Source organism: Rhododendron vialii, chromosome 12a, assembly GCF_030253575.1.
Source record: "Rhododendron vialii isolate Sample 1 chromosome 12a, ASM3025357v1".
In the NCBI taxonomy this organism is placed as follows: Eukaryota; Viridiplantae; Streptophyta; class Magnoliopsida; order Ericales; family Ericaceae; genus Rhododendron; species Rhododendron vialii.
The window spans coordinates 18,768,460-18,826,565 of NC_080568.1; the positions used below are offsets into that span (position 1 = coordinate 18,768,460).

The 58,106-nt window shown below is 40.5% G+C and overlaps 5 protein-coding genes, 1 long non-coding RNA gene and 1 pseudogene across 9 annotated transcripts; 4 read left to right on the forward strand and 3 right to left on the reverse strand.

Moving 5' to 3' along the window:
* The first annotated feature begins 3,517 nt into the window (after nt 1-3,517).
* Nucleotides 3,518-10,238, forward strand: LOC131310076 (U-box domain-containing protein 6-like). Of its 2 annotated transcripts, XM_058336881.1 has the most exons (7): nt 3,518-3,752; nt 4,305-4,396; nt 4,535-4,720; nt 5,240-5,347; nt 6,467-7,632; nt 8,870-9,662; nt 10,046-10,238. In XM_058336881.1, exons 2-6 carry the CDS (start codon nt 4,337-4,339, stop codon nt 9,660-9,662), a joined length of 2,313 nt encoding a protein of 770 aa, XP_058192864.1. In that variant the 5' UTR covers nt 3,518-3,752; nt 4,305-4,336; the 3' UTR covers nt 10,046-10,238. The 2 variants fall into 2 exon arrangements, with proteins under 2 accessions (XP_058192864.1, XP_058192863.1); XM_058336880.1 differs by lacking the exon at nt 10,046-10,238 and having other exon boundaries at nt 8,870-9,919.
* Nucleotides 10,239-12,319: 2,081 nt separating this feature from the next.
* Nucleotides 12,320-30,388, forward strand: LOC131310081 (uncharacterized). Of its 3 annotated transcripts, none has more exons than XR_009195114.1 (3): nt 12,320-12,813; nt 14,044-14,474; nt 14,838-15,952. It is a non-coding gene; the product is annotated as an uncharacterized LOC131310081 (long non-coding RNA). The 3 variants fall into 3 exon arrangements; XR_009195115.1 differs by lacking the exon at nt 14,838-15,952 and adding an exon at nt 30,249-30,388 and having other exon boundaries at nt 12,336-12,813; XR_009195113.1 differs by lacking the exon at nt 14,838-15,952 and having other exon boundaries at nt 12,326-12,813; nt 14,044-14,475.
* On the reverse strand, nt 12,830-15,996 carry LOC131310077 (AAA-ATPase At3g50940-like). The gene is made up of 2 exons (XM_058336882.1): nt 14,935-15,996; nt 12,830-14,373 (listed from the first exon to the last, which is right to left on the reverse strand). Exons 1-2 carry the CDS (start codon nt 15,994-15,996, stop codon nt 13,885-13,887), a joined length of 1,551 nt encoding a protein of 516 aa, XP_058192865.1. The 3' UTR covers nt 12,830-13,884.
* LOC131310079 (AAA-ATPase At3g50940-like) lies at nt 29,794-32,171 on the reverse strand (annotated as a pseudogene).
* Nucleotides 32,172-33,528: 1,357 nt separating this feature from the next.
* On the reverse strand, nt 33,529-36,603 carry LOC131310080 (uncharacterized). Its single transcript, XM_058336883.1, has 2 exons — nt 36,438-36,603; nt 33,529-35,312 (listed from the first exon to the last, which is right to left on the reverse strand). The coding sequence occupies exons 1-2, from the start codon at nt 36,465-36,467 to the stop codon at nt 34,356-34,358; spliced, it is 987 nt and encodes a 328-aa protein (XP_058192866.1). The 5' UTR covers nt 36,468-36,603; the 3' UTR covers nt 33,529-34,355.
* A 3,257-nt stretch (nt 36,604-39,860) lies between these two features.
* Nucleotides 39,861-42,298, forward strand: LOC131309524 (uncharacterized). Its single transcript, XM_058336143.1, has 3 exons — nt 39,861-40,067; nt 40,469-40,549; nt 40,748-42,298. Exons 1-3 carry the CDS (start codon nt 39,861-39,863, stop codon nt 42,296-42,298), a joined length of 1,839 nt encoding a protein of 612 aa, XP_058192126.1.
* A 54-nt stretch (nt 42,299-42,352) lies between these two features.
* Nucleotides 42,353-42,977, forward strand: LOC131309525 (uncharacterized). Its single transcript, XM_058336144.1, has one exon. It carries the CDS (start codon nt 42,353-42,355, stop codon nt 42,866-42,868), a length of 516 nt encoding a protein of 171 aa, XP_058192127.1. The 3' UTR covers nt 42,869-42,977.
* The last annotated feature ends 15,129 nt before the right edge of the window (nt 42,978-58,106 follow it).

Consider the following 58,106-nt stretch of genomic DNA (forward strand, 5'->3'; position numbering starts at 1 on the left):
TCCTAGTTCCGAAAGAGAAAGAGGAAAAATTCAAACAAAAAAAAAGTGTGAAGTGATTTTCTTTATTTTTTGTTCGTAATTAATTTGTAGTTCCTTCTATTTTAATAATAAAATTTTAAAATAATTTTCTTATAATTTCCCCCACTTATTTCCTATTGTCCTCACTTTCCTTCCACAACTTCCAAAAAGTAGCATTGAGCATTCACCATCTCCAAGATGCCTTTCACCCGAGAGAAATTATTTAATGCAAGATTCATACAAGTCTCATATCAGTGGTGGGGCTGCAAACTTGCTCACAAGCAATTCTTGGCTCGGCTTGATTCGTTTGTTAATCAAGTCGAACTTGAACTCGATTTATGGACTCGTTTACTAAACAAGGCGAGCCTAATACTCAAACAAAGTTTGGCTTAGCTCGATTCCTAAAAGCTCGACTCGTTTAAAGAGATTCGTTAAGTAAATTAATTGGGTTCGGCTTGTTAAGAGCTTGATTCTATCACTTATGAACGGAGCTCAAACTCAAATTTTAAGTTCGTTTAATAAACGAGTCGAATTCAAATACGATAAAACTCGACTCGGCTCTACTCATTTCGTTTGCACCGCCAGAGTAATCTCAATGCGTAGTGAGGGCCCAAAGCAGCAGGGGGGTCGTCTGTCCTGGGTGTTGCCGTGGATTACGGATCTGGAACGGGGTAATCGGTGGTGAAAAACACGACCACGTGGACTAGTTAAGAGCCGTGATTAAAATACTACTCCTTGTGTGGGGCTGTGGTGGAGTCATCCGCTGATGAGCAAAATTTCTCTACTACGATTGTGTTCCAGAAACAAGTTAAGAACTTATTTTTTGTTGAATAAGAAAGGTTGTTTCGGAAAATAAGAAGGGTGGTAATTATTTTGGAAGAATTTATATAGGTACCAATGGGTGCCGGGAGGGAAATCGTACCGGCGGCCGTGCCGGGCCGTCTCCGGCCACCGGACAGCCGATCCGAGCCATCCAAAAATTCTATAAAAAAAAAACCGAGGGGGCCTACGCGGGAATCAACGGCATTCGAGGTGTGTAGGGTGCTTGATCCGAGCACCCATTTTCCGTGTATATACCAGCGCCTATTATCATAGCAACAGTCTTATTTTTTGTATAAGGCAACTTCAAGCTCAAAAATCATGTGTTTACGCAAATAATTTTTCTATCACTATGGATCTTGTTTGATAGATCTCATTGAGATCTTTAATACGATATAAAAAAAATTGAATTTTTTTTTTCATTTATATTATTTTTGAGTTTGAAAATGTGAAAGGAACTTTTTATTTGGATTTTATGGAATGACCCTTCTTATTTTTTAAATAAGAAATGGCAAAATAAATACTTATTTTTTAAGAAGGTTTTCGGAACGGAGCCTACGTTCAATTACGAAAAAACCCTCCACAATGCCTTGCAAAAAGCCATCTTTTGTCTGTTTCTGAGAAAATGGCGCTACTTATAAAATTTTGCTCCTACCACGTCCAAATGTTGCGATAACTACTAGTTTTTTTTTTTAATAATTCAATTGTTCAGGCTAGTCTACGTCCACATCGATTAATTCTGAGGGACAAATCATGCCGCCTACTTGCGGGAAGTGATAATGCTTTTGTTGCTCCCAAGTTAATGGTATAAAAGTCTCATAATAATAGATAAAGCTGAAACAAAAACACAAGTTTGTTATTCTTAAATGAAAAGAGTTCATGTTCACTTTCTAAAGAAAAAGTGGGCTCAACTGTGCCCTCTCAATGGACCTTTCCTGAGCCAAAACACTTTATACAATTAATCATTCTTTTCATAGATCTCAATGAAAAAAATAACTTCGTAAAAAAACTAATTTAGTGAATTGTCGATAGTCTAGTTTACTAGTTACATTTGTTTTGAATAATTGTACCACAAGTACGATTTTTGAAAGTACTCTACCAATATATTTTAATTTGATAGCTTAGTTAATGATGTTCGATCAACTTAATTTTCTAGAGAAATATTTTATGCGTCGAGATATGTAAAATGAATAATTTGCATTACTCTCTCAAACTCAAGACGAGGCTCATTTGAAGGGGCACATAACTGCCTTATTTGCATGTGCTTGAAGCAAACCAAACCAAATTACTTTACTCATCACTTATGTCATGCAAATAAGCAAAGTAAACACGTTATAATTGATACTCATTGGGTCAAAGTATGGAAGGCATGGTTTTTTTTTTTTGGTCAAACTGACTAGTGCCATAGAAACCAATCGGTGCCGATCTTTTCCTAGTCGTTTTTCAAAATCAATCATTCTATAATCATAAGCATTTATACAAATATTTACACAAATTTATTCACATTTACATTGAGATCCACAAATACTACACGTCTAGCATGTATGGGTCTCATCAAAAGATGTAAATGTATAAAATATATGCGTAAGTATTTATGGTTGAATAATAAAATAATTGTTTCATAACGTCACGTCGTCACCTCCAGAAAAAAGAATAAAACAAAAGGAGTTTTCGCTTTTCCAAACCGTAATAATCAGGGGTAAGTTCGACATTTTGAAAAACATTTAAGACAGATCTGTTTGCAGAGGAGGTCGGCAACTGTCGGCCGGTGAACCCGGGGTGACCAAGGCGACTACTACTTCAATCATTAACGACCCCACCAAAATTAAATCAATAAACATCCCCCCACAATTTTGATTGTCAGAAAAATAATCAATAATAACATGCTTCCAATGATTTTTATATTTGATCCCATTTTTTCTATGAAATTTAATATTTCCTCCGCATAGTTAAGGAATCAAAACCCCTCCTTCTCTCTCCATTCTGTATCAAGTTTTTTTTTTATAACAAGAGATGTTTAGGACAGCTTGTTCACACCTAAACTAATTTCGATATTTTGAAGTTAACGGTCGTGTAAAATCTTTGGTGGTTTTCAAGATTTTGAATGTATTGACTTCTTTAGAATTCAAACATGTAACCTAATAAAAAAAACATGTAGGGTGCATTTTTGCTAAACTAAATAGATTAAAATTCATATTTCACAAATTTTTAGTCTGCGTACATACATCAACAAAAATACTTTTACAATCTAAAGGAAACAACTTTGACCTTTTAACGGAAACAATTTTACTATCGCATGTAGTCCATTTAGGTGGAGTTCCACAAAATAAAAAGTGCAAAAAGTGAGTTTTGTCTTTGTTCAAATAGTTTTGCTTCAAATTTTTATGAATTATTAAGTCGTCTCGATGAGAGAAATTAGAAAACCCGCAAATTTTTACTTTTACCCAAATAAACTGACACTTTTTAGACTAAAAGTGAATATTTTCAAAAATATTTGGGCAAAAATAATATTTTTTTTTACTTTTTTATTCCTCTCATCACACGAATTAATAATTCACAAAATTTTTGTTTAAAATGCACGAATGTGAATTTTTTCTAATAAAAACAAAACTTTCAAAAAAGTTCTGAAAATTAAGCGAAACTCAACTTAAATTTGGGGAAACGCATCATCGTGCATACCAAGCCAAACCTTATTCTTCTCTTATATTTACTCTCTCTCTCTCTCTCTCTCTCTCTCTAATAAACTCTCCCACTCTAGTCTCTACTCTCAGTTGGCCTCCTACAACAGCCGATCCATACGCGATACCAAACTCTGAATCTGTTAATACACTAACAACACACTCTCTACTGCTGCATTAATCGTTGTAGATATTCAGTTTATGAAGCCACCACCTTGGTTGATTCAGATACTTCAGGTACATTTGCACATCCAAAACTTTTATTTTTTCGGAATTTTTGAATATTAGGATAATGTAGTTCGTACGTTTTCATTTCTTGTGCTGTATTTTTTTCTTAATGTACTTTCATGTCTGGGCCTCTGGGTTTATATTCGTTTCTCGGGTTTCATCCCAATAGAGATCTCAGCAAAGGAGGCCAATTTTTATTTTTGTGTTGGGCTTCTGGATGTTTGAATTTGATTCTGTTTTGACTTTCAATATGTTATGAAAAACTGTTGTGGCAATGTTTGTGTTTCTGTAATACAAATTCTTTGAATTTTCACATTCGAAAGTTGGGTATGCAATGTGAAGAAATGTGTGAGACAAATTGTTGATCTATTGTGACATAATGAACTTGTGGTTTACTGAATATCGCAATAATCAGTGTTTAGCCTTTTAGACAGTGAAGTTCTTTATTTTTCGCTTCTCCTAATTGTTTAATGTGTTTAGGTTTGTGTTTCTTGACATATCATCATTTCTCAATTCATTTGACTTAAATAATTAATGCTCCTCTTACTAATCCAATTGCAGCTATAAATCTATATACAACTTCTCACGATTGAATGCGGGTCATGGATATTGCTGAGGTTGAAGAACATTTATCGGCGATTGGTGATGCAAAGGTGGTTATGCACAAAATCACAAGAACTCAAATTGAACATTTCTGTTGTAGTGCATATTTGTTTTTTTTTTTTTTTTTGGGTAAATCATATTTGTTTTTTTATGGATTGAAAGTGTGAAAAATGTGGTTGCTGATGCAGTTACATGGAGAAATGTGCAAGACATTATCTGTGATTTATTGCAAAGTGCTGGGTGTTTTCCCTGTCTTGGAAGCGGCACGGCCGAGGAGCACGACTGGTATACAGGCATTATGTTCTTTGCACATTGCGCTCGAGAAGACCAAGAATATTCTGCAACATTGTGCTGGATGTAGTAAACTTTACTTGGTATGATATGTCTCTATTTTGGTATAATTATATTTTGTTATGCACTGGTAACTTCTCGCAGCATTGATAATGGGCTCCCGCCACTTTGTTGTTACCTATGCTATTGGAGTAGCTCTGTTGTCATGTTTTAGTACTTCGTTGATACCTAGTGTGTGTGTACCTTAGGGCAGTCACGCGGTGAAAATACAGTAACTGCTAAATTAAAACTATTTGTTACCTTTCCATCACTGCATATTGGTGGGGCAACATTCATGGTTATTTAGTAAAGTGTGGTTTGGATTACTACATTGTGAAGAGAACATTGCTTGAACTTTTGGCGACCAGCTTTAAGTAGGCATACTTGTAAATAGTTACATTTATTTTTGTGCAATATCGGGTTGGTGAACTAGAGCAACAGGGAATTCTGAGGATCTCTGTTGATTATAGTTTGATATCTTTCCTTTCATATATGAGATGTACTGAAATGTGAAGTTCAACACTTTGATGGTTTGGCTGAAACGATAATATCTTATGGCGCAGGCTATAACTGGGGATTCTGTTGTTGTAAAATTCGAGAAGGCAAAATTTGCTCTTGAAGATAGTCTTAGGCGGGTCAATGATATTGTTCCAGAGGCTATTGGTTGTGAGGTAATTATCTATGTTCTGTTGGCTACCTATTCTCCTTTTTTTGTAGGGCGTTGGCTACCTATTCTCAGTGTCCCTCATTGTATCTGTTTGAAATTTAATACTTTGGACTGCAATAGAATTTCTGGTTCTGCATGCTACAAGGTTGTATGCTTTGCTGGAAGTTATATGTTGACCCAGTGATATACCACATCCGTGGAGTTAAGTGTATACAGGCTTGAAGCAAGCTTGAATGGCCTGTATATTCACAGCTGTGAGTAGAGCCTACTGTTGAATCTATCAAAAACGATGATTGCCAGAGATGTTCTGAACTCTGTAGAACTCAGCTAGCCTTTGTACAGTCCCAGTCACTAGGATGCAACTCCCAAGTCTATGGAGTATGGGCGAATGTAGTATTACTGTATAAGAGATATTTTCCAAAGAGAAACAAATCAACCATCACAATTCGAGAGGCCTTTGTCCCGAACGTTTTAGCTCACCCATATAGAAATCCCTTTTGTCTAATTTGTTCTGTTCGAACTCCTATCCTGGTCAATGTTGAGGTCGTCGTTATTTTTATCAGCAAACCCCTAGTTCTTTGTGACCGACCATATTTATTTTACCACCTTCATGTTGATCAAATTACTCCACCATACAGGTATTCCAATTTATGCTTTCCACTATAACTTTGTGGTTCCTTTTTCGATTAAGTTTCTCTACGCCCCAAAGAAGGTTCATGCTTTAGCTGCACATCACAGTCTCATCCTAGCAACGGGTATTGGTAGTCAGAGAGTTGTGTCTGAGGTATATATCACAAGTGTGCTAGATGATCTCTCAAGTATTGGAGATATCCTCGCTTATTATAGGCAGCGCAAAACGTTGTCTTTGTGGGTGGCACCGATAGTAAAGAGAGGCAGTAGGTATGCCCATTCTATCCCTAAGTTTGGCTTTGCTGTTTGCAACAGATAGTTTGGAGTTGTGCATATTTTGCTATCAAAAAGTACATATTTATCAACATACTGTAATTTCCATGAAACTGAATTGAACATAACCTTGTTCTGTAAAAGAACTGTTTGCTGTTTGTCAAATTCTTGCCACTTTATTTAGTACTCAATATTCTGACTACAACTACTTGTGTTTCAGATTTCAGAAATTTCATGTGAACTTGAGGGGATTGAGTTCTCACTAGATCCATCGGAGAAGCAAATTGGTGAGGATATAATTGCACTACTCCAGCAAGGGAGGAGATTCAGCAGCAACTGTAACGACAATAATGAGCTTGAATCTTTTCACCAAGCTGCTTCTAGACTTGGCATCACATCTTCTAGAGCAGCTCTTACGGAGCGAAGATCTTTAAAAAAACTGATAGAAAGAGCTCGGATGGAGGAAGACAAAAGAAAGGAGTCTATCGTTGCTTATCTCTTATATCTAATGAGAAAATACTCTAAGCTATTTAGAGGTGACTTCTCAGATGACAATGATTCACAGGGCTCCACCCCTTGCTCCTCCCCTACTGTTCAGGGATCTTTTGAAGGAAATTGTCATGCCTTTGATCGACAACTGTCTAAACTCAGTTCTTTCAACTTCAAGCCAAATTTTAGGAGATCAGATCAAATGCCCGTCCCACCTGAAGAGTTGAGGTGCCCAATTTCACTACAGCTCATGTACGACCCAGTCATCATAGCTTCTGGGCAAACATATGAAAGGATTTGTATTGAAAAATGGTTTAGTGATGGGCACAACACCTGCCCAAAGACTCAACAGCATCTCCTGCATCTGTCTTTGACTCCTAATTACTGTGTTAAGGGTCTTGTTGGTAGTTGGTGTGAACAAAACGGAGTGTGTGTTCCAGAGGGTCCCCCAGAGTCCCTTGACCTCAACTATTGGAGGCTGGTATTGTCCGATTGCGATTCTGTGAATTCAAAATCAATTGACAGTATTAGATCCTGTAAAGTGAAGGGTATAAAGGTGGTTCCAGTGGAAGAGAGTTGCATACTTGAGGAGGTTGAAGGAAATGCAGTAGAAGATGGGCCCGGACAAGAGGAAGAATTTGAGCATAATGTGTTTCAAAGGTTCAATGACGTTTTGATGATCTTGGACAAGGAGGAAGACTTTAGAAAAAAGTGCAAACTAGTAGAACAGATAAGACACATGCTAAAGGATGACGAGGAAGCTAGGGTATACATGGGGGCTAATGGGTTTGTTGAAGTACTGTTGCGGTTTTTAGGTTGTGCTGTGCAAAAAAGGCATGAAATGGCTCAGGAAACTGGAGCTATGGCCCTCTTCAATCTTGCAGTCAACAATAACAGGTGTGTCTCTACTCTCTAGTCTGACAAAATGCCACTTCAAAAAAAAGAAGAAAAGATCTGATAAAATGACTATTACAGTGTAAAGGAAAAGAATAAATAGTCCAAGGAAGCACAAATTGAGATATCTACTTTTCGTCACATGTTCATGTTTTCATGGAGGTGTGGTTGACTTCTATAAGGAATTCTCAATCATTAGCATGAAGTATCAGGGAAGAGAATCAAGCTTCTCATGAACTGAGTAAATTGGCTACTATTAGCCTATTACGGTTATTGTTCCTTGAGGGGTCTATGTCCGGTATTTCTTGTTGTTAGCCTTTGAGTGTTCATGTTCCTAAGCGATCTGGTTGTGAGTCACACGAATGTCCTTATTCTAGAGGTTAGCTGCACTATGCCTCCACATTCCACTAAAGTCAGGGAAGTATCAGGGAAGAGAATCAAGCTTCTCATGAACTGAGTAAATTGGCTACTATTAGCCTATTACGGTTATTGTTCCTTGAGGGGTCTATGTCCGGTATTTCTTGTTGTTAGCCTTTGAGTGTTCATGTTCCTAAGCGATCTGGTTGTGAGTCACATGAATGTCCTTATTCTAGAGGTTAGCTGCACTATGCCTCCACATTCCACTAAAGTCGGGTCTTGTGAAGGAGAAGCAAGGGGACATCATTCTTTTGAATCGCTTGTAGGCACCACTTAAAGGGGCAAGCGGAAAACATTTTTGAATTCTTTGATCTCCTGAGGAACATGTTAGTTTGCCTTTTTTATTAGGGACTGAGCAACTATGTGGGTGTGAAACTATTGACTCTTTGAGGAGATGGCAAGTTAGAGTTTTGGTTTGCTATGTCGATCTGAACTAAGTACAGAATAATTTGGCATTTGGGTTCAAAGTCAGATGATCCCATAGTGATGCAAAGTGTTGGGATTGTCCATATTGTAGAATGCCTCCAATGTGTCATTGGTGGGTAGGATTCGTGTCTAGTGTCAATCCTTTGATCAGTTATCCTTACAACTTTGTGTAATCCAGTTCTTGCCACAGATACTGATAGCTATCCTAATTCCTAACACATTAATTAAATGGGGTTTGATTATATATTGAGTAAATTTTATGTCATCAAAATGCTAAATCTTCATTGCACAACTAGATTTCACCTGCTGGCTTCATTTGGGCGTTTTAGATCCTTCAAGTAACACAGACATATTTGTAATCCTAATGTAAGAATGTGTATTTTTGTTTTGCTTTCAGAAACAAGGAAATGATGTTGGCAGCAGGAGTACTTCCACTGCTGGATGAATTGGTTTCCAAATCCAACTCTCATGGATCAGCAACCGCACTTTACCTCAACCTGTCCTGCCTCGATGAAGCCAAACCAATCATTGGCTCGAGTGACGCTGTCCCCTTCCTAATTAATGTCCTTGGAACTGAAACCCATCCACTAGCCAAGCTTGATGCAATCCACACCCTCTATAATCTCTCTACTCTCCCCTCAAATATCCCCAAACTGCTCTCATCTGGCATCATCGACAGACTCGCATTCCTTGTCACTGACTCAAGCGACCACGCATGGACAGAAAAATGCATTACCGTTTTGATAAACTTAACTTCAAGTAAATTAGCTAGAGGTGAGATGATATTAAATCCGAGCCTAATTAGTGGGCTTGCAACTGTACTGGACATAGGCGAGCCTGTTGAGCAAGAGCAAGCCGCTGCGTGTCTTCTTATTTTATGCAATGGAAATGAGAAATGCAGTCAAATGGTCCTTCAAGAAGGGGTAATACCATCGTTAGTTTCGATTTCTGTTAGCGGGACCATGAGAGGGAAGCAGAAAGCTCAGAAGCTCCTGATGCTGTTTCGGGAGCAGCGGCAGCGGGACCCGTCGCCTGTTCGAACACCTCAGCTGATTGAAAGCGGTGATGTGGATGTGCGTGATCCAGAACTGAGACCGAAACAGAAACATCTTTCTAAGTCAGTGTCGAGAAGAAAGATGGGAAGGGCTTGGAGTTTTTGGTGGAAGAATAAGAGCTTCTCTCAGTGCTGAGTTAGTTTATGCTATATAGTCAAGTGTTGTAAATTTATGTTGTTCTCTCTCCTTTTCCACTTGTTTTGTCCAGTTCATATGGGCGTCATAAAAAATGCAAAATCTTTAGCTTTTCACATAGAACAAGAGTTGTACAGGCCATTGTAACCCATGTATTCTGTATGGTACACTTATTCAAGGCTTAGAGCTTCATTTTTGAACCGAATCCAGCAGCGCTTAAATGGATTATTTGAGGTCCACAACCGCTGTATTTGCTCTTGTTTCATAGCATTTGTCATGTTAGGAAACAATCATACACTCAAATACCAGTATATTATACAGGCAATTCAACTTAACTTAGTCGTATGGCTCGTATCTGATCGAACTCCTTTTTGCCTTAACAGTGAATGCCAGGATCTTACCTGGAGCGATCCATCCATGTGCAAAAATGCAACACAGATCATTCCAGGGGCTACTTACGAGGGTCAACAACCTAGCAAGGTGGAAATGGAATTTTTTTTTTTCCGACTCTCATTCCACTGCAAAATAATCTGTTTGTTCCGGTGATCCGAACAGAGTCTAGATCATATATCACTGCCATTGTAATCTATTGTTCAGAACGTTTTACTTATGGATAATATAGCAGCAGGCAACCATATCGTTTATAGTATCTCTCATATTACCTTCCTTTTTCTTCTTTCGTCTCCATCTTGTTTTTCGTTTAGGTGGATACCGTCTCATACCGGGATGAGAGCATTGGATCCTACTGGCCATTCATTGTTGGTGGTAATGGGGCATTTGTTTAGCAGAAATGCCAGGGAACATGAATGTTTTCTGAATTTTATCAAGTGAATGGATAGATCAAATTTTCTGAATTTTACCCATTGGGCGACACTCAAAGGAATATGGACTACACAGTACACACCAATGTTTCTAGGTAAAATTCTTCTGGTTTCTTGACATTGCTTTTTGTTTAAACTTGTCATGCTTGCTTATAGATTGTTGTTCATAAGTTGTTTCAAAGTAACACAATAATAAGTTGGAAAAAAGTGAGAATTCGCAAATGCCTAACAATTTTTTCTTTCACAATCAATGCTTACATTTTTTCCCCAATATTGTATACATTAGTGGGGATAAATAGAGAATTAGTAAGTTAGTTCATAGTAGGTTTCAGGGACTATCCACAGCCCTGAATCCTAAACGCTCTACCCTAACCTCCCACGTAGGGAGAACCAGGACATATCAATTGGGCTAGAGCCCATTGGCAATCAATCCCCACCTTCTTTCAGTTGTTTAAACTAATTCAACTTCCCTTTGAATTAGCTTAAACAAACTTGAACGGGGTTAAAACTTACGAGGGCATTTATTTGGAATATTGTCACAGTTAGAAGGCAGTTTTGATACTTTAAATTGTGAGCCAGCTTCGATTTTGAGTCCACACAAAAATTGCTCTCCCTTTATCAGTAGGACAATAGGAAGGATAGATAGATTATTGAGCAAATAAATGAGCCAAATAGGCGAGTAGTGGATTCTTAATCAAGCTTTGCTTTAAATTAGTAACAAGTTTGAAAAAATGTTTAAGCTCGATTTTGTCTATGAGCTGAACCAATCTCAAAATAGTTTTAATTGCGCCGGACATGAGCGAATCTTTGAATTTTGTAGGTATCAAAAGTTGAACAAGAGCTGCGTATGCAACTTGTTCAAACTTGTTTGAAAACCTTTACGAGCTTCAAGGATGGTTTCAAGATTTCAATTCGGCGGTCATAAAGCCGTGTTGAAATTTTTTGAAATGTAGAACTCTATCTAAAATAAAGCTTTTTATTTGTACAAAATATGTTCAAAATCTTCAGATTTAGTTTCTTTAGATAACAACTGATCTCAAACCAAGTCTTTTATCATGTCAAATACGAGCTCAAACTCAAACTCAAGAAGCTGGTCTCGTTCACAAGTCTTTACCCAAATACTCGTGTAAGGGCATCCACACTAGTATCTCTAAATGCCTTTATTCTTTAAAGTAGTGATTGAAATTCTGAAAACTCAAGTTTATCAGCCTCGCTTCTCGTCTCTGTAATTTACAATTGGAACAGTGCCTCGTCACAAATAAAGAGACACTGTTCACCCGCCACTAATTTTTAATTATTTCCCACAAAGCCTGGCCTCTTCTCTCTCGCGCATCTATTCATTTCACGCCATAGCCGAAGGCTCCATTTTCTCCTGGATTCGTCATTACAGAGCCAGCACATGATGAGTCTCTTTCTCTTATTTCCTCATCTACTCTCTCTCCTCTCATATCCAGATCAGCGCCCTAATTTTTGTCTATCACACCACTTCTGCAATTTTGCCTCTTCCTATGTTCTTCTGATTGGTGTTCCCTTCTTCTGCCTTTTCCTTTGTGCTTTGTTTTCTGAGGGAAGCACTTTGAGAAGAAGAGACAAAGAGAGATCAACCAAAGCAACGGAATAAAAAAGAATAAACAAATAATATTTTTAACAAGATAGTTTTTATACAGAGACTCTGATGATGATGCAGTGTACATTTTATAAGTGAGTAGCTAAAGTAATAAAGTGATTTTTTAAAACGTAATTTGATTCAAAATTTAAAGAGGTTGATGCGGATGCTTTAATGGTATTCCATTTGACGAGGCTCGCCGTTAAGGAAGTTATCATTCACGTATTGAACAGGGTATTGAAGCAGAGGGAGCGGTCAGGGCAGCAGGGCTCAAGTCCTTCAGAATCACGCATCGAAAGGAAGAAGAGGAGCGCATCCAAACGAACGAATAAAAAGCATAGACGAAGGACGTTGAAACATACGTATTTACCTGGACGGGAACTCGGAATCTCATTTAGGACCCTTTTTTCAGACCAAAAATCACATTGATCACGTGAAATTTGGAAAGGGGCCGCGCGAACGCTGGCCCCACTACCACAAATTATGACGTATTATGACGCAGGCTAAACCTCTTGGGCTGACCTTAGGCAGGCACCCCCAAAGTGCAATGAGGTCACCAACGTAGGCCATGGGCCTTGTTGATCGCCCAGGTCTGAAAAGGGTACAAAATGAACTTCGAATTTGTACCCGCCAGTCCATTTTTGAGGATTGGAGAGGAAACAAATCCATCTATAAAGATCTGGTCTGAGTGGTCTGGATTGTGAGGTCAATTTCCTGGGTAATGGTAAGTAACCATTAACGTTTCAGGAGTTTGGCAAAATGTTTGTGTGAATCTATGATCAATAGTATTGTTCTATATTTCTGTTGTAGGAACATTTGTGATTTTAGGGGTGACAATTTTGTGGGTGCCCTTTTCACATTTGCATATCAGCTGTTTGACAAAGTGTTTGAGACAACCTTACATTTGGGGAATAGAGTGACAGATTGCCATACTTAAAACGCATCCGAAACATTGAAGGAATTAATCTAACGTTATGTTTACGAAAAGTTCTTCTGATATAGCTGATGGCATATGGAGTTACTTTATGCATGAGCTTTGATAAGGCTCATTGTTCGCTTAAGAGTAGGTTCTAAACCTATGAGTCTAGTCCCAGAGAGTTCATACCGACCACGAAAAACGATAGGCTGCTGCTACTTGTAAACCATTGGAACGCACTCCACTAACGATTTATATGACTGACTGCAACTATGACCTGCCACAATTAAACTGTTTTCCTTTTTTGTCATATCTCATATGTTTGATACAAAATGTGGGAAAGCTGTGGGTGTCAGCTTATTGTGTTTAGTCCTCGTGTATCCCTTGTTTTGCTTTGATAATACGCTGTTTCTAATAGTTGATTTTAATTTTTTTTTTATAGCTTTTCTTTTGTTTTGATAGAATGTGGTAACGATGTGGGTGATAGCTTATAGTGTTTCATCCTCGTGTATCCCATGTTTTACTATGATGAATTCTCGCTTCTAGTTAGTTGGTTTGAATCTTTGCTATAATTCACGCCACTGTCTGTAAGTTACTGAACTTTGTGGATACGGCCAATTGTCAAATCTTCCCGAAGGCATTCACTACCACTTCGTTTTCTTCAGTACAAACAACTTGCATATAACCAATCAACCGTACTTTTTTAGATGACTTCCGCCATAATCTAAAATATGCTGCTTCAATAGGCACACTTGATCAGAGGATGCCTTCATACATTATTGGTGTTACTACATACTAAAAAGGATTCTATTATATGGAAACCTTGAATAATTCAATAACTCATTATTTGGGTCACACACTAGTACAAGAAAAAATTGCTCATCTTCTGTTCCTTCCCCTTCTGGCCTTCCTCTTGTTAGTTTTCCTTCCTTTCGTTTCAGCTTCTACCTTTACTTCCTCACTTTCTTTGTCTTCTGCTCTAACTTCTTTTTCTCCTTCAGTATTGGCTTTAACATGTTCTGTTTTCTTCATGTGCAGGTATTTGACGAGTCCTTTAAGGGCTACATCTGCTTCTTCGCTTTTCATGAGTTCTTCTGCAACCTCTGCTGGGGTAACCTCCACCTCCGTTATGAGCTTCTCAATTTCAGTAAACAAGGAGTGATCGGTTAAGCCAAGGTAGTTGCACGCAAGGATCTTAAACCCGCTTGGAGTGCAGTAGGACATGTGGATGTGCATGTCCATGCGACCTGGTCTGAGCAATGCAGGGTCAAGTCTGTCTTTGTGATTCGTGGTAAATACGATTATCCTCTCGTCACCACAACATGACCAGAGCCCATCGATGAAATTAAGTAGCCCGGAGAGTGTTAACTGTCAATGAGGAAGAGATACATCATTGAGGAAGAAAGAAGTAGGTCTACGCAAACCCAAGGAGAGGGAGAAGTTTTTGGAACAGATTGCTCATCTATTTGGTATTGTTTTTCCTTTTGCATTTCTCCTCCATTTTTTCAAAAGCAAATAAATGAAAAGTCACCATTTCATACTTGCGAGGAGTGTCATAGAAAACACCTTTTGTTGTTTTTCGAAAAGGGGGTTATTTTTCATCAAAATTTTATCGTTCAATTTCGAATAGATAAGCTTGCACAAAAAAAATAGTTGTGGCTCTGAAGTCAGAAGTTTTTTTTTTGGTAAGTAAAGAAGTCAGAAGTTGGTCTTCACTACACCAGTATGAGTTTAAATTTGAATTTTTTGAGCAATTTTCTATGCAGCTCCTTCATCTTTGCGTTCCTATCTTTTCCGTTCACTGAATAAGTTTTGTACGTTTTCCAAAATAGGAAACAAACCAGATGAAATGGATTCAATACCAAACAAGTGAACGCTGAATTTTGATTCATCATCTACATTGAAATGGGAGTGAACCTGAAAACTCACCTGGCTGTCACCTTGGTCATAGCCTCCAGCTTCTCGGTTCTTAAAGTCGCTGCTGCAATCAATATCCTCAATCACAATAATTGATCGGTTCGCAGTGGAGACTAGAAGCCTCCTAAGCTCTGAATTGCTCTGGAGACTTGTGAGCTCCAAGTCATAAATGTCGAATTTCAGATAATTAGCCATGGCAGCAATCAAGCTGGACTTACCCGTGCCCGGGGGCCCATATAGCAAGTATCCTCGTTTCCACGCCTTCCCCACTCTCTTGTAAAACTTTCTTCTCTTGACGAACCTGTCCAAGTCATCCATAAGCTCCTTCTTGAGTGTTGGATCCATTGCCAAGGTGTCAAAAGTGGATGGATGGTCAAGATTAACATTCTCATGGTAGTGTCCAAGTGGCTGGAGCTTCAATACTTTATCTTCTTCTTTTATGGTTTTTGACATCTCCAGTACACAAGGCAAGTAAGAGCTCAGTACCTTCTCCTTGTACTTCTTGTGGAAGCTGAGCTCAATCGATCTACGCTCCACCTTTTCAGAATTGAGGTAGCCATCATAGTCGCTGGTTGTCTTTTGGGTCTCAGTGCATATCATTTGCCAAATGACTTCAATATCTTCAAAAGTATCGATAATCTTTTCGCCTTTATTGATGGTGATGGAAAATGTCCTATCATGCGGTGCTTTGGATACCTTTAGCCTCAAAACCGAAGGGCTTATTTTTGTCCGCAAGTAGATTTCTGAAGCCTCGAACATTTCGTTGATGGAGAGCCCATTGTTCTCATCAATGACAAGAGTCATTTGAGATGAAGAGTTTCCCATTAGGCCTCCTAATTTGGCTGAGATTTTCTCTCGGAGTTGTTGGGGAATGAGCTGGCTGGTTAGGTTTTGGACTTCATTGAGAACTGTCTTAACCAGCATTGCTGATGCAGCAAACGTGGTATATGTTGACAAAACTGATGTTGTTGAAGGCATGTTTGATACAGAAAACATGGCTCCAACTTTGTGGAAAGAAAGCTTGTTTTTAGATTTTGTATGTGGCTGGTTGAGTCCTGCCTTTTTGGGGAACATGGTTTTTTTATAGGCCCAATCTGTTGGAATGAGCTTCCAGTGGAAGCTCTTTGAAATTTTGGTGGTGGGCTCGTTAACAAAATTGCTATGGAAGCAGAGGGAGTAAGACAACGTCAAGCTGGCGATAAAGTGCAATCTTCCTTGGCAATTCTTAGGTGGTAACCCACCATGAGGATTGCAAGCACCCCACCGCCCCCCCCTTTTTTTTTTAATGGGAAATTAGGAAAGTTCCATACTTCCATGTTCATATCTATAAAGATGAATGTGGGCTATATGCCCCGGAAAAATTCCCCGTCTCTTTTTTTTGTATTTTTAGTGTTAGAAAAAGGGGAAATGGTTGGTTCGTTTGAGAGTCGCCACCCGGGTTTTGAAAAGGATTGTCCCCGAGAAACCATTTATTTGAAAAATGTGACTCTTTTGCCCTTTGAAAAGGTTTTGGTCAAAAAACAGAGAGTTTTGGGTTCGGTAGCCAGGTTACGAGGGGGGAAGGTTTTGTTTGGAAAAGCACCTCCCTCGCCCGATAAAATCGGTCTCTACTAATATTTGTGGGATTTTGAAAATCATTTTATTGCTTAACTTTTAATGTCACACAAACAGCTAGTTATAGCACATAAACAGTTTATAGCATGCAAATAATTGAATATCAACGCAAATGCTCATGCCTGAAACAAAATCAATGATACAGTGTATGCTAGTAATGGAAAACGAATCAGGCATGCTTGCATATTAATTGCAGAAAATAACTTAGATCAACACTTTGTCCCACGAAATGCTCCACCACGGCAGAGGGTTGTGCCATACGGTACTGATTTTGTGGTTACCTTTGCACATAAGCAGCTATAGCATATAAAATAGTTTATACCAAGAACAGATATTGATAAGCATGCTTGCATATGAAAAGGAGCCAAACGATGATTCTGTTCCACGTCAAACACCACCGTACGGCAGAGAGGAGTGTCGTACGACACTGGACTTTGTGGTTGGCAACGTTAAGTGACCAAACAGAGCTTACAGAGACCTAAAAAAGCATGCATGCTTAGGTACTAATTAGACAGTACCTATGTAAGACCATAATATATGACTGATACAATTCATGAATTTAGCTAGCATGGCATGTACTATTTCAAATGAATCATGGAATAGCATGACATATCATATTGATTTTTAATAAAACAGAAGAAGGAAAAGAGTTGCAAACAAAAACTGTTCCCTAGAAAACCTCTACCGTACGGCAATTATGTATGCCGTACGGTGGAGATATATGGGCTGCCAACTTTAATTTCTTGCATTTTTTGAACCATTTAGACCCAAAGCTGGTATAAGGAACCAGCCTGAGATTAATGGTGTACCCCTCAGAATACAAAGCAAAAAATCATACCTTTTGAAATGCAAGCCTTTCTTTGGATGATTGAAGATATGGCAATATCTATGGCACGGTTTCAAACGACCGGGTTTGTAAGCTTTGGTATACTACGGCAAAAAGGGTGTGGGTCTTGTCTTTGGATTGTGGGTTGCTTTTGAAAACGGTTTTGGACTTGGTTTTGGAAAGAAGATAATATTTTTAGTGCTTGAAAAAAGAATGAAGAGATGTATTGATTTTCAAAACCGTTTGAAGCTGTTTTTGTCAAAAAAAAATGTATTCCTTTTTTTTTCCAAAAAATGTCCCCTCTCTTTCTTTTTTTTCCAAAAAATTGTATGTCTTGTCTAATGAAGGGGGAGGTATTTATAGGGTAAAAATGGCTTGAAAATGAAGCAAACTTGGTCTGCACGCATTTTTAACCGACTTTGTGTCTACCGTACCGCACATAAACTCTACCGTACAGCACTAGGCTTCCAGTGTACGGCACATCGCAACCGACTTAAGTTTAGGCGGTTAAAAACTCTACCGTACGGTAGAAATATGTCTACCGTACGGCACAGTTGACCGCCGTACGGTACAGGTGACTGCTCAACAGGCCAAACTTCGAAAGGCCGCCCCGGACACTCCCGAACTCGGTTTTAGGTGTTCTTTGAACCGTTGGAAAGCTCGTTAAGTCTACTTTCTAACCCAAGTGGTTTGGATAAAAATAATTTTGTACATCAAAAGATATGACGATTTTATCCGCAGGTGGTCGAAAAAGAAGTCGTTTAGGCAAAATCCTTGTATCTCCCTCATTTCAAATCGGATTAAGGCTTATTATATATCGATAAAGAGGGTTTTGAATGTACTAAAAGGTGGTGGAATCCAAACATAAAAATAAGAAAGTTTGTTTTATGAAAAATGGGCTGAAAGCAGATTAAACCAAAGACTGTTGGTGCCACGATGGCCAAAACACGTACTCACTCATTCTAAGCGTCACTGGGCACTCTCATACCTGATTCTTAAGGTGTTTCCTCAGTCCTTTGAGTACAAAGAGTATTGTCTAAAGCTTTTCAAGGCACATTTTCATCATTGGGAAGCTTATCGGCCACTTGTCTATGGTTTTCGAAAGGTAGCGCTCCAAAAGGTTTATATCAATCCAAAGGTTTAAATCATTCTTTATTTATCATCATTGGGGACTTAAAAAGTGTCCGGGATTTTCAAATTGGGGTGTCTACAATGAAGCAAACCTAGAGGTAAAACCGTAAAAGGTACGCAATACTTTACAATTAATCTCTTTTCTATTGATAATTAGGGTTTCTGAGTACGTGATATTGACTTTGCCATCAGAGGGCCTTTGCCAACGAGAGGCTTAGGTGCGCTCACCCCTGTCTATTTTGCAGATTAGGGTTCCGGCGTAAAACTAGAGTTCCGGTCAAGTGGCACGTGAAGCTGTTCCACCAACGTGCTACTTCTAGCACTAGGCAGTTTTTATCCACTTACAATTGGCACCATCTATGGGAAACGAAAGAGTTCCCTTTGAAAAACGACCATGGTGGAAGAAGATCCGAAGACCCCACTCGACCCAAAGAACCTGCTGAATGCAGAAAGAGACGGGTCCCCGCTGAATGCTCCGAGAAAGGAAGGGGACGGGGGGGACGGCGAAAAGAGACAACAATGAAGGGAAATCCATTAACCTTGTAGGAAAATTCCAAAGACAAAGATGGAAGGACGGCAACAGAGTCCACACGGAGGGAAAAACCTCACCGTAGGAAAGAGTCTGTCGCGCATTTGAAAAGTGCTCGTAACAGTGACGATGTCCTTGATTAAAAGAGGCAGGAGATCGAGGAGTATGCACGCTTGATCAAGAGACGAGAGCATGAAATCTGAGCAATAAAGTAGATCCAGGAGCACCCCGAAGACTCTGGACTTTCATGAAGATACTCCAGGGGGAACAGCCGAGCTTTGGTAAAATACAAGAGGGCTTCTTCACGAGGAAGAAGAAGCAGGAGTAGGAGTTGTACCACAAAGCAAAAAGAGGCTTTGTCACAAAAAAGGAGAAGCAAAAGCAGGAGTAAGAGTTTGTTAGTAATGCTAAGAATACAAGTGTGTGGATTCTGAAACCTTTAGTCACTTTCTTTTGATCAAGTTCGTTCAACAGTCAGCTTAATTATTTATTTTTACTATTGCTTGTTAATTTTTAGTTTAAAAATCAGTCACAACTTTTGTCAACCTGGTTAGTGTTTAATCAATTTTAGTTTATTTAGTTTTTCTATAAAAATACACCAGTCCCTGTGGGTTCGACCTTGCACTTGCATAACTATACTTCGATACGATTCGTGTGCTTGCGAGTAAAATTTCACAACAAGTTTTTGGCGCCGTAGCCGGGGACTTAGTACTTTTTTTTCAAAGGAAATCTAGAGATTAATTTGAATTGATTTTTCGCTTCTACTAGTTTAGTTAACCGACAGAAAAAAAAGAAAAAAAAAATTGCATTTAACTTAGTCTGCTTCATTTGAACCTCTTTTATTTCCTTGTTTCACCTTTGTTTAAGTCGCTGTGTGACTTTGGGATTCAGTAGCAGCAAGATCAAGTTAGGGTACAAGTGTTTGATTGCAATAATTTTCGGAACCACTATAATTTCCGTGCACCACGGTGGTTGGAGTAAGAAGCAACAAGTCACGGGTTCATTACTAAGTCTTAATTTATATTTGTTATTTATTCTGTTTTTTTTTTCTTTATAACCTCTGTGACTGAGTTTGTGTTAAGTGGTGAGCAATCCTGTGCGGTTTCGGGAAAATTTAAGCAGAGACCTTTTCTTGTAGTGAAATATGAATTTTTTCAATCAAGTACATAATCGTGCATGCTCTATATGTAATAGCACTTGGCATACAATAGAATCTTGTCCTACCTATTATTATGAGCAAGCCCATGCACGAAATTATGTCCGTTTACTAATTTGGTATATCCGATGTACAATCCAAATGCGGGGAACAATTTTTGTTACTGGAGGGGACAACAATCTCATAAAAATGTAGATGGGCAACCTTCGCATTCACATAATCAATTTTTTTCAAAATTTTCACCCCCTATTGAGCCATGTCCTACGCAGTCATATCCAAATCAATTTCACTTTACTGCGCGCACCTCTTGCTCCACAACCGTACATGCAGTATGATGAATTAGACTGTCGTGACTCATCTTTAGAAGAATGTCTCAAAAAGTGTAGTGAAGAGATTAGGCAATTAATATACAAAACAAATTGAAAATTCGACACATTTACAAAGTCAATTCGATATATTTACACCTCTCGCTCCACAGCCCACAGGCAAATAGTTGGTTCGAATTATCAAAGCTTATCATTAGAGGACACTCTTAAAGCACTCACTGTTGAAATCGAAAATAACACTCTCTTGAAGACTCAAGCTATTTCGGAATTAGAAAATCAATTGGAGCAATTGGCTAATCGAATGAGGGAGATTGAGGAAGAGGACATTTATAGTGAATCTTTAGATAATCCAAACTGGAAATTTGTCGTAAGCGACACCCCTGACTTTTCTGACGAGCTGGAACAGATTGAATTTACTCTCCTATTTGAGTCTAGGGTACAGTTAGATAAGCCAGTGAGTATATCATTAGAAAAATTCAGCGGAGTCAGAAAAAGAGAATGTATGTTTAGTTCAAGGGACTTCAACGCAATCAAATAGCGAGGATCCTTTAAAGGCTTGCTTAGCTCATTTCATTTTAGTTGTGATATTGATATTGATGAATCTATTGAGCAAGTAAATTCGTTGTTGGACTCAACCCCTATTATGAATATTTAAAAATGGCAAGCTAAAGAAATCTCTATTCCACTTTCTTCATCACCACCGCTCGCACTTGTTATGGAGCCACCATAAGTTGATTTGAAAACTTTGTCATCCGTTCATGAAATTGAAATTTTAGCTAGAGCCAATAAAGGTGTTGCACCCATTGTCATTCTTAGTCATGGTGATCAAAATGAAAGGGAAACAAAAGTTGATGATTATAAAGATGAGAACGGTGAAGTTGAGTGGGATTTTATTTTCGGAGTTGATCTTTTATTGCCAACTCATAAAGTTTGTTTAGAGGCACTGCTATTCAAACAAATATTCCCGGCCATGGTATGCTGATCGTGCCTCTATTTTTGCTCTGTACTTGACACACATGATTGAACACTTCGCAAAATTTCTTTCGATGGTGTCAAATAACTTTTGTTGGAAGAATCCGTATATTCTAAATTACAAGAAGAGGATAAAAAAGGAAATGACTTGATTGTTTTACTTAATAGTATTTAATTTTTTTTTTTTTCTTTTCTATCTCGTTTTTGTTTTTTTTGTTTTGTTTTTTTTTGTGTCGCTAACCAATTGCAGGCAATATTGGTAACAATTGTTCTTCATGCGAGGTAACTCCATCAACTTTTTATGTTTTTAGCTCTCTTTGCTACATTGAGGACAATGCATCATTTAGGTTTAGGGGAGAGACTACTCCCTCCGTCCTTTATTTAGAGTCCAGTATTTTATTTTGGGATGTCCCTTAATAAGTGTCTATTTTGTAAAGTTAGTGGGTAAAAGTTGGTGCATTGTCTATTTTGTGCCTAAAAGCAGATTCCATTTTGAAAAGTTAGTGAGTAAAAGTATAATGATGATGGGTAAGTAGGGAAAGTGGAGGAAAAAATTGATGTGAAAGGTATAATGATGATGTCTTTTTAATAAGTTAGAGTTACGAAACAGGACCCTTAAAAAGTGACAGAGGGAGTATTATTTTTGAAAAAAATGTATTTGCTGCAATTGTGGTTTTATTATTATATTATTTTGTCAAAAAAAAATTTAAAAAAAATTGAAAGTTGTGGATAAGTATTTGGACTTCTGACGTGGTTGTTGGTTTTTTATTAGTGCTAGTGTGATTTGTTGTCCAAGTTTGAGTCTTGATATAATTTTAGTAATAGAGTAAACTTGTAAGCATAGTTATTGATAAGAGGCACCAACCTGATTCGTATCACCTATGTTTGGATAGAGATTAATCACTTGTGTACATGTCTTTGCACGAGCATCGTCACACCTAGAGTTGGATTTGACCTCGAGTACCGTACATATATTTTTGGTGCCTCAGTAGGAGTCAGATGTCTTAATAGAATGTTAATGCCCTTTTCCCACCAAGGAGAAAATAATAATACAAAAAAAGAGAGAATAAAAATGTATGCTTTTTTGGGCTTTTCACTTAGTAACCGGGCCTCTTGCCTCAGTAAGTAGTGAGTGTTTGCGTCAAATGGTGGAGAGTTCTGGGATTGTCATGTGTGGTTAGCTTGGGTTTGTAGCCGTTTTGACTCGAGTGATTAAGTATGTTGGGGTGTTCTCTACATCTAGTACCCTAAAGCTGTCTGGTTTGGGTGTGACTGGCCTAAAACTCGCTACAAGGGTCAATTAGAAAGCTTAAGGGACCAAGGCATTGAACGACCACAAGAAGAAAAAAAAAAGAGAGAAAAAAAAATTGTGAATTGAAATATGGGGAGAGCTATAATTTCATGCGGGCATTTTGATAAGTATTAAGGCATTGAAGGTGCGATAAGTATTAAGGCATTGAAGGTGCGTGTATTTGTTTTCGAGGTTAATGAACATCTTTGTGTGATTTTTCACATACACGCATGCCTTGTGATTTCTTTCTATCTAGATATATATGAGAGAAACCGTTTTTGTGCTAATTCGGATTAGAATGTTCACTTGTTTAATTGTGTTAATGAATGAAGCATCTTGCCTCTAACTTGCGTTATATTCACACTAGTTAGTTTGAGAGGCCAATGAATACGTTTGAGATTCTGATCGAGTATCAACATCTTGAAAAATTTGTGGGTATATTCACGGCAAACCCTCACGAGACTATAACTCGTCCATTAGAGCAACCTAGGGGTTTAAAGGCTTGTTGCATATGCTAAATGCAATCGGACTCCTCTAAGAAAGGATTATTTAGTGTTTTTCTTTTTCTTTGTCTTGTTTTATTTCTTTTGCTCGAGGACTAGCAAAATATAGGTTTAGGGGTATTTAATGAGCACAAAATACTGACACTTAGAGGCCCCAATTTTATATGTTGTCAGTTCCTAATTATTCTTAATTGACTAGTGTTATTATCTTTCTATTCATTTTCGTTATACAATTGTGCAAAATTCTATTCATTTTCGTTATACAATTGTGTTTTTGCAGAAAAAGCTAATAATCACATTATTTGGTGTCAAAGCTAAGCTCGTGGTAAAGTAGTCAAAGTGCAATCAAAAGAAATCAAGTCTCCGAAAGATTTTTGCATGATGGATAAAAAATAAAACGGCCTTTGTTTCCCTATTTGTTTGCACGTGGTTTAGGAATGTGAATTCTATTAGAATTATAATGGAAGGCAAATTAGATATTGCCTAATAAATAGAGTTTGGGTAAGGAAAGAATTATGATTCCCCTAATGTCAATTGTAGCATTATAAATAGGAGGAGGAGCATCAGCATCACCACGGGGACGGAGAAGACAACGCACATCACCAACTCGGACGACATCACCATGAGAGGCTAGACTTTCAGATTAGGGTTGAGGATGAAACCTCATATTTTGTAGTAACTATACTTCGATACGATTCGTGGGCTTGCGAGTACTTTAAAATTTCAAAATAATTTTTAGCCCAACGAGCTTCTCTCAGAGGTAATAACACTTGAGTTTATCCAAATTGACTAGAGTCGAGAACTCGTTGCCGTCAAGATCGATGAGTTGTGCAGCTCATCCAGATAGAATAGTCTTGATGATGTAAAGCCCGAACCACTTTGGTTGAAACTTTCCTCGCTGATCAAAAACTAGTGCCCGAATCTCTTTCAGAACCATATCCCCTTTCGCCAAGTCCTTGGATTTCACCTTCTTATTAAATGCATGTGCGATCCTCCATTGGTATCCTTGAATGTGGTTTAGAGCTCTCAGTCTCCGTTCGTCAAACAACATGAGCTCCTCGAACCTGTTGCTTAGCCATTCCGCCTCCTCAACTTCACATTCGACCATGACCCTTAGGGACAACACTTCCAGCTTGATGGGGAGTACGGCTTCCATACCATACACCAAAGAATAGGTGTTGCCCCTGTCGTAGTATGGACGGATCCCCAAAGCGCTAGCGGTAGTTGTTTTTGCCGATTCCTATCGGATTCGATGGTCTTTTCAATGATCGTCTTGACTATTTTTTTTTCTACTTCTACAACCCTGTTGGTTTACGGGCGTAGACCATTGACTTATGCACTTGAATTTGGAATTTGTCTAGAACTTCTCGAGCCCATCCTTTCAAATGTACCCCGTTGTCTAACACAAACGCTTGCCATACCTATAGATGACATTCTGCTTGATGATGAAATGAGCGACTTGGACCACTGTCAAGGTTGCATAGGAAGCTGTTTCTACCCATTTTGTGAAGTAATCTATAACGACTAGGATGAACTTGTGACCGTTGGATGCCGCCGACGTGATCCTCCCTATGACATTGATTCCCCACACGGAGAAAAGCCAAGGCGAGGTCATTTGGTGAGTTCGGATGGTGGAACGTGCATGAGGTTGGCATGAATTTGACATTTGTGGCACCGCCGCATGTACTCCATACACTCTGTTTCCATGGTAGACTAGAAGTAGACCTGCTTCAAAATCTTCTTAAGCATCATACCATTCATGTGGGGGACCGCAAACTTTCTCATGAATCCCCTGCATTATCCTTGTCGCTTCGGTACCATGAACGCATAACTTGTGCAATCCGCAATGTGACCTCTTGTACAGCTTTCCCCCACAGATGATGTACTAAGCCGCAAGCCTTTGGAGAGCAATTCTATCCTTTTTACTTGCTTCGGCGGGGTACTCTCCCCTCTCAAGGAAGTTCCAAATGTCGTGGTACCATGGTAGGTTATCGTCGGGTTCATCAATGGCCATGACGTGTTTATTCACCGGTGAATTTCTCTGCTCGATTATGATCGGCCTCAACTTCACATCGATTGGGATTTAACCTAAAAGCATCAGCTAATTGGTTCTTGAGTCTTGGCACATGAGTAAAGGTTACCTTGTTGAAACGAGGAATCAAATCTCAACCTCTATGAAAGCAAACAAATCACAGAGGTTGAGATTCAAAGGATATTCCACAATTCTTGTTGGTAAAAATACCACAAAATACAATCCAATCTTGTTGATTTCATTTGGGTCACCATAACAAATAGAGAGTAGCTTTTCTACTTCATATTCTCCCGGAGAAACTAAAGATTCGTAACCATTATCTTCATCTTCATCACAGTCCAAGCTGTTTTCTTCAGAATCTGAATCTTCTATATCAGAATCTACAAATCAAAATTCCCTTACACAATTTTTCCCACTCCCTCAGCAAAGATAGGAAATCTTCGGCTTTTTCATTCCTCACCTAGAATCCTTTTGGACCACTTGTATGATTGACATAGAAAAGAAAGCAACAATACATAAATCAAAGAATATGGGCCAATATGCTACCTCAGTTTCCAGATGGTTCAACTAAAGACTCTTGCAGGTATTGGAATTTAAGGCAATGGCCCACCTCTAATAACCCCAAGTACAAAAAAACATATTTAGTCTGCAAGTTTGAATGAAGGAGTAAGGACTACAAAAACAATATATTCAATCATTTTATGACATACATGCAGTGATTAATTTAACACTAGAAATGACAGCCCCAAGAGAAAGACCAATTGACGTTGCTCTGCATCTGGAGTATAAATCAGGCAAAGTCATTTCAGACTTCTCATCTACATCAGCATCCTCTAGTGAACTATTTGAACTAGCATCGCTTATTGAGCATGCATCACTATCTCCCTTCGAGCTTTTAGGAGCTACAAATGCAAACAAAGTAAATTAGAATGCTTTATTTAATACAAGATTACCGATCACAAAGCTACTACACAATTGGTTAACATGGATAAATGCCTATTACTTTTTTCAAATAGTTATCTCCCAAAACAAAAATAAAAACACAAGAACCAGATTATATTCAATAATGATCAAAGACTACATACTCCGACCTGTTAGAGAAATATACTGACAATTGGTTGCATTCAAAGTGGTGAATGAAAAATGTGGCATTGAATATGTAATGCCCCGATTTTTCAAGGAATATTTGGAAGTAATATAGAATAACTTTTTAAGAAAAAATTTGCTAATCAAGTATAATTTATCCAAAATAGAGGTTTAATCATTATAATCCCAAAATAGATTTACTGAATCAAAATACATTAACTTCAGAGCCGACTCTAGGCTTGATACGGATTCCAAGCATACTCGATCTCCTCTCCTGGTTTTCCTCCTGTCTCAAAACTGCTCCACCATTGAATCCTGCATCCGCTGGCAAATTGATCGCCGAAGCAACCGATTAGCTAGGATACAGACGTATTCGTGAGTGATAAATCACCCAGTAGAATAATCTAATCCAATTATCCCTCTTACTTTACAGTTAGCAAGTAACATGATAATAATGATGCGAAGAAGTAAAACAGAGATTTTTCACATAAACCGATTTATTACTATCCATTAACCTAACGTGAAATCTAAGATCTAATCGTCCATGGTGGAAGTTTAGAGAGAGAAAACGAAGTGGGTCTTGGCCTGGCACCCATCCGAACGCCAATTCGAGTTATGCCTCTCCTAACCCGTGCCTGGGCATCACCGAACCAATCACCAAAGTCAGCCTGGTGCCCCGTTTCTCCGTCGTCATCTTCGTTTTACCGAAGCTGTTTTGGAACTCGTTTCTTGCTTTTCGACCGGACCTAAGGTAGAACAACCCTCTCTTACTTCTCCTTAAGTGTATTTACTCTGATGAGGATTTTAACAAGTTTCAATGGCGAAAATCAAACCCACGGATCGAAATCGTGTAATCTGACATTTTCCCCTGTTTTTCGAAAACCCACTGTTCCTGGACGTAATGTTTTTGAAAAAATTAACACTAAAAATACAGTTAACCCCCTTAGGCAATTGAATGTATTGTTTTGGCCCAAAATTTAATGATACGTTATTTACAAATTGCAGTTTTAACCTCAAGATAGTTAATTGTACAACTTCCCCATTGTTATATTATCACTAATATGACAATCTAATTTATAAAAATAAGTCTAGACTTACTAGTGATTGTAGAAAAATCATTTTTTTTAAACAAAGATTTTCACTAATTAAATTAACTTCTTGGCCATACAAGACTAAAGGCAACGGCCCATCCATAAAAAGTTACGTGATTCTTATGCTTATTATTTATTTCCATTATCATGTTGATTATTTGAATGTTGCTTTGATTCTTGATTTATATGCTAGATTGGACCCTAAAGACATAGGGTGGTATGCGAATAGAATTCACCTAGATGATGCTAGGTAATGGATAAATTGGAAAGTTTTATTTTTAGATTGCCTGCAGGCGGGATTTTGAGATGTGATGAGTTAGATGTGATGATTTGAATTGGCAAAGCAAGTCCAGTGATGAATACTTGGATGTGATGATTTGAAATTGGCAAAGTAAGTCCAGTGATGAATTGAAACTGGCGGGAGTCCAGTGATGATTGTGAAGTGGTGCATAAGATAGGCAAACCCTAGTTATGATTTGGGCATGATAAGCTTTCCTTTTGTTGTAATGAGAGGGATACACACTAGGTACATAACTTAGGTGCAATCCGCGACAGCAAAAGAAAGTGATCTCATGGGACAGGGCATAGCTAGCGGTTGGGGAGGAAAGTTCTCGTGGATGAGATCTTAGATTTCACGTTAGGTTAATGGATAGTAATAAATCGGTTTATTTGAAAAATCTCTGTTTTACTTCTTCGCATCATTATTATCCTGTTACTTGCTAACTGTAAAGTAAGAGGAGTAGTTGTGTAACGCCCCGAATTTTGGGTACGTTAAATAAACAATTTCATTGATAAAACCAAATGGAGTCTGGCTCGTTATTACAACAAAACTCCCACAAGAGTTCAATATTTATACAATGAAAGGGTTCTAGGGTTCCTAACTACAGCTCCACCTGCTCCTCCATCCTAGCCAGCTCCAAAAGCCTCCAAGGTGAACTGTTCATCTTGATCATCTACAAGGTCTGACACATTATACCAGCGTCGCCACCGATATAATATGTCAGGGTCACCAAAGGTAACACCGTGGGCTACAAAAGCTCAGCAGAACAATCCCATACCCGCTAACCTATAACTTACAAACAACAGGTTATACAAACATCGATTTCCACATGATACATGTATACACAGCTAACAACGACACATCCATATTTGTTAATCAACTATCGTTGGTGTCCAAGATTTTCTGAGTTTCTCCTACGCGACTCGTCGTAGACCGTGTCATCATTTTCATGTATAAATCAACCTTTCAAAACCATCTTTTGTTTAACACACCCAACCTCAGTTCCGCTGTTCCGGGTTCCCGTGTATCCTCACAATGGTTCCGCCGCACCGGGTTCCCATTGGCACACATCAGCATTGGCTCCGTACCGCGGATAACCAAGCCACACACCCAACCTCGGTTCCACCGTTCCGGGTTCCCGAGTATCCTCACAATGGTTCCGCCGTCCCGGGTTCCCATTGGCACACAATTGCATTGGCTCCGTACCGCGGATAACCATGCCACAATTCAAAACCCTTGGTTCTGCCGCTCCGGGTTCCCAAGTATCCCACAATGGTTCCGCCGCTCTGGGTTCCCATTTGGGGTTTTCGAAAAACTAAATCCTCGGTTCCGCCGCTCCGGGTTCCCGAGTATCCCACAATGGTTCCGCCGCTCCGGGTTCCCATGTGGGGTTTTCGAAAAACTAAACCCTCGGTTCCGCCGCTCCGGGTTCCCGAGTATCCCCACAATGATTCCGCCGCTCCGGGTTCTCATTGGGTTTTTCACAAATCTTACTTTTACACACGCACACACACAACTCACATTATGCAACCAAAACCGGTCATAATGTAGTTTCAAAATATTTCCTTTCTCGGAAAACATTTCATTTCATTAATCACACCCTAGGTGCCATGTTTCTACTTTCTCGATTCTCGTGTCTCGTTACATGCAAAGACTCTGCGGTAGGACAAAAATAAGCATGAATCATTCTAACAAGATTATCCAATTCTATATTACTTATCACGCTCAATAACCACTTATAGCATAACGCCACATGTACGGACGCCCTTGGAGTGTATCACTTATGCTTATTCAAAGCACAACGCCACATGTACGGACGCCCTTGGCGTGTATCCCATGTTTTGCTTTGATAATACGCTGTTTCTAATAGTTGATTTTAATTTTTTATAGCTTTTCTTTTGTTTTGATAGAATGTGGTAACGATGTGGGTGATAGCTTATAGTGTTCCATCCTCGTGTATCCCATGTTTTACTATGATGAATTCTCGCTTCGAGTTAGTTGGTTTGAATCTTTGCTATAATTCACGCTACTGTCTGTAAGTTACTGAACTTTGTGGATACGGCCAATTGTCAAATCTTTCCGAAGGCATTCACTACCCCTTCGTTTTCTTCGGTGCAAACAACTTGCATATAACCAATCAACCGTACTTTTTTAGATGACTTCCGCCATAATCTAAAATATGCTGCTTCAATAGGCACACTTGATCAGAGGATGCCTTCATACATTATTGGTGTTACTACATTACTAAAAAGGATTCTATTATATGGAAACCTTGAATAATTCAATAACTCATTATTTGGGTCACACACTAGTACAGGAAATAAAATTGCTCATCTTCTGCTCCTTCCCCTTCTGGCCTTCCTCTTGTTAGTTTTCCTTCCTTTCGTTTCAGCTTCTACCTTTACTTCCTCACTTTCTTTGTCTTCTGCTCTAACTTCTTTTTCTCCTTCAGTATTGGCTTTAACATGTTCTGTTTTCTTCGTGTGCAGGTATTTGACAAGTCCTTTAAGGGCTACATCTGCTTCTTCGCTTTTCATGAGTTCTTCTGCAACCTCTGCTGGGGTAACCTCCACCTCCGTTATGAGCTTCTCAATTTCAGTAAACAAGGAGTGATCGGTTAAGCCAAGGTAGTTGCACGCAAGGAGCTTAAACCCGCTTGGAGTGCAGTAGGACATGTGGATGTGCATGTCCATGCGACCTGGTCTGAGCAATGCAGGGTAAGTCTGTCTTTGTGATTCGTGGTAAATACGATTATCCTCTCGTCACCACAACACGACCAGAGCCCATCGATAAAATTAAGTAGCCCGGAGAGCATTAACTGTCAATGAGGAAGAGATACATCATTGAGGAAGAAAGAAGTAGGTCTACGCAAACCCAAGGAGAAGGAGAAGTTTTTGGAACAGATTGCCCATCTATTTGGTATTGTTTTTCCTTCTGCATTTCTCCTCCATTTTTTCAAAAGCAAATTAATGAAAAGTCACCATTTCATACTTGTGAGGAGTGTCATAGAAAACACCTTTTGTTGTTTTTCGAAAAAGGGGGTTATTTTTCATCAAAATTTTCTCGTTCAATTTCGAATAGATAAACTTGCACACAAAAAATAGTTGTGGCTCTGAAGTCAGAAGTTTTTTTTTTGGTAAGTAAAGAAGTCAGAAGTTGGTCTTCACTACACCAGTTTGAGTTTAAATTTGAATTTTTTGAGCAATTTTTTACGCAGCTCCTTCATCTTTGCATTCCTATCTTTTCCGTTCACTGAATAAGTTTTCTATGTTTTCCAAAATAGGAAACAAAGCAGATGAAATGGATTCAATACCAAACAAGTGAACGCTGAATTTTGATTCATCATCTACATTGAAATGGGAGTGAACCTGAAAACTCACCTGGCTGTCACCTTGGTCATAGCCTCCAGCTTCTCGGTTCTTAAAGTCGCTGCTGCAATCAATATCCTCGATCACAAGAATTGATCGGTTTGCAGTGGAGACTAGAAGCCTCCTAAGCTCTGAATTGCTCTGGAGACTTGTGAGCTCCAAGTCATAAATGTCGAATTTCAGATAATTAGCCATGGCAGCAATCAAGCTGGACTTACCCGTGCCAGGGGGCCCATATAGCAAGTATCCTCGTTTCCACGCCTTCCCCACTCTCTTGTAAAACTTTCTTCTCTTGACGAACCTGTCCAAGTCATCCATAAGCTCCTTCTTGAGTGTTGGATCCATTGCCAAGGTGTCAAAAGTGGATGGATGGTCAAGATTAACATTCTCATGGTAGTGTCCAAGTGGCTGGAGCTTCAATACCTTATCTTCTTCTTTTATGGTTTTTGACATCTCCAGTACACAAGGCAAGTAAGAGCTCAGTACCTTTTCCTTGTACTTCTTGTGGAAGCTGAGCTCAATCGATCTACGCTCCACCTTTTCAGAATTTAGGTAGCCATCATAGTCGCTGGTTGTCTTTTGGGTCTCAGTGCATATCATTTGCCAAATGACTTCAATATCTTCAAAAGTATCGATAATCTTTTCGCCTTTATTGATGGTGATGGAAAATGTCTTATCACGCAGTGCTTTGGATACCTTTAGCCTCAAAACTGAAGGGCTTATTTTCGTCCGCAAGTAAATTTCTGAAACCTCGAACATTTCGTTGATGGAGAGCCCATTGTTCTCATCAATGACAAGAGTCATTTGAGATGAAGAGCTTCCCATCAGGCCTCCTAATTTGGCTAAGATTTTCTCTCGGAGTTGTTGGGGAATGAGCTGGTTGGTTAGGTTTTGGACTTCATTGAGAACTGTCTTAACCAGCATTGCTGATGCAGCAAAAGTGGTATATGTTGACAAAACTGATGTTGTAGAAAGCATGTTTGATTGAGAAAACATGGCTCAAGCTTTTTGGAAAGAAAAATCTGTGTTTCAGATTGTATGTGGTTGGTTGAGTCATGGCTATTTCGTTAACATGGTTTTTATAGGCCAAATCTGTTGGAATGAGCTAGCTAGCTTCCAGAGTCAAGGTGGCGAAAAATGCTTTGTCTTCCTTGGCAACCACCGTGAGGAATTCACAACCCCCCACCCCCCCTCCTTTTTTTTTCTTTCATATTATGGAAAAGTAGTAAAGTTCCATGATTGCTGACTGAGGAGGAGTCAATGCTTGGCCTTCACGGATGGAGGATTCAGGGGTGGTTGGGTGAATGCTTGGCCTTCACGGATGAAATTTCTTGTCTTTTGGCCTAAAAAGTCAATTTTATTTTTTATTTTCCTCTTTATTCATTTTTTTCCCATATTTGTTAGTTTTGCGTTAAATTTTTGTGACTTATTGATTCATCTTAACGAGATGAATCGGAAATGTACAAAATTATGATCAAAACTCATAATTTTTTGAATAAAAACAAAAAAAAGTCAAAAAGACGCGAAAAAATTTGAATAAAGAAAAAAAGTCAAAAAATCTTTTTGTTTTGGAATTATTTTTATCTTGATTGAATTTTTAAATATTTTGGTCATAATTTTCATCTTTTAGATTCCTCTCATTGAGACGAATCAATAATTTAAAAAAAAAATTGATGCCAAGCTAACAAATGTAGAAAAACTTTGAATAAAAACAAAAAAATAATCCAATTTTTATTTTTTTATTTATTTAGGCTAAACTAGGCCAAAGAGTGACCTTAGTAGTGCCGATCTTTTATTTTGCAGTGAGATTTGTTCCCTGAGAGCACCCAATTGGCCCAAACTAACCCTGAATTAAGTAAGAACAAGGTTTTGAATGCCAGACCGACTGAAGTACTGGTTTTTCTATTGGTACGGTGTGTGCTGGTACAGATGAGATACTAAATATCGTTTCTGATTTATCACTATTAATGTTATTCTCCTACATAGTCCCCTAGTCAATGAACTCACCTCCTCCCTTCGTCAATGAATTCACCTCCTCCTGTTTACATTTTTTGAAAAAAAATTTCAAATAGGGCTCATTTAATCAAGATTTAAAACTGAATTTTTTAAAAACAGGGCCCAAAGCGGCAAGGCATATGAATTGAAGGCTACACTTTTGGTTTGACCTATAAACATTTCAATGCTACACTTTTGACCAATAAATAAATGTTCATTGAGTAAATATTAATATCTTGTGGTTTGGGTGGAAAATATTACAAATTTCTGATTCTCTGAATGATGATTCATCGTTCGTGTCCATATGTTAGGGGTATTCTCTGTGGGGGTTGAAATGTGCATACAATCGACAATTTGCCCAAGTTAGATTAGAAACAAATGGTGGCTTCTCTGACAAATCTCATAACCATTAATTGGGGTTGAGTCAGTATATAAGACCCTAAAAAGAACCCAAAGCCAACGGGAAAATCTGGTATCCCAACTATGTTGGCACCGATAAGCAAAATGCGCAAGCTTCATCCTTGAAACTTCTTTCGATCCAGAAGTGCTATTTCTTGGTCATGGATGAATGGAATGTATTTGCTAGGGAAATGGCTGTTAGACGAGGACGTGGGCCATCTTGCTCATCCAACAAACCTCCGACACTTTCTCTCCGACTTATTTGAGTCGTCCATGGCACGGCATCTTGTTATTCAAGAGATTGAAATCCTCTCGGGAACATACACAAATCTTAGATGACGAGAGATGGATAGTCTTACAGATAAGTTTTTCAAGTCATTAATTAGGTACACTAGCTACTCTCAATTGGTTTACATACATGATCTTGCCAGGCTCTAGAAAAACGTGGTGCATCATTTATTGGAAAAACGTGGAGAAGGAAAATTTGATGAGAGATGCCTCAAAAGGCAAGAAAAACAAGCAGGGAAAACAATCTCATATTCAGTTGCCTTTAAGGAATGGTACATTACTAAGAACGCGTTACTTGCTAAACAGTAGTTTCTAAACCGACAAGATCAACCCCAGAGAGTGTTACCCATCACCAAACAAAATAGTACCGCAACACAAGCAACTTGTATAATAGGCTGCTGGTAGTTGAAAAACATTGGCATCTACTCCGTTATGGAGTGCTTTTTGTAAAGTCTAAAATCTGAAACTGACAGAATTCTACTAGGGCATGCCATAATCCAACTTGCATTCTTTCATTTGTTTTGAAAGAAATTCGTGGCTATGGCCTCATTTACCTACTTTTCCAGGTTTCATGTGCCAACTTGCTTCGAATAGTTCCAAAATCGGATGCTCCTTTCCAATGCTCTTGTTCGCATCCTTCTTACAGCTCTCTACAACTTCTTCCTCAGTAGTATTTGCTTCAGGACTATCCCCCTTAAAGCTTCCGTATGCATTTTCTGTGCTTTCCTTTTTCCCTTTCTCTAGCATTTCCTTGTAACTGCACTCCATAACAACCGACTTAAATGATTTAGTAAATGTCTTGGTCTCATCTTCTGCACAATTAGACACATGTGAGAACCTTTCCACATTTTCACTCTGAGTATCCATTGAAGAATCTACAGGACCGTGTTCTTGGCGAACCATCTCTGGCTCATTTAGCGAAGAAGCAGATATAGAAATGTGGCTTGGCGATTCTATATTCAAGTACACTTGCTCTGCTGATTCTCCTTCTATATTGAGATTGTCACAGTTTATATCAACTCTTATTTCCCTCTCCTTCGTGTTGTTTGATCCCCAGTGAGTCAATTTAGAGACCAAAAACCTCAACCATGATATCAAAAATGTCAACGCAAAATCAAGAAATGGAACTTGGTGGACAAAATCAGGGAATTTGCTAACATGTTCATCAAACTTTCCTGGTAGAGTCTCTGCAATTCGGAGGAACTCATCTAGTTCGTCAAACAATCTGGTAGATGGAGGGAAAACCTTTTCAATTATTTTCTCAACACCTAGGATATGATCATCAACAAACGAGAGAAGTGCTAGCCATTGGCATTGCATGGCATGGATCAATGGGAATGTAAATGCAGCTAACTTGGTCATTCTTTTTGTCATTGATCCAATTGGTCCATTGGAATCTCTAGTTTTTGTGTAGGCTTTGGATGCAATTGCAGAGATTGAAGCTCCGCACGTATGCAGTGGACTGCGTCTCCTGGGCATCTTTGTGGCAGCTGCTGTTGATTCCTGGACAAAATTTAGACTTGCCCAGTTAGTGGAAGATACATATTGTCTATGTAACTCATAAGTCAATCTCAATCTACTACTACTAATTTGTCAAAACTCCTTATTCTTAGAGCTCAGCATCTCAGATTTAATAGATTTCATTTCGTTTGCTAAGCTTAGGACGTGATAAATCTACAGAGAAGCAATACATTTATCTGACAGGATTAACCTTAAATAAAGAGGAGTGATTTTTGCACACCCCAAATTGTTAACCGCACTCCCAAGAAAATCAACTCATATTGATTTTCGCACTCCACAAAGGTTAACAATTTGGGGAGTGCGGTTTACAATTTGGAGAGTGCGAACTAAACAGAACAAAGAAAGGATTTGGATCCTCTCATTAGCGACTAGACCATTCAGTTGGCTTTTGTGGGTTCTTCCTGAACACATTTTGATTATCACGTTTATTTTTTAGAGCCCATTGATTGCATCAACCATCTCAAAAATCATTTTGATCAGCTGCCGTTTAATATTATTTTTGGGACACATATACCTTGTTAAATTAATAGATTGACACAATGAAACGGAATTCCTTAATCTTGTTTGTTCTGATCAGGTACTAGTTAGTATTCCATCAATTGATTTTTTGTATGGTTGATGTTCTCGATGAATTCTAACAAACTAATAGTTTCAAGTATCAAAGTGAGCATGAGAAGAGTCCACAAATTAACTCAACAGCAGGATCTAGTGTCCATGGAGAAGAGCTAGACCCAAAGTTGTCAATTCTGCACCGGTTAGCATACCGTTTTCTCTACTAAGATGGTACCCACCGGTATCGGCGTATATATCGGTATCTTTTCGGATTTATCGCAATGTTTTTTATATATATTATTTATGTATAACTGCAAAAGTTAAAGTAGAGAAAAATAATATAAATTCCGGTACAATCCCAAAATCAACTGGTACAGGCTGGTATTTTAGCCAGTATAGATTAGCAATATTGTACGTAAGCGTTTGATTGCTGAGTACCGTACCGGCCAGTACGATATGGCATTGCCAACATTGGCCGACCTATGTGGAAAATGCACCAGTGTAACACACAACAGAATTCACAAAGAACAACGAATTTGATTTAGAAGCTGATACCATAGATAGCGAAAGCGGCTCGGAATCCATAATTTTGATCGTAGGTCCTTAAAGAGAGAGGGTTCATCAGGACCAAAATGTGGTTAGGGAAGCAGCATTCCAATTTCCAACGAATAGCATAATTTCGAAATCAGATTAATTTGAAGAGAAAGTACAGAGATGATCACAAGATATATATATATATATACACTAATAGAGAAGCTAGCCGTGGGTATTTGTGGCGCGAAAGCAGGCACAAGTAACGGCTATTATTGGTTTCTTAATTTCCAGCCGATAGCTAGCGATGCTTCCTTATCTTTTATTTGTGGTGTGTGCTTAAGAAGTTCAAAATTCTGGTTATGACCGTTATGGCAATTTCCTGTGGATCTGATTCCCTAGCCTCGACTCGAGTGGTGGCTAGCTGCTTTTCCTAATTAGTACTATATACTAATTCCTGGTCCTTCCAGAATTCCGGTGCCAGAGTTTGCCACGTAATTAGCGAGTCACATGTCATTTTCCTCTTTGCCTTATACAGTACTGGCTCTCAACCAGAAAGGTTCCGAGTCATGAACTATGGTCGCATTGTGGTTAAAAAAAATCCCTTTTTGTTTTGTGTTTGTTTGTCTTTTTTGAATTTTTGTTAGATTCGCGTCATATTTTTGGATTAATTATCCATATCGATGAGAGGAGTCTAGAAAGTAAAAAATTACGACCAAAAGCAAAAAAGTTCACTACAGACGAAAAAATAACCAAACAATTGTTGTCTTATATGAACTTTTTTCAATATCGGTCGACGTTTTTATACTTTTCTGATTCGTCTCGTCGAGATGAATGATTAATCTTAAAAATTACGACAAAAAGCTCGACAAAAAGTTATGAGAAATAAAAAGTGCTGAAAAAAATCATAGACAAAAAAGTTTAGGAGAATGCAGCCCATGTCACATTATCCTCCGGTGAAATTTATCACTCCTGCTCTCAATTTTTGTTTCACATTCTTTTTATTTTTATTTTTATAGGCTGTTTCACATTCTTGCTATCAATCCTCATTCTATGAATTTTAGTAATTTGGGTTGTGTTGCAGCTTATGATGAGTACACGCTATTGTCGAAACGGTATTTAAACATATTTTTCTTATATTTGTTTTCTAAATTGTATTTTTGATATTTTTAGTGAAAACAAGTGATATTTTGATGTCCATGCATAGACAAAAAATATAGCGTGAGCTCACCCTTAAATACCGCAGCTAAAGTTTAAGTACCGGAGGTTTATAGTCCTATATTGTCTAGAAAATATTAAGGCATTTGTCTTATAATAATAATTCATTACAAAAGTTTGAAGCCCCAAAAATTAGAGTCCCACATCGTTGGGCTCTGAAAAAGTGAAAGTAATATATAAGTGATTCTGACCAGCTACTATATAACATGAGGTTAACCTTTTGAGCCACGTAATTAGGGCTTAGCAGGTCAGCTAGGGCAGTTCATTAAAGAAAGTCATGTCATTCTTAATAAAAATAAAAAAAATTTGTGTATAATTTTTGTTTTGCAATTTGTGACATTTGGTGAGAATAAAAAATATAGACCACTAAAATTTCAGTGTTTCATTTCTCACAATCTCTAACTTCTTTAATTATCTAAATGAGTGATAAAATTACTTACATTTTTACATCTACTTGTCAAACAAGGGCTTGAGAACAAGGTTTCCGAGTCACATTGTTAAAAAAGAAAACCAATAAATCCGAGTCACGACACAGTGAGCTAGGACTCATAAAACTCGCGAGTCAATATCCCAACTCGCGAGCCTCTCTTACGCCGTACGGCCGTAGCTCTCATAGTCTCATCTTGTGTAGAGAGAGAGAAGGACATCGACGAAAATAAATAAATAAACTAAAAACTCTTATTTTATGCCAGTGGAAATTTAGTTAGATATAGGGCGCTGCTATTCGCAGCCCTTTATTTTTTCCCATAGCCCGTTAAAAATTTTCAATTATATTTGACAGTTAGTTACCAAAATTGAGATATATTTTCAGCATCCAATTGCCGAAATACAATATTTTTTTCAACAGTTATTTACCGAAAATGTATGTTCGGCAGTTGTTTACCGAAAGTTGAACATATTTTCGACATGTAATTACCGAAATATAATCTTGTTTTCAACAGCTATTTACTGAAATGTTATGTATGATTTTCAACAATCATTTACCGAAATGTAGTGAGCTATGAGAGAAAATAAAGGGTTTCGAATAGCAGCGCCCTAGATATATAAGTATGAAGCTTCAATATATATAAACAAACATCATAGTTATATTATATTACACTCCTAACTCAAAATATTTGAAATAATAAACATCCCCCCAAAAAAATTGTATATCTAATCCCTGATGTGTCCTAATACGTGTTCCTTGCGTGACCCCGACGTGTCCCACAACAAAAATTAATTAAATTTATTAGGCACGTCACGAGATGTGGCCTGTCTCATATGTATTTTGCCGTGTCCGTGTCAGTGCTTCGTAGCCGATAAGTAACAGTCATTATTTAAAACCTAATTAATGAGGGTAAGAATGCAAGTGACCAGCTTGCTGCAATAAGAGCAGGAAGATTTCTAACATTCATCAAAATCAAAAGGGAGGGGGAAAAAAAAAGGTAGTGCAAAGAATGCATTAGTTGACTCCGAAGAATATTCTGATTGCAAATAGTACTAATTAATGACTAGTGTTTATGGCGACGTGCAAGCACGTCTTTTTGTGCTCATTGTTTTTATTTTATTTTATTTAAATGATTGTAGAAGATTTATTTTTCCTCGGTATTGTTTTTTTTTTGGGTTTTTGGGCATTCTGAATTGTATTTTTGTAATAAGCTTATTTCGAAGGAAACGAATTTTCGCGCTCCACTTTTTATTGATGACACTCCACTTTTAACGTGAAGTTACTAATAACTTCATGAATAAAGTGGGGCGCCATTAGTTGGAACGCGAAAATCAAAATCCTATTTTGAAAAAAAAAAAATTAGGAATAGTAGGGACAATTGATAAGAAGGTCTCACACAGGGATCTATTAAATCTGGATTGTTGTTGGAATGACAATAGTAGGAGATTGTTCAATCGAAGTCACGAGGTTCAATTTCAGAAGAGAATTGGAGGTGAGTCTTCTCGCGGAGAGAGAGAGAGAGAGAGAGAGAGAGAGAGAGAGAGAGATTTGGAGCGGCCAAACAAACAGCCATATTTACAAAAAACAATTTGAGAGCCAGAAAAGTTGACAAGGCAATATTACATTTTCTAACACCTAAACAGTTTTGATCAATGGAAGCTTGATTAGCAGCATGTCTTTTTTCCATCTTAGATTCTTCTTTCTTTGTATACCCATGTGCAGGGGCGGATTGGGCATGAGTACAGGTGGGTCACGTGACCCACTTGGAATTTCTGGGAATTTTTTTTTTTTTGGGATCTGAAATGTGGACGAGCCCCACCTGGCCACCACAGGCGTTTCTCTCACTAAAACATATCATTCTCACCCGAACGGCGGAAACCCTCGTCTGGAATCAATCTTCAACATATCGTTTGGAATCAATCTTCAAGACTTCAACCCTCGTCATCTCGATCAGTCTTCAAACCCTCGTCATCTCATCTGAGTCTGGAATCAGTCCGAAAGATGAAACGGTGCATCGGTGCCGACACCCTCAAACCTCATCATCTTGATCGATCCCAAATCCCAATCCTCTCGTCATCTCATTGACTCGCGTTCTCGATCAATCCACAGACCACAAGCAGAAGCAGGTAATAAGCTCGTTCGTTAATATATGCAAAAGTTTGCCTCTTTTTACTAGATTAGTTTAGTTTAATACAATAGTTTACTTCTTTTTACTCGATTAGTTTAATTTAATCTAATCTAATTGCCTTTCAAAAAAAAAATCTAATCTAATTAGTTTAGTTTAATACAATAGTTTAACTCATTCATTCTCTCGTTCATAGATTAGTTTAATTGAAAAGGTGTACACTGCACTGTTTTGATTTCTATTCTGAAAAATAGTGCTTAAAATTCTTTTTCCTTCTCTTAACAGTTAGTCACGAAGAGATTCTACAAACCTGTAGTTGTAGAGGTGCCCAATTTGCCGGTAGAGGTGCCCATTTTGCCGGTAGAGGTGCCTAAATTGGAAAATGATGATGATAATTCTTGACCACCAAAACAAAGACGTGTAGAAATTAACTTGGCAAACCTTCCCGCTGATCCTGGACTTCGACCCCGAATTGGTGATTATAATCCTAATGAGCAAGACCAAATCCGCAGAAACAATTTGCAAAAGGGTCCCTTTCAACCTCGTGACCATACTTTTCCGCAGACACTATTTGTAAATAAATATCGACGATTTAACAAGGCGTGGTTCAGTCAGTTTTCTACGTGGATAGAGTATAGCATAGCAAAAGATGCCGCATTTTGCCTTTGTTGTTATCTTTTCAAGCCAGAAATTGGAGATCAAGCGGGCGGGGATAAATTTGTTGGTAAGGGTTACTCAAATTGGAAGAAGAAGAAGATAATCAATGATCACGTGGGAGGCCCAAATAGTGCTCATAATCAAGCTTGGGGTAAGTGTGAGGACTTGTTAAACCAAAGGCAACATATTCAAACGGTGTTTGACAATCAATCAAACCAAGCTAGAATTGATTATCGAATCCGCTTGAATGCGTCGGTTGATTCTATTTGGTTTCTCGTTAGACAAGGACTCGCATTCCGTGGTCATGATGAATCTGAACATTCAAGTAACCAAGGTAACTTTCTTGAACTTTTGAAGTTTCTTGCCGACCATAATGAAAAAGTTAAAGGTGTTGCATTGGATAATGCTCCACAAAATTTGAAGTTGATTGCTTCCGATATTCAAAAGGACATTATAAGTGCAGCTGCTTTTGACACTATGAAAGCGATTGTGAAAGATCTTGGTGATTCACTCTTTTCAGTCTTGGTTGATGAAGCTCGGGACATATCAATCAAAGAGCAAATGGCAGTTGCAATATGGTATGTGGACAGAAAAGGTAATGTGATCGAGCGTTTTATGGGCATTGAACATGTTGCAAATACCGATGCTTTCTCACTGAAGGAAGCAATGGGGATGTTATTTTGTCGACTTGGATTAAGTATGTCTAGATTAAGGGGGCAAGGTTACGATGGGGCAAGTAATATGCAAGGTGAGTTTAATGGCCTTAAGACATTAATATTAAATGAGAATTCATGTGCATATTATGTGCATTGCTTTGCACATCAACTACAACTAGCACTTGTGGCTGAGGCAATGAATCATGAGGATATTTCCATGTTGTTTTATATTGTCAATAAAGTGGTGATTATTGTTGGAGTATCATGTAAACGCCTCGATATTCTTAAGGGGATACACTATACAAATGTTGTCGAGGCACTTAGTGTTGGAGAGCTTTCAAGTGGGCAAGGCTTAAATCAAGAAACCAATCTTAAACGTCCCAGTGATACACGGTGGGGCTCGCACTATGGTACTTTAATAAGCATACTGAATATGTTTTTAGCTGTGATTAATGTGCTTCAAATCATCTGTGATAAGGGTACACACTCAGAACAACGATCCGAAGCAAAGGTATTGAAGAACTTGATGCGGTCTTTTGAATATGTTCTCAGTCTTCACTTGATGAAAGCAATGTTAGCTATTACATCAGAGTTGTCACAAGCGCTACAAAGAAAAGATCAAGATATTGTGAATGCTATATATTTGGTTCAAACATCAAAAAAAAGACTCAAGGTGATGAGGGATAGTGGCTGGGATTCTTTATTTATTGTTGTTTCCTCCTTTTATGAAAAGCATGGAATTAATGTCCCCAACATGGATGATAAATTTGTTGCTGAAGGGAAAGGCCAACGAAAAGCGTAACAAGTTACTAACTTGCATCATTATCACGTCGAGGTTTTTGCTAGAGTTATCGATATGCAACTTCAAGAACTAAATGCTCGTTTCACTGAGGCAAATAGTGAGTTGTCACTTTGTGTGGCATGTTTAAATCCATCCAACTGCTTCAATGATTTTAAATTGATTCGTCTTGCCGAGTTTTATCCGAACGAATTTTCTCCGGTAGAGCTCATGGTTCTTTTTGATCAACTTGATTCATATATCTTTGATGTGCAATCGAATGAGGATTTTTCGAGGTTGAATGGACTTACTGATCTTTCTAAGAAAATGGTAGAGACCGGGAGAGATAAACTATATCCTTTAGTTTACTTGCTCTTGAAATTGGCATTGATCTTACCGGTTGCAACTGCTACTGTTGAAAGAGTGTTTTCTGCGATGAACATTGTGAAGAATCGACTACGGAATCGAATGAATGATCAGTGGTTGAATAAAAGTTTGGTGGTGTACATAGAAAGAGATGTTTTTGATGGGATTGAGAACGATACAATCATGCAAAACTTTCAGAATATGAAAACCCGTCGTGGTCAATTGTAATAACTTTTAGGAAGTAATCTATGCTTTTGTGTGCTTATGTATGAAATCTTTTAGAATGTTTTAAGCTCGAAGTTTTGTGGTTAATGAAGAATGTTTAAACATTTCATCTTTGCTTTATATTGAGCTGTGAATTTTTCTTTTCCAAAGTAATGCTTGAAAGGTAATGCATTTCACAGCAGGCTGGATAGGTTCTTAATCTCAGTGGAGTTGGGAGAAGTTCAAACTAATTTTATGTACCCTCGTCTCATCATGGAATGCTTATGGAAATTGTTTCTTTCATTTTTGTTTCTTTGGTGCTGCTTAGTCCGTAAAACTGAGTTGCCTTGATATTCTATGATAAGGAAATCTCTTCTCACTATGGAGTGCTTTTGGCTGTTGTTTCTATCTTGTTGCTATCTATCTCTATGTTGTTTCTGCTGCTGGTTGTTGTACAAAGTTTTTTCATGTTGTTTCTAGTGTCTCTTGTATCCCATGGTGTCAGTGAGACAATCTCTTCTCACCATGGATTGCCTGTGGACGTTGGACAAAAAAATTTGCCAATCAAAAAAAAGTAATGCTTGAAAGGTGACCCATCTCTATAGAAATCCTAGATCCGCCATTGCCCATGTGAGTATACCATTCTCTTAATCAAGGTAAACATACTGGAAATGTCTTTGGTTCCACTAAGAGTTTTGTGTGCAAAGGAAGGAAACTACCATAATCTCCGTCTCACCACTCCTCTGAATTTGTCACAGCTTCTTCTCCCTCACATTCATCTCCGGTTACAGAGCTCACAAAAAATAACTCTCTCTCTCTCTCTCTCTCTCTCTCTCTCTCTCTCTCTCTCTCTCTCTCTTGAATTGTTAGTTGTGATCTTTATTTATTAGCCTCTTAATTCAGGCAAATTTTGGATATGTTTCATGTGAAACTTGGTGGATTTTCATGGATTGTTATATGTGGCTTCAGTGGCCTAGTTAATCTGATTCCTTATGTCTAGTTTTGTGGCATTAGTTGAAAGAAAACCTCAGTAAATGAGGAACTATGCAATCATGGAATTAAGTCGTGTATTGAGTAGAGATGGCTTGAGCAGCAGATCGCATGGTCCACATTCAGTATGTCTAGGGGCCTAGGCATTCAATTTCGATAAGTTGTATTTGGGTTATGATTTTGTAACAGATTTTTGGAAGGAAGAGAAACGGAAGGGGAACACAGCTTGGAGTTGTAGAGGGATATCTATCTTATTTTCTTTTGCTCTCACATAATTCCTGCACAAATCAAACATCTAAACACAGCTTAACCCAGATTGAATCTATATCCCACTTGATCTCACATTCCAGGTGGAGGAAATATGATTGGATTTTTGTGAATTAGCTAAATGCTTGAACATTAGATAAGCATGTGCCAGTATGAGCACAAGAAAATGTGGGACTTAAAAAAAACATAAGGATAAGCAAATCACAATACTCCACATTTTGACAATTGCAAGAAACCAGCATAACCTGACAAATAGTTGAACCATATTTCATTTCCAAAGCAAAACTAACATCTCTACAGGGCCAGATCAAATTTTCAACACATTGGCTGGTTTGAAATTAGAACTAAAGAATGCATAATCAACTACTCTCTTCGTCCCTTATTTGGAGTCTAGTATTCCATTTTGGGTTGTCCTTTAATAAGTGTCCATTTTGTAAAGTTAATAGATAAAAGTTGGTGCATTGTCTATTTTGTCCCTAAAAGTAGATTCCATTTTGAAAGTAAGTGAGTAAAAATGTAATGATGATGGGTAAGTAGGGAAAGTGAAGGAAAAAGTTGATGTGAAAGGTATAATGATGATGTCTTTTTAATAAGTTGGAGTTACGAAGCAGGACACTTAGAAAGGGACGGATGGAGTATATTATGCTGAAAGCGACAGAGAGACATGGAAGAACAAGAAGGGAAGAAGTTCATATGTAATTTATTCACATGCAAAAGTTCCAGTTCTATAGAAAGAACTAAATGTATCAAAGCACGTCCAGTACAATTAGTCATCAATTGGGTGTAGACACCTTAATTTTTGGACTGTCCGGAACAGTTTGCTTACTTATGGTTTTTGTCTCCCCAATGATGATTACGATCAAGAACACCCCGAGGCTAATGGTGTGTTTGAGCTTTGAGCGTCCTGAACCTCACTCAAAACCTTTGTCAAGCCTTGCCCAGACCCTTCAAAGCTAGAACCAAAAAGCCTCAGCAAAACCATACTTGCATACACCAGTACTTCCATGGCGTACGCCGGTCGACTGCCACGTGTCAGTCATCGACCGTTGACTCAGTTCTCACTGGCACACGCAGGTACATATCAGGCGTACGCCAGTCAAAAACCGGTCAAATATCACTATTCAACCACGTGCTCGGGACTTTGGTGGCCACCCTGACGTAGGCTACAGTCCCCCTGATGATTATACTCTGCAGAGGCGTTCCCCTCTCTCTCCTACATCTTCCATCACCTAGTCCCATGCATTTAATGCATGGGAGGCTCCCTCCTTAGCCAAACCAGCCTTTAACCCGTCTGGTTACTGCCCCTCCTCCAGTCACTCTTGTACTATAAATACCCCCCTTGCATTCATTTGCAAGGGGTTGGATCCATTAAGATTCTTAAGCCATTCCTTCCTTTTCTCTTGCCTTCTTGGTTGTTTCCTTTCATCCATTGAAGGTGAAAGCAAAGAAACATTACCCACGCACCTCTCTAACATCTCATACCCTCCATATATCCTCCAAACCTCAAGCTCAAAGCTCCAATCCATCACCAAGTTCAATCTAAAAGGTATACCACCTTTTGCTTTGTGCCCTGTTCTGACCCCTGAGGGGTGCTAGTAGGGTCAAGGCTGGTAATCAATATCAGTCTTGGCCTCAAAGCTGGCAAAGATTCAATGATCGTGAGTGATGAAAAGTGGCGCGCGCCAGTAATCACAAGCCGTACGCCAGTTATGGTTGTACATGCACCACTGGCGTGGGGACCACAGATCATCCTGTTCTTGTTTCATTTCTTTTTATCTTATCACCTTTTTGCATGCTAAGAATCAGTTTATCGCTTTCTGTATCATAGAGCTGTGTAGTTGTTTATTTCTTATTTCTGCTTTAAGTGGCCTCTGGGACCTTTCTGGTCATGTTCCAGAGCCCGGATCATGCAAAGCCAAGCACTGACCAAGTAGTATAACTGGCGTACGTGGTCTTTGGACTGGCGTACGACAGTCACGATGGATCCAATGGCTGGCCCTTGCGTGACAATTAGGCCTTGATCATTGTTTATATTCCCCACACTGTTTATGGGGTATACTGTCTTTTCTTCTGCTCAAAGTCATCTCTGCTGTTTGTAACTGTATTTTATCCTGTTATATAAACTGCGTTGTTTGTCCTGGGTGTGCACTGGTCCTTTCCAGAGCCCAGAGGGTTGAAAATAAGAGCTATGGGTTTAGGCTTACTGGAGTACGCCAATCTTTGAGTGGCGTGCGCAAGTGAAACTTGCATGTAGTGGTTTGGCCAGTGCATGCAGACTTCTTCTTGCGCACCTCATTCCAGATCAGTGTTATCCAGTCTGTTTAAAACGCTCACAGAAGTCTGTTTTCAATCTATACTATTTCAATAAGCATCCATCACATTTTTTCACATAAATACAACTTGTTACAGTTTTAAATCCCCTTTAAATTGCTCCCCCGCCCTAATTGGCTAAAAAATGATTGATGAGAGAAAAATGAAAATATTTTATAAAATGCCCGAGTAGAGACCGATCTCCGGATTGGGCGAGAGGGGTGCCATAAAACCCTTCCCCTCTCGTAACCTGGCTCCCGAACCTCAGATATCGAAGGTGACGACGGACCAGTCTATAAGCCTTTTTCAAATCAAATAAACGTAGCAAAACGTTTCAAGTTCGGTTCCTTGGGTGCATACCACGAAACCCGAGTGGCGACTCTGAATTGAAGCGTTTCGCCGCGCTTTTCCACAAAAAGGGCGCGCTCGATTTTATAAATAAAATTTTTCGGGGCATGTGCCTACAGTGGCGACTCCGCTGGGGACTCATTGCATTGATTAACATTTGGCAATTAATACATAAATGAACAATTTTCCAAAAGTCTGTCAAAATAGTACGCTTCGCGCTGCTGAAGAACGGAATGGTAACGTAACAGGATCTCAGTATCCGACCAATCCGAACTGGCGCTTTTACTATTGTTCACTTGTGTAGTTTTCTCCAAATGTTAATCAATAAAAGTGAGCCAAACTTCAAAAAGGCATTTTTCAAAACATTGCGTTTCTCTCTCTTTCGATCATTCTTTAGCATTCTCCATTCGCATCGATGTTAGTCAGCCCCGTAGAGGTGTTTTGGGTAACCGGCACAATTTATTGGAGCCCGGGGTCCTCGAACGCCCAACAACCTTGGACTATGATGAGTCATACTACCGTTCGACCATTGCTTTGCTCTACGCGTTGCAATAGGAGGTATATCGCAGCTCTAATCAAAGGAACCCTTTTAGCCAAAACCGGCCTCTACATGCGTACAAAGCACTAGGACCTTTCAACATAGGACAGGAACCCGCAGGATAGGATTATTTGCATCTAACCCCCGTGTTCTGTCTATGTGTTACTGCTTTCCTTATCGTATGCCTGTACATACATTCATAACCATTTTGCGTAGGAGCATGCTAAGGCGGCTTTTAGGATGTCTTTTGTCGAGTCTGTCTTGCGCCCGTTCGACTTTGCCTTGAACCGATGACGAGTCGTGCATCCCGATGTTGCACGTTATCAAAAATTTTCAAAATCCTTAGTCGATGAGGCTTTGGGAAATCAATACCTCCTAAGTCCTTATCTAAACGCCCAATCGAGGTTTCAAATTGAAAAACTAGGAACAACGGAGAGAATGTCGTGATACTCACACCACTCAGGTTAAAAGTGCTAATCACTTACACCGCTCAGACTCCGGCACTGTGCTGCTTACGCCACTTCGGTTATGGTATCACGCCATCTACATCGAGTTGTTCCGAACTCAAACTTTGAAACTTTGAGAAAGGAAAAGTCAAAGGCTTAGGCTGTTTTGGCATCTCTTAGTGTCAGTCGATTCAATCAAGGATATATCGTCAAAAAGAAAATCTGAGGATTCTATGGCAAGCGTCTGAATGTCGTAAGACAATCTCTCTCTAATTTTAGAGTCTAGGAGGACACCGACGACGTTGACATGCTTATTTTTCCTTTCTTTTCGCTTCTTTCAAATAAAATTGTTGCAGGCTACCACTGAGCTCTTATACTTTGCTGTCTAGTCATGCCGATATCAAAGCAAAGGTTCGAAATCAAGAGCCAAACCTACTTGGGATCGTCCACCGAGTCCGTTGAAGGTTTGATTTGGAGTTCGTCTCTCAGTCGGTCACAACAGAAGCTCTGGTCTGCACCCTGTCAAGGGAGGATTCACCACCGACCACTCCACATGAGTCCCTTCCGTCTACTCCATCTCCGCTTGTATCCCCGAAACTCGCAAAGACAGAAACTCTAGCCATGGCAGATGTTCCACCCCCGAATCTCGCGACTGTATTGGCGGATCTTCAGCACAACCTAGCCATCATGCAGCAAAGGGCCGACCAGGCCGATGCCTCTATGGCCAATCTTCGCACCCTAATCGAAGAAAGACTGCCTTTTGTAGCAGGAGGGGAAGGTGGTGAAAGGCGTGAGCGAGAAGTCGCGGCCGAAGAAGTCCCTCTGGTCAAAAACCCAGATCCAAGCCGAGAAATGGCTGAGTTGATCGCCAAAATGACAAAACTGGAAGAAGTAGTTGCTAAGTCCGAAAGGAAAGGAGCAGGAGTGCTAGACATGGATCGCCTTTGCCCGTTCCCGAATGCCAGGTTGCCCGATCGATTTAAGATGCCCAACTTCGCGAAGTTTGACGGGACCGGAGATCCGAAAACTCACCTACTGGCTTATCATGGTGCAATGAAGCTACATGGTGTCGAGGAAGACGCAATGGCACAGTTGTTCCCCCAAACTCTCGCCGGTCCTACTTTTCAGTGGTTCTTATCACTTGACATTACCAAAAGGAGAACGTGGAAAGACATCGGTACTGCCTTCAACGCTCAGTACAGCTACAATGCCTAGCTCAAGATGACCACTCGGGAATTGGAATCAACTAAGATGAGTGCAAAGGAGTCTTTCGCAAACTTTATCCAGAGGTGGAGGGCCAAGGCGGCTCTTATGCCCGATCGCCCGAGCGAGAAAGACCAAATCCGCATCATTTCCCGCAATCTGCAGCCGGACTTTGCTAAGAACCTCGTGTTAGTTCAATGAGCGAACTTCAAGACTTTCTACGACTCCGGGCTGGCCATCGAAGAAGCTCTCCAAACCGGTGTTCTACCCAGAAGTGACGCGTCCTCTTCTACTTTAGCTTCAAAGTCAAAACCCCGTGCGTACCCTGGAAACAACACTGCTCTGTTCGGTGGTAATAATTATGCTAACACAACTTCTGCTAACAATGCCTCTGCCCAAAGCTCCAGTCACATCGCCGATGTCATCCAAGTTCAAACCCCTCAGAGACCCCGAAACCGCAACCAACCCCGTAACTTCACCAATTTCGAGGCACCACTTTCCTCGGTATTGGAGAAGTTAGTCAAAATCGGACACCTTAGGCCTCTAGCCCCAACTCCACTTCCTCAAAATTCACCCCCCAGTCATAACCCCAATGCTTTCTGTGCATATCACCAGATGCCCGGCCATTACACTGACTCTTGTTATTGCCTTCGTCATGCGATACAAGATTTGGTGGACAATGGTACCCTTCCAACTCCACTTACTAAACCCAATGTCATTACCAACTCCTTGCCCAAACACGACTCCAACTCTCAAGTAAGCCAGATAACCCTCAGCTTCACCATATTCAACCCCATCGACCACATTACCTCAGCCAGCAACCCTAGACCAGTCGTACCCTTTCCTTCTGAGCCAAGCGTTAACATGATGGCAACCGGATGGGCCATGGAAGACAAGGCCCGAGAATGGGAGGAACTTTGTACCGATTGGATCAAGCAATATAACATGGGGTTCCCCGCACACCCCCAGGTCAATCAGATGTGGCTAAACCAATAGGAAGGAGAACGGGATGCGGCACAGGCCGACCCTCTGGATGGTCTCTCTTTGTTCGTGCTCTTCTACTAGCCTGAGCTAGACCAAGTCGAGCTAAAAGATGAAGAATACGTATGGGATCCACAACCTAATGGATGGCAAATGGGTCAAGGTCTCAAGGCTGATTTGGACCAAAGTGATATCAGTGAGGAGTACTGGGGTTACTATCAAGAAGGGGAGATCGTGTCCGATGTCCGTCGCCCACTCAATGCCATGTTACCTTTGGTGAATTCGATTGCAGGTACGGTCGACCGTCTCATCCATGAGTTTAACCCTACTCTCGACATCGTTTCTGTGGAACAACCTTGCCCTATCGTTTCTGCTCCCAGGGATGACTGCTCGATCATGGTCTTGAATGCACCGCCTACTGACCTTTGGGATGCAAATGAGACCATCAAAACTTCGCCACCTACCGATATCTGGGATGTGGACAACATTGTCATCTGAACGAGGGAAGCGAAGTGTGGACTGTCAACACCGCCCTTATCGATGGAGGATTTTGGGACGTTCCGTTTGTTACCAATCCAGGGGCACCCTTTGAGGAAGATGCTGCGCAAGATCCTGCTTTCTGGGAAGGATTAATGATGGAGGATTTGGAATGGGACTCAGCTCTGGGGCCAGACTCGACCACAACAGTTGCGTCAACCGACAAAGGAAAGCGCAAGCTGGGGGATGTGCCAGCTGATCTGTGGGATTTTGTTGACTCGTCTTCCTGGTGGGATGTTGCCAACGTCACAAGGAGCGGCCGAGCATTCCAGCCGTCTAATCTCCAAGCTGAAAGCTCGTCCAATCCGCTTGCTCAGAAAACCATCTCTCCCGCTGCTCAGAGGAATGATCTGGTCTTTCCAAGTGAGGTTCCCGAAGAAGACGCTATTCTGAAACAGCTCGAATGGATCCCGACCGCTGTGTCTATCTAGGGTTTGATATCATCGTCAAAGGAGCATCGCGAAAAGCTGTCCTCAGCATTAGCCCGGCTCACGGTACCGACTGACATTACCCCCGAGACCATGATTGCCCTTGTACTACGGCTTCTCTCTAAGCACTCCGTCACCGTTACCGAGAAGGACCTGCCCGTCAAAGGAACTGCTCATAACCGCCCGCTGCACATCACTGTCAAGTGCCGGGGACATTGGGTGCGAACTATGCTAATCGACAATGGTTCTGCCATCAATGTTTGCCCAATGAGAGTTGCCTACCGCTTGGGGCTCACAAAGAATGACTTAACACCCTCCAATCTGGCCGTCAAAGCATATGACAGCATCGCCGTGTGGTCGAAGGGACTCTAATTCTGAAACTCGATGCTGAGGGCTTTGAAATGGACGTAGAGTTCCTCGTGGTCGATGTCCCTGCTACCTTCAACCTACTGCTGGGCAGGCCTTGGCTTCATAGGGCCAACATCATGGCCGTGCCTTCAACTCTGCATCAAAAGGTTATGCTGGGGCTCCCTACGGGGACTTTGACGATTTGTGGGGATTCTGGGATCCGCCCGCTCAGGGATGATGGAACGCCTGTTTTGGGAATTATGCACGGGGAAGAAGTCTCAGACTTTGGAGGTTTCTTTTTTGACACGTCGGGCTCAGTCCTCGCCATCGCCATGGATGATGATTTTACCATAAGTTCAACTGTTCTCGAAATGATGAGGAAAATGTCATTCATGCCTGGCCTAGGACTCGGGATCAACCGACAAAGGATCACTCAATTCCCTATCTTTCCTTTCACCGAAGGCCGCTTTGGTTTAGGTTACACTCCGCCGGCCAAAGACGCCAAAAAGAGGAAAGACACGGGAAAACCTCGAACCCTTTTTGGTAACCCCGACAGCTATTTTGTTCGAGAAGGAGGAGGCTCTGCTTACTTGTGACAGATAGAGCCATTTTGGGATCCAGAGACTTGCACTTGGCTACCAGGTTTCGAAATCTTTGCTGCAGACACCTGGTCTGATGATGAAAAGGAGATAGCCAAAAAGGAGCTCGCTAAGGGGGAATTCAAGAAACAGCTGGCTCGGATCAAGGAAAGGGCTGACTGGCTGGGACTTTCGATCAAGGAAATCTGGAGATGCTGTTCTCCCAAGTAGGTTTGGTAGGCAAGAGCGAAGAAGCTGAAGTGCTGATGCTTGGGCCCGACTCATTGGATGTTCTCGAGGATCCTACCTCTTTCATCGTGGAGGCGAAGGGAAGTATTAGTAACTGCATTTTCACTCCACGCCTGACATGCATTGACAATGTATTTGAATCTGACACAGAGTCTGTCAAGTCTAGGTCTAGCTTAGAGTCTGAGTTTGTGCCTCTCGGCTCTCCACGTCGTAGCTTTTATTTTGAGTTCGAGTCGTTTGTACTTGGCAACCCTGTTGGGCTTTATGAAATGCATGATCCTGCTTCTGACTACTTTGCTGGCTTTTATATAAACTGTGTCGACCCTGACGATGAAGGAACAAACTTCGACGGGAACATCCCGACTGAGTTGCGTTCCCTCATTGAAAAGGAAGACGAAAGGCGTGCTCAGCCTCTAAAAGAAGAAGTAATTTTTATAAACTTGAAAGACGAGGACGACCCCCGCATGATGCAAATTAGTGCGAATCTGTCTCCGGAAAATCATGCTGGAACAATTGAGCTACTCAAAGAATTCTCTGAGGTTTTCACATGGTCCCACAAGGATATGCCCGGCATCAATCTCGAAATAGTACAGCATCGAATCCCATTAGAGCCCAGGGCTGTCCCTGTCAAACAGAAACTCCGCCGGATGAGGCCAGATTGGGTTCAGAAAATCAAAGAGGAGGTTACCAAGCAGATTGACGCAGGATTCTTAAGGGTCGTAGAGTATCCCAAATGGGTCGCCAACATCGTGCTTGTCCCCAAGAAGGATGGGAGAATCTGAGTCTACGTCGACTTCAGGGACTTGAACAAGGCAAGCCCCAAAGACAGTTTTCCCTTGCCACATATCGATGTGCTTGTGGATAACACGGTGGGGCATGCCGTGCTCTCTTTTGTCGACGGATTCTCAGAGTACAACCAGATCTCTGTGGCACCCGAGGACCAAGAGAAAATGACGTTTGTCACAGAATGGGGCACTTATTGTTATGCGAAGATGCCATTTGGGCTGAAGAACGTCGGTTGTACTTTCCAAAGGGCCCAGACGACCTTGTTTCATGACTTTATCCATAAGACTGTTGAGATCTACGTCGACGACATGATTGTAAAGGCAAAGGAGGAAAAGGACTATCTTCCTTCACTCAGGCAGTTTCTTGAAAGGCTTCACAGGTACAACGTACGATTAAACCCGCAAAAGTGCACATTTGGATCCTTCCAAAATCAAGGCGATTCTCGAAATGGAGCCACCAAAGTCTGAGAAAGGCGTACGAAGCTTTCTAGGGAAGGTCCAGTTTATCAGTAGATTCATCGCCAAGCTAACTCTAACCTGCGAACCGTTATTCCGTTTGCTCAAAAAGGGGGTCCCGTTTGCTCAAAAAGGGGGTCCCGTTTGAATGGATGGATAAATGCCAGGTCGCCTTCGAATCTATTCAGAGGTATTTGCAGAGCCCGCCGGTACTGATGCCGCCTACGCCAGGCCAACCATTGATTCTTTATCTGTCGGTCTCTCCAGCAGCCATGGGATGTCTACTAGCGCAAGAAGGGAGCAATAGGGTCGAGAAAGCTGTTTACTTTCTAAGCAAGAAAATGGTGGGGTCTGAGGAGCACTATACCCCTCTGGAAAAGACATGTTGAGCACTGGTTTGGGCTACCAAAAAGCTTAGACACTACATGCTAGCCTATTCGGTGAGACTGATTTCTCGAATGGATCCTATCAAGTATTTGTTCGAGAAGCCCGCGCTCACCCATAAGCTAGCACGTTGGTTGCTTCTGCTGGCTGAGTTCGAACTCCAACACGTCACGAGAAAGTCTGTAAAGGGGCGTGCCGTGGTCGAGTTTTTGGCCGATCGCCCAATAGACGGCCCAGAAGACGCGGATTTCACTTTCCCTGACGAGGAGGTGCTGACGGTGGTCGAGGAAGTATGGACGCTCTATTTTGATGGAGCTGCTAACCAAAAAGGGTTCGGGATCGGAGTGCTATTGATCACGCCCGCCGACGCTCACATTGCGCTCGCATCCAAATTGAATTTCAATGTCACCAATAATCAAGCTGAATACGAGGCCTGCATTGTCGGAATGGAAGCTGCTATTACTTTAGGGGTCGAGAGGCTCGAAGTAATTGGAGATTCAAACCTGGTGGTCTCCCAAGCCAATGGAGATTGGAAGGTTCGTGAGGAAAAGCTAAAGCCTTATCACCAAGATTTGGAAGAACTGATTCCTCGCTTCGATAAGGTGACTTTCACCCATGTCCCACGCTTGAAGAATCAGTTCGCCGATGCTTTGGCGACTTTGGCTTCAATGATCGAACTTCCAATAGGCGTTAAGTTGCGGCCGATTGTGATTGAGCAGAGGGATTTGCCTGCTTATGAGTATGTCAACACCATTGATGATGTCGATGATGGCCTACCCTGGTACCATGACATTTGGAACTTTGTGGAGCGCGGGGAGTTTCCTGCCGAGGCCACGAAGAAAGATCGGACTGCTCTGCAAAGGTTAGCTTCTCAGTACATCATCTGTGGAGGGAAATTATATCGAAGGTCTCACTGTGGGATACACAAGCTCTATGTCAACGGTGCCGAAACAACAAGGATAATGGAAGAGGTTCACGAAGGTGTCTGCGGGTCTCATATGAGCGGCGTCATACTCGCTAGGAAAATCCTCAGGCAAGGATATTACTGGTCTACGATGGAATCACAATGCATCGACTACGTACGGCGCTGTTACAAATGTCAAATCCACGCGAACCTGTAACATTTCCCTCCGTCTAAATTGTATGCCATGACCTCACCATGGCCTTTCTCTGTCTGGGGCATCGATGTTATTGGAATGATCAGACCGTCTGCTTCAAACGGCCATAAGTTCATACTGGTGGCGATAGACTACTTCACCAAATGGGTCGAGGCTGAGTCCTACAAAACCCTGACAACGGTTCAAGTTGCGCAATTCATTCAAAAGAACATCATCTACCGGTACGGTGTTCCTCAGGCGTTTGTGTCGGATAACGGAAGCCACTTCAAAGGGAAAGTGCTGGAGCTCTTTGAGGAATTCGGCATCGAGATCCATCATTCAACGATCTATCGCCCACAAACAAATGGAGCAGTCGAGGCCGCAAACAAGAATGTCGAGATGATCATCAAGAAAACTGCCGAGTCTGCAAGGGATTGGCATGAGCCTCTCGCCCTTTGGGGGTATCGAACATCTATCCGCACTTCAACTGGTACGACTCCTTTCTCCTTGGTCTATGGGATGGAGGCAGTGCTTCCTATCGAGCTTGAGGTCCCATCACTGAGAATCATGGTTGAAAGTGGTCTCGAGAAATCTGAATGGTTAAGCGGGAGGTTTGTCGAACTGATGTTGTTTTATGAAAGAAGGCTCCGAGCCTTGTATCATGTTCAAGGGTATCAGCATCGAATTGTTCACGCGTTCACAAAAAGGTGAAATCCAGGGGTTTAGTCGAAGCAGACATGGTCACAAAGGAAATCCGCGCCCCAGTGTTTGATCCCCGCGGGAAGTTCAGGCCGAAGCGATCCGGGCCTTACATCATCAAGACCATCCTATCTAGGGGTGCTGCTAAGCTCATCGACCTCGACGGTAACGAATTCAACACCCTGGTCAACCTGGATCAACTCAAGCGCTACTATCCCTGAGAGATGCTCGTTGGGTCGAAAACCACAAGGGTGGGCGATTCCAAGCAAAAGTTAGAGCAGCCTGCTAGACCGAAAACCTAAGGAGGCGGTTCTAGGCAAAAATAAATAGGCGAAAGTCAAAAACTCGCTAGGCCGAAAACCTGAAAATGGCGGTTCTAAGCAAAAGTTAGAGCGTAAAAAGAGAGGTAAAATACACGAGTGAACCTTTGCCTGAACTACGTTCTGACTAGATTCCTTGAAAAGGGATACGTAGGCAATCTCACCTTGAGATTCAGTCATATTCTATCCAAAAAAAAAAAAAAACACTTGATCCAGGGTTGGCATTTTTGGGTCCACGTCGCAATTTGAGAAGGTCGAGCACAAGTCAAAGCCGCATTGAAGAAAATCAAAACAGGGGAAACCCATCGTCTTTCGACTTTATTACAAATTACTACTTTTGATACATGAGCTGAGCATAAAAGCCTTAAAACAGTTAAAGCATGAAAAACAGAACAAAATGCTTAAGAAGCCTAACGGCTCACAGTTTATTCTAAACATAGCAAAGTGGTCCGGAGTCAGTCAATGTTTTCCCTTGCGTTTACATCCGTTCTCAACCACTGTCTGTAGCGATTCCTTAGCCCTGTGGTAAAATCCGGCATCTCTGCTTGAACGACTCTAAGGCCCCAGCGCCTCTGATAACCGTTGAGTGTTTGGGCATTGAAATTCGGGACGCGAAATTCCCCAGTACTGATGCGGAGATTCTCCTGAGAAGCGCCCAATTGGCAAAGGATGCGGCCGGGAATATAGAAAGCAAAATTTGCCAGTCCTGCAATCACCATCCTATCAAATCCATCGGAGTGAATAGCCATATCCGGGAGGTCCAGCCAGGAGCACCTCCAGACGATCTCATCAGGCTACATTTGCTGCATGAATTCGTACCAACCTTCTATATCCATGTCAGGGTACCGCATCTCCCTTTGATAAATCCTCTTTGGGAAAAGGTTCCAACCTTCCACCGGTGGGTACAGCAACCCAAGCTTGTCCGATAACCACAACTGCATGAGTGAAAAGACAAGTAAGAAGCCAAATATAACCCGAGTGAAAAAACAAGCAAGAACTAGAAAGCAGCCTAAGCCGAGCGACGAGGTAAAACGAGAAAGTGTGAAAAACTGGAAAAAGATGAGCTGAGTGAGTTTACCTGAAGCAAAAGTGGACTCCCGCCAAAGGTGTTCGTTTGACCTGTATACACCAAGTCCAAGCCTAGGAGTGTTTCCGCTAAGACAAGGGGCACCACGTTCCTTCGCGCCCCCATTTGAGCAGCAACGCTCACCAACGATGGACACACCCGCCCATCAGCAGGAACAAGCAAGTAAGCGGCTAGAAAGCAGATTACCAAGGCAAACCGGCGCCGAGCCTGCACGGCGTTGTCATCCAAGTCACCATCTGGACTGTACCGCTCGATCAAACGCATGATGTTGATTTGACCACCTTCGAGCAAAGTGTAGGCCAAACCCTTGGAAATGTCGAGCGAGGACGCCAATAGCCCCGGCATGCTAACTTGATAGGGAGGGATTGACGAGTGTCGCGGACGCAAATGTCCGGAGATATGCCTGGAATTCCTCAACGGTCGGGCATATCTCATCATCACCAAAGCGGAAGACATGGACGTCAGGATCCCAAAACCGGAGCGCAGCCCTCAGAAGTGCTGGCCGGAGTGGCACGTGTCGAAGATACCGGAACGAGGCCAAGCCGTGGTATTGGAAGTTTAGCTAGTCAATGCTCAAAAATTGTACTAGCCAAGGCCTGAGCAAGGTTGGGAGTGGATTTTCCATGTTGGAAATGCAATGGGTTGCAGAGTGTTGAAATGGAAATGGTATGAAGATGGGGCAATGCGTGCATTTCCTCTTTATTGGCCAATGAATCATCTTGTTTCCTGTGACATATTCAAAGCCAACCACTAAAAGTCTAAACATCCTTACAAGCAAGGACTCTGCCTCCTGAAAACCCAGAAACCGTGTTCAAAACGTGTGGAAATGAAGACAAGGGCCTCCCAGAAAAAGGACAGTTGGTCAGACAAGTGGATCGCATTAGACTTGATCGGCACACGCCAGTTATTCACTGGCATATACTTGTCCCTCGATCTTGGCGTACGCCATTCATATCGTGGCGCACGCTAGTCAAAATACCAGAAACAGGTGCTGCAGCAGCTACTGTCGTCGAGTGTGCATTTTCGATCCCGGGGTCTGTTGTGCAAGTTTGGTGGTTCACACAAGTCATGAATGGTATATGGGACTATGTCAAAGCGCCGGATACCAAACATCGCATCTAACGAAGATTTCGGGCGTTCGGCGGTTCGTTTCAAGTTCAAATCAAGCTTTCGGGGAGTCAAAATCCATTCCGGGGGCTTTTGCCAAGTTT

Coding starts and splice junctions, on each gene's coding strand:
- LOC131310076 (XM_058336881.1), top strand. CDS start 4,337: ATGCGGGTCATGGATATTGCTGAGGTTGAAGAACATTTATCGGCGATT. Junction 5,348..6,466: donor CAGAGGCTATTGGTTGTGAG/GTAATTATCTAT, acceptor CTTGTGTTTCAG/ATTTCAGAAATTTCATGTGA. Junction 7,633..8,869: donor CTTGCAGTCAACAATAACAG/GTGTGTCTCTAC, acceptor TTTTGCTTTCAG/AAACAAGGAAATGATGTTGG.
- LOC131309525 (XM_058336144.1), top strand. CDS start 42,353: ATGCAACTTCAAGAACTAAATGCTCGTTTCACTGAGGCAAATAGTGAG.
- LOC131310077 (XM_058336882.1), bottom strand. CDS start 15,996: ATGTTCCCCAAAAAGGCAGGACTCAACCAGCCACATACAAAATCTAAA. Junction 14,374..14,934: donor ATGACCAAGGTGACAGCCAG/GTGAGTTTTCAG, acceptor CCTCATTGACAG/TTAACACTCTCCGGGCTACT.
- LOC131309524 (XM_058336143.1), top strand. CDS start 39,861: ATGTGGACGAGCCCCACCTGGCCACCACAGGCGTTTCTCTCACTAAAA. Junction 40,068..40,468: donor TCAGTCCGAAAGATGAAACG/GTGCATCGGTGC, acceptor TTCTCTTAACAG/TTAGTCACGAAGAGATTCTA. Junction 40,550..40,747: donor TGCCCATTTTGCCGGTAGAG/GTGCCTAAATTG, acceptor ACTTTTCCGCAG/ACACTATTTGTAAATAAATA.
- LOC131310080 (XM_058336883.1), bottom strand. CDS start 36,467: ATGGATTCCGAGCCGCTTTCGCTATCTATG. Junction 35,313..36,437: donor AGCCGCTTTCGCTATCTATG/GTATCAGCTTCT, acceptor AATTTTGTCCAG/GAATCAACAGCAGCTGCCAC.